A 71,322-nucleotide genomic window follows, 5' to 3' on the forward strand; every position below is an offset into this window, starting at 1 on the left:
GTCGGCCTGCGGTTTTAGTATCAAGTTCATCCTGCAATTTGCCATCCAGAAGAGGGGCAGTTGAGTTTTGTTTGCCAGAGAAACGGGCCGAGGTTTCTGTTTGGGGACATATGGCTGAGAGTGGCCGGCTGGCCCCTGAATATCCACGATACAGAGCATGGTTCCCAGATCCAAGGTGGCACCAGTGCCAAGTCGGGCTGGTTTGATAGTACCAAGTGTCTCCTGCAATCTGCCATCCAGAAGCAGGGCAGCTTACTTTTGTTTGCCAGAGAAATAGGCCTAGGTTTTTGTTTGGGGGCCTGTGGCTAGGAGTGGCCGGCTGGCTCCTTAGAATCCACGATACGCAGGATGGTTCCCAGACCCAAGGTGGCACCAGTGCCAAGTCGGGCTGGTTTGATTACACCAAGTGCCTCCTGCAATCTCCCATCCAGAAGCGGGGCAGCTGAGTTTTGTTTGCCTGTGAAACGGGCCGTTGTTTTTAATTGGGGTCTGTGGCCGAGAGTGTTCGGCTGGCTCCTGACAACCCACAATACGCAGGATGGTTCCCAGACCCAAGGTGGCACCAGTGCCAAGTCGGGCTGGTTTGATAGTACCAAGTGGCTCCTGCAATCTGCCATCCAGAAGCGGTGCAGTTGAGTTTTGTTTGCCAGAGAAAAGGGCCGTGGGTTGTGTTTGGGGGCATATGGCTGGGAGTGGCCGGCTGTCTCAGTAAAAAGATCGATACGCAGGATGGTTCCCAGACCCAAGGGGGCACCAGTGCCAAGTCGGGCTGTTTTTATAGTACCAAGTGCGTCCTGCAATTTGCCATCCAGAAGAGGGGCAGTTGAGTTTTGTTTGCCAGAGAATAGCGCCGTTGTTTGTGTTTGGGGGCTTGTGGCTCGTAGTGGCCGACTGGCGCCTTAGAATCTGTGTTACGCAGCATGGTTCCCAGACCCAAGGTGGCACCAGTGCCAAGTTGGGCTGGTTTGATAGTACCAAGTGGCTCCTGCAATCTGCCATCCAGAAGCGGGGTAGCTTACTTTTGTTTGCCAGGGAAACGGGCCGAGGTTTGTGACTGGGGACCTATGGCTGGGAGTGACCGGCTGGCTCCTGGAAAGCTACAATAGGCAGGATGGTGACCAGACCCATGGTGGCACCAGTGCCAAGTTGGGCTGGTTTGATAGTACCAAGTGGCTCCTGCAATCTGCCATCAAAAAGTTGGCAGGCGAGATTTGTTTTCCAGGGAAAAGCGACATTGTTTGTATTTGGGGGCCTGTGGCTGGGAGTGACCGGCTGGCTCCTTTGAACCCACGATACGCAGGATGGTTCCCAGACCCAAGGTGGCACCAGTGCCAAGTTTTGCTGGTTTGATACTACCAAGTGCGTCCTGCAATCTGCCATCCAGAAGCGGGGCAGCTTAATTTTGTTTGCCAGGGAAACGGGCCGTGGGTTTTGTTTGGGGGCATATAGCTGAGAGTGGCCGGCTGGCTCCTGAAAATCCACGCTAGGCAGCATGGTTCCCAGATGCAATGTGGCACCAGTGCCAAGTCGGGCTGGTTTGATGGTGCAAAGTGGCTCCTGCAATCTGCCATCCAGAAGCGAGGCAGCTGATTTTTGTTTGCCAGAGGAAAATTCCGTGGATTGTTTTTGGGGGCATATTGCTGGGAGTGGCCGGCTGGCTCCTTAAAATGCTCGATACGCATGATGGTTCCCAGGCCCAAGGTGTCACCACTACCAAGTCGGCCTGCGGTTTTAGTATCAAGTTCATCCTGCAATTTGCCATCCAGAAGAGGGGCAGTTGAGTTTTGTTTGCCAGAGAAACGGGCTGAGGTTTCTGTTTGGGGACATATGGCTGAGAGTGGCCGGCTGGCCCCTGAATATCCACGATACAGAGCATGGTTCCCAGATCCAAGGTGGCACCAGTGCCAAGTCGGGCTGGTTTGATAGTACCAAGTGTCTCCTGCAATCTGCCATCCAGAAGCAGGGCAGCTTACTTTTGTTTGCCAGAGAAATAGGCCTAGGTTTTTGTTTGGGGGCCTGTGGCTAGGAGTGGCCGGCTGGCTCCTTAGAATCCACGATACGCAGGATGGTTCCCAGACCCAAGGTGGCACCAGTGCCAAGTCGGGCTGATTTGATTACACCAAGTGCCTCCTGCAATCTCCCATCCAGAAGCGGGGCAGCTGAGTTTTGTTTGCCTGTGAAACGGGCCGTTGTTTTTAATTGGGGTCTGTGGCCGAGAGTGTTCGGCTGGCTCCTGACAACCCACAATACGCAGGATGGTTCCCAGACCCAAGGTGGCACCAGTGCCAAGTCGGGCTGGTTTGATAGTACCAAGTGGCTCCTGCAATCTGCCATCCAGAAGCGGTGCAGTTGAGTTTTGTTTGCCAGAGAAAAGGGCCGTGGGTTGTGTTTGGGGGCATATGGCTGGGAGTGGCCGGCTGTCTCATTAAAAAGATCGATACGCAGGATGGTTCCCAGACCCAAGGGGGCACCAGTGCCAAGTCGGGCTGTTTTTATAGTACCAAGTGCGTCCTGCAATTTGCCATCCAGAAGAGGGGCAGTTGAGTTTTGTTTGCCAGAGAATAGCGCCGTTGTTTGTGTTTGGGGGCTTGTGGCTCGTAGTGGCCGACTGGCGCCTTAGAATCTGTGTTACGCAGCATGGTTCCCAGACCCAAGGTGGCACCAGTGCCAAGTTGGGCTGGTTTGATAGTACCAAGTGGCTCCTGCAATCTGCCATCCAGAAGCGGGGTAGCTTACTTTTGTTTGCCAGGGAAACGGGCCGAGGTTTGTGACTGGGGACCTATGGCTGGGAGTGACCGGCTGGCTCCTGGAAAGCTACAATAGGCAGGATGGTGACCAGACCCATGGTGGCACCAGTGCCAAGTTGGGCTGGTTTGATAGTACCAAGTGGCTCCTGCAATCTGCCATCAAAAAGTTGGCAGGCGAGATTTGTTTTCCAGGGAAAAGCGACATTGTTTGTATTTGGGGGCCTGTGGCTGGGAGTGACCGGCTGGCTCCTTTGAACCCACGATACGCAGGATGGTTCCCAGACCCAAGGTGGCACCAGTGCCAAGTTTTGCTGGTTTGATACTACCAAGTGCGTCCTGCAATCTGCCATCCAGAAGCGGGGCAGCTTAATTTTGTTTGCCAGGGAAACGGGCCGTGGGTTTTGTTTGGGGGCATATAGCTGAGAGTGGCCAGCTGGCTCCTGAAAATCCACGCTAGGCAGCATGGTTCCCAGATGCAATGTGGCACCAGTGCCAAGTCGGGCTGGTTTGATGGTGCAAAGTGGCTCCTGCAATCTGCCATCCAGAAGCGAGGCAGCTGATTTTTGTTTGCCAGAGGAAAATTCCGTGGATTGTTTTTGGGGGCATATTGCTGGGAGTGGCCGGCTGGCTCCTTAAAATGCTCGATACGCATGATGGTTCCCAGGCCCAAGGTGTCACCACTACCAAGTCGGCCTGCGGTTTTAGTATCAAGTTCATCCTGCAATTTGCCATCCAGAAGAGGGGCAGTTGAGTTTTGTTTGCCAGAGAAACGGGCCGAGGTTTCTGTTTGGGGACATATGGCTGAGAGTGGCCGGCTGGCCCCTGAATATCCACGATACAGAGCATGGTTCCCAGATCCAAGGTGGCACCAGTGCCAAGTCGGGCTGGTTTGATAGTACCAAGTGTCTCCTGCAATCTGCCATCCAGAAGCAGGGCAGCTTACTTTTGTTTGCCAGAGAAATAGGCCTAGGTTTTTGTTTGGGGGCCTGTGGCTAGGAGTGGCCGGCTGGCTCCTTAGAATCCACGATACGCAGGATGGTTCCCAGACCCAAGGTGGCACCAGTGCCAAGTCGGGCTGGTTTGATTACACCAAGTGCCTCCTGCAATCTCCCATCCAGAAGCGGGGCAGCTGAGTTTTGTTTGCCTGTGAAACGGGCCGTTGTTTTTAATTGGGGTCTGTGGCCGAGAGTGTTCGGCTGGCTCCTGACAACCCACAATACGCAGGATGGTTCCCAGACCCAAGGTGGCACCAGTGCCAAGTCGGGCTGGTTTGATAGTACCAAGTGGCTCCTGCAATCTGCCATCCAGAAGCGGTGCAGTTGAGTTTTGTTTGCCAGAGAAAAGGGCCGTGGGTTGTGTTTGGGGGCATATGGCTGGGAGTGGCCGGCTGTCTCATTAAAAAGATCGATACGCAGGATGGTTCCCAGACCCAAGGGGGCACCAGTGCCAAGTCGGGCTGTTTTTATAGTACCAAGTGCGTCCTGCAATTTGCCATCCAGAAGAGGGGCAGTTGAGTTTTGTTTGCAAGAGAATAGCGCCGTTGTTTGTGTTTGGGGGCTTGTGGCTCGTAGTGGCCGACTGGCGCCTTAGAATCTGTGTTACGCAGCATGGTTCCCAGACCCAAGGTGGCACCAGTGCCAAGTTGGGCTGGTTTGATAGTACCAAGTGGCTCCTGCAATCTGCCATCCAGAAGCGGGGTAGCTTACTTTTGTTTGCCAGGGAAACGGGCCGAGGTTTGTGACTGGGGACCTATGGCTGGGAGTGACCGGCTGGCTCCTGGAAAGCTACAATAGGCAGGATGGTTACCAGACCCATGGTGGCACCAGTGCCAAGTTGGGCTGGTTTGATAGTACCAAGTGGCTCCTGCAATCTGCCATCAAAAAGTTGGCAGGCGAGTTTTGTTTTCCAGGGAAAAGCGACATTGTTTGTATTTGGGGGCCTGTGGCTGGGAGTGACCGGCTGGCTCCTTTGAACCCACGATACGCAGGATGGTTCCCAGACCCAAGGTGGCACCAGTGCCAAGTTTTGCTGGTTTGATACTACCAAGTGCGTCCTGCAATCTGCCATCCAGAAGCGGGGCAGCTTAATTTTGTTTACCAGGGAAACGGGCCGTGGGTTTTGTTTGGGGGTATATAGCTGAGAGTGGCCGGCTGGCTCCTGAAAATCCACGCTAGGCAGCATGGTTCCCAGATGCAATGTGGCACCAGTGCCAAGTCGGGCTGGTTTGATGGTGCAAAGTGGCTCCTGCAATCTGCCATCCAGAAGCGAGGCAGCTGATTTTTGTTTGCCAGAGGAAAATTTCGTGGATTGTTTTTGGGGGCATATTGCTGGGAGTGGCCGGCTGGCTCCTTAAAATGCTCGATACGCATGATGGTTCCCAGGCCCAAGGTGTCACCACTACCAAGTCGGCCTGCGGTTTTAGTATCAAGTTCATCCTGCAATTTGCCATCCAGAAGAGGGGCAGTTGAGTTTTGTTTGCCAGAGAAACGGGCCGAGGTTTCTGTTTGGGGACATATGGCTGAGAGTGGCCGGCTGGCCCCTGAATATCCACGATACAGAGCATGGTTCCCAGATCCAAGGTGGCACCAGTGCCAAGTCGGGCTGGTTTGATAGTACCAAGTGTCTCCTGCAATCTGCCATCCAGAAGCAGGGCAGCTTACTTTTGTTTGCCAGAGAAATAGGCCTAGGTTTTGGTTTGGGGGCCTATGGCTGAGAGTGGCCGGCTGGCCCCTGAAAATCAACGATAGGCAGGATGGTTCCCAGATCCAAGGTGGCACCAGTGCCAAGTAAGGCTGGTTGTATGGTTCAAAGTAACTCCTGCAATCTGCCATCCAGAAGCGGGACAGCTGAGTTTTTTTTGCCAGAGAAAAGGTCCATGGTTTCTTTTTGGGGCATACGGCTGGGAATTGCCGGTTGGCTCCTTAAAATGCTCGATACGCAGGATGGTTCCCAGAGCCAAGGTGGCACCACTGCCAAGTCGGGCTCTTTTTGTAGTACCAAGTGCGTCCTGCAATTTGCCATCCAGAAGAGGGGCAGTTGAGTTTTGTTTGCCAGAGAAAAGGGCCGTTGTTTGTGTTTGGGGGCCTGTGGCTGGGAGTGTTCGGCTGGTTCCTGAATATGTACAATACGCAGGATTGTTCCCAGATCCAAGGTGGCAGCAGTGCCATGTTGTGCTGGTATGATAGTCCCAAGTGGCTCCTGCAATCTGCCATCCAGAAGTGGGGCAGCTGATTTTTGTTCGCCAGAGAAAAGGTCCGTGGTTTGTTTTTGGGGGCATGTGGCTGAGAGTGGCCGGCTGGCCCCTGAAAATCCACGATACACAGGATGGTTCCCAGATCCAAGGTGGCACCTGTGCCAAGTCGGGCTGATTTGATAGTACTAAGTAGCTCCTGCAATCTGCCATGCAGAAGCGGGGCAGCTTACTTTTGTTTGCCAGGGAAACGGGCCGAGGTTTGTGTTTGGGGGCCTATGGCTGAGAGTGACCGGCTGGCTCCTGAAAAGCTACAATAGGCAGGATGGTGACCAGACCCATGGTGGCACCAGTGCCAAGTTCGGCTGGTTTGATAGTACCAAGTGGTTCCTGCAATCTGCCATCCAGAAGCAGGGCAGCTGAGTTTTGTTTGCCAGAGAAAAGGGCCTTGGTTTGTGTTTGGGGGCATATGGCTGGGTGTGGCCAGCTGGCTCCTTAAAATGCACGATATGCAACATGGCTCCCAGACCCAAGGTGGCACAAGTGCCAAGTTGGGCTGGTTTGATAGTACCAAGTGGCTCCTGCAATCTTCCATGATCACGTGGAGAAATACTTTCTGGTTTCAGCCTCATGCTCTTTCTTCTCTCCCTCAACTTCTCTATCACCTCTCATCTGGTTCACATGCGCTGTCTTCAAGGTCCACAGGCTACTTTTCACAGAATCTTCTGGCCTGATGAAGTAAGGATGATGAATAGAACAGAGCTGGGATCTATTTTCCAGTTTGGATAAAATGCATTCTGCACACAAATCCAAGGAGAACGGGCTGCCCCGATGCCCAGAAAATCTTTCACTCCTGCTAGTGTTCTACGTCAACCGCAACTTAGTCTGAAAGAAAAGCTTTTTCTCTGAGAGCATCTGAGAGGTTTGCATGAAGCACTGATATCTGACATATGCAATTTTGAATAGGAGAGGAAAAAGAAAATGGCAAGGAGTTTTTAATTTTAGTGGTTTCAATTTTAATTTCCGTGCACTTTTTCAAAACTTGTCAGCTCAAATGCCCATCAACATCTTTTAGTCATCTGTAAGTCAGTATTCATATAAAATGTGCTTCAAATCCAAAGAATTTCAAATTTGCACTCCAAGCTTCTATGCCTAGATTTATGATTTCCTACACATATTAGATGAAAGGAAGGCCTTTTTTACTGTGGGAGTGCTGGAACACTGGAACAGGTTGCCCAGAGAAGTTGTGGGTGTCCCATCCCTGAAAGTATTCAAGGTCACCTTGGACGGGGCTTGGAGCAGCAACAAAGGAGAAGCTTGATGGTAGAGAAACAAAGTTGGACTATAGAAGAAACTCGGATTGAAGTATAGGATCAAGTTTTCTCTCAGCTCTTGGGGTAAATTCAAAGTTGTACAAAATGACATTTATCTGTGCTATTCACTACTATAACAGAAAGTTTCATGAAAACTGTACAGAAGATAGTAAATTTTAAAAGAGATAAGAATTACAGCATAAAATCCATGGGATAGGTTACAACATGAGACACTCTCTAAGAGAAAATCTCTGTGTTTCAGCACTTCATCGGGGTAAGATTTCATGAAGTGCCAAAGAAGGCGGCAAAATATCATTCGGGACATTATTTACTGGAATTCAGCCTGGCCATTAGTAGGAACTGCCTTTGAACATATCATGTAGATATACCACACACACTTTCCCTTCACTGAAAAATTACTGTTTACAACAAATAAGCAATTGACGATCAAAATTGATTGAAAGCATCTTAAACATGTCAAGTATTTCATTGTAGATGATCTGTGATCCAAATGCTTCTTCCACCTTCGAGAGGGACAGAAGAATTCTTCCATATCATGATGGTTTAAAATTGTATCAACCAATGTTTTCTGCTGAAAAGATATCATCTATTTTTTTCTATTTTTGGAAGAAAATATTCCTAGACATACAACAGGTGAGAACTAAGTAATTTTAAAGAAACAAATGAAATGAAAATATTCTGTAAATAGAATGAAATGAAAAGCTGTGTTTTAAATAGGAGCTAAATATTAAACAGAATTTTTGTACCAGGCATTTGAATTACTGCACCAGCTCTTTTGCCCATCAAGAGAGGCATTTAGCATTTCAGTCTTTTCCAAGGTGTTCATGATCTGCTATGCTGATCTCTGTGTGTGCCTAGGTGTGTGTGGAGGGGGGGGCATATGAAGGGGAGTGTGTATGTTTGCTTTACAATTGTTGTGGCAGATTCATGCCTCAGCTCCACATTTTGTTTTAAAAAGGTCACACCGAGTGGATATGAAGTTTACTATCAACAAGAGATCGATTCCCAAATCATCCATTTGACTCTCCCTTATAAATCATGTGCTTTGTTGCATATTTTATCAAATATACTTTCAAGCCAGATGGAGGAAGGAGGATGTGGGAATCCCTCCACCATCTTGCAACTTTTATGTAAGTAGGTTTTCAAGAAAATCATCATTTCTCTTTTAAATATGTCTGGAACAGGCATGATGGTAGTGTCAACCTGTTGGAGTTTTTGTTGCTGGAAGAAGTTGTACAAAAGGATTGGTTTTTACATTGACCAGTTACTGAATCAAGCGCAGGAATACATTGGAAATTTAGCTGGGGGTTCCTTTTCCCAGCAGACTACTTCTAGAACGAGCTTGTACACTGAAGCTGACTCTTTTGCTCTCTTTTTGTTTCTTTCCTATTTTCTTGGCTTCTTTGCCACTATCTAGACAATTTTGGAACTTTGTTCCCAACTAAAATGGTTTCAATAGTCTGATTGTGATCATACATTTTTACAAGGAATTTTTAAAATCTTTCCTCGAGTCCAGAAAGTCAAGGACTTAGATCTTTTTCTTCCCTTATCAATATTGCCATGAAATTGATAAATAAAGACCAACTCTTTATTTTTGTTTTTAACCCACGTAGATAATTCCCATCCATTAATCCATTTTGTGGACCAATAGCTGCCATTCTGATGGAAGCTGTCACTTCTTAACAATAGGCATTCTGTGACTATGTTGACAGCACTTTGGGTGAAGATCCTAACTGGTCTTAGATATACATAGGGAGAAATTTGCTCAGCCAGTGTCAGTCTTAAGCATGCGTATCAGAAGATCTTTCTAGAGCTGGGAATTTTCCCATGAAAGGGATTCAGTTAGGGAAGAGACACTTGTGCCAGAGTTTTACATTCTTCTTGAACACTGCTTAAGGAACTTAGATGCCATGTCCATTTGGATCTCTGTCTGCACAGAACTTTGTCATGCCAGTGCTTTGAAATGCATCTTGAAGAGAATTCACTAGCACAGAATGAAAGAGAGTGGAAGGGGTTGGTGGGGCTAACCAGGCCCAACCCCCCTGCCTAAACCAGGATACCTAGAGCCTCTTGCCCAGGATTCTATCTGGGTGTACTTTTAATGTCTTCAAAGATCCAGGCTCCACAATCTTTCTGGGCAGTCTGTGCCGTGGTTCAGTCACCCTGACAGTAAAGAAACATTTACTGATGTTCAAAGGCAATCTCCTGTATTTCAGTGTGTGCCCACTGCCTCTTGTCTTTTCCCTCAGCATCACTGAAAAGACACTGATTCCCTCCCCTTTGCACTATTGCTTCCATATATATGTGTGATGCCATGTAGAGGTATGTCAAAAACCTCCCTGAAGCCCAGGCAGATAATATTCCCTTCATCTACCAGTCAAGTTGATTCATCAGAGGAGTTTAAAGTGATGTTCAGCATGAAATTCCCCTGAAAAATCATGCTAACTACATTATTTGGTCATCTGTCATGTGCCTGGCAAGGATTTCCAGGAAGAGCTGCTTCATCAACTTCCTGGGGATAAAAAAGAGGCTGGCTGGTTTGTACTATGGCGAGTCCTCTTAATTGCCTTTTTTGAAGATGGGTGTCATTTGCTAACATCCACTCTTTAGCCTCTCTTGTCGTCTACATCTTAGCAAAACGCTTTTCCACTATGTCTGGCTAGGAAAAACTGTGCCAGCACAGAAAACATCTCCCATCGTGTTCTAGAAGTTGCACGGATGTCTGCCAAGTGTTTGGCAGGAAGAAAAGAAAAGTTGTCCAAAACAGCTTCCAATCGAATGTTCCTGTGATTGGAAAAGTCAGGAGAGTGCAAAGGTACTGTTTTCTATCAGTTGGCAAGGTGCGCACACAATCCCAGTGTTGTACAGCTTGCTTCTTCACCTTCCCGAAGCTGCCGCTCTCGCCGGCTGCCGGAGCCCAAGAAGCGGCTTCTTCGCGCAAAGACGATTGTGCCGCTCACAGGGCTCTCCTTAGCGCGGCTTCTGCCGAAAGACGCCCGGCAGCGGCTCTTACCTCCGGAGAGCATCCTACCTTCGTCTTTAGCTCCTCTTCTCATCTACACCTCGGCAAAAAGCTTCTCCACTATGTCTGGCTAGGAAAAACTGTGCCAGCACAGAAAACATCTCCCATCGTGTTCTAGAAGTTGCACGGATGTCTGCCAAGTGTTTGGCAGGAAGAAAAGAAAAGTTGTCCAAAACAGCTTCCAATCGAATGTTCCTGTGATTGGAAAAGTCAGGAGAGTGCAAAGGTACTGTTTTCTATCAGTTGGCAAGGTGCGCACACAATCCCAGTGTTGTACAGCTTGCTTCTTCACCTTCCCGAAGCTGCCGCTCTCGCCGGCTGCCGGAGCCCAAGAAGCGGCTTCTTCGCGCAAAGACGATTGTGCCGCTCACAGGGCTCTCCTTAGCGCGGCTTCTGCCGAAAGACGCCCGGCAGCGGCTCTTACCTCCGGAGAGCATCCTACCTTCGTCTTTCGCGTCTTTTGTAGTCTACATCTTAGCAAAACGCTTTTCCACTATGTCTGGCTAGGAAAAACTGTGCCAGCACAGAAAACATCTCCCATCGTGTTCTAGAAGTTGCACGGATGTCTGCCAAGTGTTTGGCAGGAAGAAAAGAAAAGTTGTCCAAAACAGCTTCCAATCGAATGTTCCTGTGATTGGAAAAGTCAGGAGAGTGCAAAGGTACTGTTTTCTATCAGTTGGCAAGGTGCGCACACAATCCCAGTGTTGTACAGCTTGCTTCTTCACCTTCCCGAAGCTGCCGCTCTCGCCGGCTGCCGGAGCCCAAGAAGCGGCTTCTTCGCGCAAAGACGATTGTGCCGCTCACAGTGCTCTCCTTAGCGCGGCTTCTGCCGAAAGACGCCCGGCAGCGGCTCTTACCTCCGGAGAGCATCCTACCTTCGTCTTTCGCGTCTTTTGTAGTCTACATCTTAGCAAAACGCTTTTCCACTATGTCTGGCTAGGAAAAACTGTGCCAGCACAGAAAACATCTCCCATCGTGTTCTAGAAGTTGCACGGATGTCTGCCAAGTGTTTGGCAGGAAGAAAAGAAAAGTTGTCCAAAACAGCTTCCAATCGAATGTTCCTGTGATTGGAAAAGTCAGGAGAGTGCAAAGGTACTGTTTTCTATCAGTTGGCAAGGTGCGCACACAATCCCAGTGTTGTACAGCTTGCTTCTTCACCTTCCCGAAGCTGCCGCTCTCGCCGGCTGCCGGAGCCCAAGAAGCGGCTTCTTCGCGCAAAGACGATTGTGCCGCTCACAGTGCTCTCCTTAGCGCGGCTTCTGCCGAAAGACGCCCGGCAGCGGCTCTTACCTCCGGAGAGCATCCTACCTTCGTCTTTCGCGTCTTTTGTAGTCTACATCTTAGCAAAACGCTTTTCCACTATGTCTGGCTAGGAAAAACTGTGCCAGCACAGAAAACATCTCCCATCGTGTTCTAGAAGTTGCACGGATGTCTGCCAAGTGTTTGGCAGGAAGAAAAGAAAAGTTGTCCAAAACAGCTTCCAATCGAATGTTCCTGTGATTGGAAAAGTCAGGAGAGTGCAAAGGTACTGTTTTCTATCAGTTGGCAAGGTGCGCACACAATCCCAGTGTTGTACAGCTTGCTTCTTCACCTTCCCGAAGCTGCCGCTCTCGCCGACTGCCGGAGCCGATGAATCGGCTTCTTCGCGCAAAGACGATTGTGCCGCTCACAGGGCTCTCCTTAGCGCGGCTTCTGCCGAAAGACGCCCGGCAGCGGCTCTTACCTCCGGAGAGCATCCTACCTTCGTCTTTCGCGTCTTTTGTAGTCTACATCTTAGCAAAACGCTTTTCCACTATGTCTGGCTAGGAAAAACTGTGCCAGCACAGAAAACATCTCCCATCGTGTTCTAGAAGTTGCACGGATGTCTGCCAAGTGTTTGGCAGGAAGAAAAGAAAAGTTGTCCAAAACAGCTTCCAATCGAATGTTCCTGTGATTGGAAAAGTCAGGAGAGTGCAAAGGTACTGTTTTCTATCAGTTGGCAAGGTGCGCACACAATCCCAGTGTTGTACAGCTTGCTTCTTCACCTTCCCGAAGCTGCCGCTCTCGCCGGCTGCCGGAGCCCAAGAAGCGGCTTCTTCGCGCAAAGACGATTGTGCCGCTCACAGTGCTCTCCTTAGCGCGGCTTCTGCCGAAAGACGCCCGGCAGCGGCTCTTACCTCCGGAGAGCATCCTACCTTCGTCTTTCGCGTCTTTTGTAGTCTACATCTTAGCAAAACGCTTTTCCACTATGTCTGGCTAGGAAAAACTGTGCCAGCACAGAAAACATCTCCCATCGTGTTCTAGAAGTTGCACGGATGTCTGCCAAGTGTTTGGCAGGAAGAAAAGAAAAGTTGTCCAAAACAGCTTCCAATCGAATGTTCCTGTGATTGGAAAAGTCAGGAGAGTGCAAAGGTACTGTTTTCTATCAGTTGGCAAGGTGCGCACACAATCCCAGTGTTGTACAGCTTGCTTCTTCACCTTCCCGAAGCTGCCGCTCTCGCCGGCTGCCGGAGCCCAAGAAGCGGCTTCTTCGCGCAAAGACGATTGTGCCGCTCACAGTGCTCTCCTTAGCGCGGCTTCTGCCGAAAGACGCCCGGCAGCGGCTCTTACCTCCGGAGAGCATCCTACCTTCGTCTTTCGCGTCTTTTGTAGTCTACATCTTAGCAAAACGCTTTTCCACTATGTCTGGCTAGGAAAAACTGTGCCAGCACAGAAAACATCTCCCATCGTGTTCTAGAAGTTGCACGGATGTCTGCCAAGTGTTTGGCAGGAAGAAAAGAAAAGTTGTCCAAAACAGCTTCCAATCGAATGTTCCTGTGATTGGAAAAGTCAGGAGAGTGCAAAGGTACTGTTTTCTATCAGTTGGCAAGGTGCGCACACAATCCCAGTGTTGTACAGCTTGCTTCTTCACCTTCCCGAAGCTGCCGCTCTCGCCGGCTGCCGGAGCCCAAGAAGCGGCTTCTTCGCGCAAAGACGATTGTGCCGCTCACAGGGCTCTCCTTAGCGCGGCTTCTGCCGAAAGACGCCCGGCAGCGGCTCTTACCTCCGGAGAGCATCCTACCTTCGTCTTTCGCGTCTTTTGTAGTCTACATCTTAGCAAAACGCTTTTCCACTATGTCTGGCTAGGAAAAACTGTGCCAGCACAGAAAACATCTCCCATCGTGTTCTAGAAGTTGCACGGATGTCTGCCAAGTGTTTGGCAGGAAGAAAAGAAAAGTTGTCCAAAACAGCTTCCAATCGAATGTTCCTGTGATTGGAAAAGTCAGGAGAGTGCAAAGGTACTGTTTTCTATCAGTTGGCAAGGTGCGCACACAATCCCAGTGTTGTACAGCTTGCTTCTTCACCTTCCCGAAGCTGCCGCTCTCGCCGGCTGCCGGAGCCCAAGAAGCGGCTTCTTCGCGCAAAGACGATTGTGCCGCTCACAGGGCTCTCCTTAGCGCGGCTTCTGCCGAAAGACGCCCGGCAGCGGCTCTTACCTCCGGAGAGCATCCTACCTTCGTCTTTCGCGTCTTTTGTAGTCTACATCTTAGCAAAACGCTTTTCCACTATGTCTGGCTAGGAAAAACTGTGCCAGCACAGAAAACATCTCCCATCGTGTTCTAGAAGTTGCACGGATGTCTGCCAAGTGTTTGGCAGGAAGAAAAGAAAAGTTGTCCAAAACAGCTTCCAATCGAATGTTCCTGTGATTGGAAAAGTCAGGAGAGTGCAAAGGTACTGTTTTCTATCAGTTAGCAAGGTGCGCACACAATCCCAGTGTTGTACAGCTTGCTTCTTCACCTTCCCGAAGCAGCCGCTTTCGCCGGCTGCCGGAGCCCAAGAAGCGGCTTCTTCGCGCAAAGACGATTGTGCCGCTCACAGTGCTCTCCTTAGCGCAGCTTCTGCCGAAAGACGCCCGGCAGCGGCTCTTACCTCCTGAGAGTGGCAGCTTCGGGAAGATGAAGAAGCAAGCTGTACAACACTGGGATTGTGTGCGCACCTTGCCAACTGATAGAAAACAGTACCTTTGCACTCTCCTGACTTTTCCAATCACATGAACATTCGATTGGAAGCTGTTTTGGACAACTTTTCTTTTCTTCCTCCCAAACACTTGGCAGACATCCGTGCAACTTCTAGAACACGATGGGAGATGTTTTCTGTGCTGGCACGGGTTTTCCTAGCCAGACATAGTGGAAAAGCGTTTTGCTAAGATGTAGACTACAAAAGACGCGAAAGACGAAGGTAGGATGCTCTCCGGAGGTAAGAGCCGCTGCCGGGCGTCTTTCGGCAGAAGCCGCGCTAAGGAGAGCACTGTGAGCGGCACAATCGTCTTTGCGCGAAGAAGCCGCTTCTTCGGCTCCGGCAGCCGGCGAGAGCGGCAGCTTCGGGAAGGTGAAGAAGCAAGCTGTACAACACTGGGATTGTGTGCGCACCTTGCCAACTGATAGAAAACAGTATCTTTGCACTCTCCTGACTTTTCCAATCACAGGAACATTCGATTGGAAGCTGTTTTGGACAACTTTTCTTCCTGCCAAACACTTGGCAGACATCCGTGCAACTTCTAGAACACGATGGGAGATGTTTTCTGTGCTGGCACAGTTTTTCCTAGCCAGACATAGTGGAAAAGCTTTTTGCCGAGGTGTAGATGAGAAGAGGAGCTAAAGACGAAGGTAGGATGCTCTCCGGAGGTAAGAGCCGCTGCCGGGCGTCTTTCGGCAGAAGCCGCGCTAAGGAGAGCACTGTGAGCGGCACAATCGTCTTTGCGCGAAGAAGCCGCTTCTTGGGCTCCGGCAGCCGGCGAGAGCGGCAGCTTCGGGAAGGTGAAGAAGCAAGCTGTACAACACTGGGATTGTGTGCGCACCTTGCCAACTGATAGAAAACAGTACCTTTGCACTCTCCTGACTTTTCCAATCACAGGAACATTCGATTGGAAGCTGTTTTGGACAACTTTTCTTTTCTTCCTGCCAAACACTTGGCAGACATCCGTGCAACTTCTAGAACACGATGGGAGATGTTTTCTGTGCTGGCACAGTTTTTCCTAGCCAGACATAGTGGAAAAGCGTTTTGCTAAGATGTAGACTACAAAAGACGCGAAAGACGAAGGTAGGATGCTCTCCGGAGGTAAGAGCCGCTGCCGGGCGTCTTTCGGCAGAAGCCGCGCTAAGGAGAGCACTGTGAGCGGCACAATCGTCTTTGCGCGAAGAAGCCGCTTCTTGGGCTCCGGCAGCCGGCGAGAGCGGCAGCTTCGGGAAGGTGAAGAAGCAAGCTGTACAACACTGGGATTGTGTGCGCACCTTGCCAACTGATAGAAAACAGTACCTTTGCACTCTCCTGACTTTTCCAATCACAGGAACATTCGATTGGAAGCTGTTTTGGACAACTTTTCTTTTCTTCCTGCCAAACACTTGGCAGACATCCGTGCAACTTCTAGAACACGATGGGAGATGTTTTCTGTGCTGGCACAGTTTTTCCTAGCCAGACATAGTGGAGAAGCTTTTTGCCGAGGTGTAGATGAGAAGAGGAGCTAAAGAGGAAGGTAGGATGCTCTCCGGAGGTAAGAGCCGCTGCCGGGCGTCTTTCGGCAGAAGCCGCGCTAAGGAGAGCACTGTGAGCGGCACAATCGTCTTTGCGCGAAGAAGCCGCTTCTTGGGCTCCGGCAGCCGGCGAGAGCGGCAGCTTCGGGAAGGTGAAGAAGCAAGCTGTACAACACTGGGATTGTGTGCGCACCTTGCCAACTGATAGAAAACAGTACCTTTGCACTCTCCTGACTTTTCCAATCACAGGAACATTCGATTGGAAGCTGTTTTGGACAACTTTTCTTTTCTTCCTGCCAAACACTTGGCAGACATCCGTGCAACTTCTAGAACACGATGGGAGATGTTTTCTGTGCTGGCACAGTTTTTCCTAGCCAGACATAGTGGAAAAGCGTTTTGCTAAGATGTAGACGACAAGAGAGGCTAAAGAGTGGATGTTAGCATATGACACCCATCTTCAAAAAAGGCAATTAAGAGGACTCGCCATAGTACAAACCAGCCAGCCTCTTTTTTATCCCCAGGAAGTTGATGAAGCAGCTCTTCCTGGAAATCCTTGCCAGGCACATGACAGATGACCAAATAATGTAGTTAGCATGATTTTTCAGGGGAATTTCATGCTGAACATCACTTTAAACTCCTCTGATGAATCAACTTGACTGGTAGATGAAGGGAATATTATCTGCCTGGGCTTCAGGGAGGTTTTTGACATACCTCTACATGGCATCACACATACATATGGAAGCAATAGTGCAAAGGGGAGGGAATCAGTGTCTTTTCAGTGATGCTGAGGGTAAAGACAAGAGGCAGTGGGCACACACTGAAATACAGGAGATTGCCTTTGAACATCAGTAAATGTTTCTTTACTGTCAGGGTGACTGAACCACGGCACAGACTGCCCAGAAAGATTGTGGAGCCTGGATCTTTGAAGACATTAAAAGTACACCCAGATAGAATCCTGGGCAAGAGGCTCTAGGTATCCTGGTTTAGGCAGGGGGGTTGGGCCTGGTTAGCCCCACCAACCCCTTCCACTCTCTTTCATTCTGTGCTAGTGAATTCTCTTCAAGATGCATTTCAAAGCACTGGCATGACAAAGTTCTGTGCAGACAGAGATCCAAATGGACATGGCATCTAAGTTCCTTAAGCAGTGTTCAAGAAGAATGTAAAACTCTGGCACAAGTGTCTCTTCCCTAACTGAATCCCTTTCATGGGAAAATTCCCAGCTCTAGAAAGATCTTCTGATACGCATGCTTAAGACTGACACTGGCTGAGCAAATTTCTCCCTATGTATATCTAAGACCAGTTAGGATCTTCACCCAAAGTGCTGTCAACATAGTCACAGAATGCCTATTGTTAAGAAGTGACAGCTTCCATCAGAATGGCAGCTATTGGTCCACAAAATGGATTAATGGATGGGAATTATCTACGTGGGTTAAAAACAAAAATAAAGAGTTGGTCTTTATTTATCAATTTCATGGCAATATTGATAAGGGAAGAAAAAGATCTAAGTCCTTGACTTTCTGGACTCGAGGAAAGATTTTAAAAATTCCTTGTAAAAATGTATGATCACAATCAGACTATTGAAACCATTTTAGTTGGGAACAAAGTTCCAAAATTGTCTAGATAGTGGCAAAGAAGCCAAGAAAATAGGAAAGAAACAAAAAGAGAGCAAAAGAGTCAGCTTCAGTGTACAAGCTCGTTCTAGAAGTAGTCTGCTGGGAAAAGGAACCCCCAGCTGAATTTCCAATGTATTCCTGCGCTTGATTCAGTAACTGGTCAATGTAAAAACCAATCCTTTTGTACAACTTCTTCCAGCAACAAAAACTCCAACAGGTTGACACTACCATCATGCCTGTTCCAGACATATTTAAAAGAGAAATGATGATTTTCTTGAAAACCTACTTACATAAAAGTTGCAAGATGGTGGAGGGATTCCCACATCCTCCTTCCTCCATCTGGCTTGAAAGTATATTTGATAAAATATGCAACAAAGCACATGATTTATAAGGGAGAGTCAAATGGATGATTTGGGAATCGATCTCTTGTTGATAGTAAACTTCATATCCACTCGGTGTGACCTTTTTAAAACAAAATGTGGAGCTGAGGCATGAATCTGCCACAACAATTGTAAAGCAAACATACACACTCCCCTTCATATGCCCCCCCCTCCACACACACCTAGGCACACACAGAGATCAGCATAGCAGATCATGAACACCTTGGAAAAGACTGAAATGCTAAATGCCTCTCTTGATGGGCAAAAGAGCTGGTGCAGTAATTCAAATGCCTGGTACAAAAATTCTGTTTAATATTTAGCTCCTATTTAAAACACAGCTTTTCATTTCATTCTATTTACAGAATATTTTCATTTCATTTGTTTCTTTAAAATTACTTAGTTCTCACCTGTTGTATGTCTAGGAATATTTTCTTCCAAAAATAGAAAAAAATAGATGATATCTTTTCAGCAGAAAACATTGGTTGATACAATTTTAAACCATCATGATATGGAAGAATTCTTCTGTCCCACTCGAAGGTGGAAGAAGCATTTGGATCACAGATCATCTACAATGAAATACTTGACATGTTTAAGATGCTTTCAATCAATTTTGATCGTCAATTGCTTATTTGTTGTAAACAGTAATTTTTCAGTGAAGGGAAAGTGTGTGTGGTATATCTACATGATATGTTCAAAGGCAGTTCCTACTAATGGCCAGGCTGAATTCCAGTAAATAATGTCCCGAATGATATTTTGCCGCCTTCTTTGGCACTTCATGAAATCTTACCCCGATGAAGTGCTGAAACACAGAGATTTTCTCTTAGAGAGTGTCTCATGTTGTAACCTATCCCATGGATTTTATGCTGTAATTCTTATCTCTTTTAAAATTTACTATCTTCTGTACAGTTTTCATGAAACTTTCTGTTACAGTAGTGAATAGCACAGATAAATGTCATTTTGTACAACTTTGAATTTACCCCAAGAGCTGAGAGAAAACTTGATCCTATACTTCAATCCGAGTTTCTTCTATAGTCCAACTTTGTTTCTCTACCATCAAGCTTCTCCTTTGTTGCTGCTCCAAGCCCCGTCCAAGGTGACCTTGAATACTTTCAGGGATGGGACACCCACAACTTCTCTGGGCAACCTGTTCCAGTGTTCCAGCACTCCCACAGTAAAAAAGGCCTTCCTTTCATCTAATATGTGTAGGAAATCATAAATCTAGGCATAGAAGCTTGGAGTGCAAATTTGAAATTCTTTGGATTTGAAGCACATTTTATATGAATACTGACTTACAGATGACTAAAAGATGTTGATGGGCATTTGAGCTGACAAGTTTTGAAAAAGTGCACGGAAATTAAAATTGAAACCACTAAAATTAAAAACTCCTTGCCATTTTCTTTTTCCTCTCCTATTCAAAATTGCATATGTCAGATATCAGTGCTTCATGCAAACCTCTCAGATGCTCTCAGAGAAAAAGCTTTTCTTTCAGACTAAGTTGCGGTTGACGTAGAACACTAGCAGGAGTGAAAGATTTTCTGGGCATCGGGGCAGCCCGTTCTCCTTGGATTTGTGTGCAGAATGCATTTTATCCAAACTGGAAAATAGATCCCAGCTCTGTTCTATTCATCATTCTTACTTCATCAGGCCAGAAGATTCTGTGAAAAGTAGCCTGTGGACCTTGAAGACAGCGCATGTGAACCAGATGAGAGGTGATAGAGAAGTTGAGGGAGAGAAGAAAGAGCATGAGGCTGAAACCAGAAAGTATTTCTCCACGTGATCATGGAAGATTGCAGGAGCCACTTGGTACTATCAAACCAGCCCAACTTGGCACTGGTGCCACCTTGGGTCTGGGAGCCATGTTGCATATCGTGCATTTTAAGGAGCCAGCTGGCCACACCCAGCCATATGCCCCCAAACACAAACCAAGGCCCTTTTCTCTGGCAAACAAAACTCAGCTGCCCTGCTTCTGGATGGCAGATTGCAGGAACCACTTGGTACTATCAAACCAGCCGAACTTGGCACTGGTGCCACCATGGGTCTGGTCACCATCCTGCCTATTGTAGCTTTTCAGGAGCCAGCCGGTCACTCTCAGCCATAGGCCCCCAAACACAAACCTCGGCCCGTTTCCCTGGCAAACAAAAGTAAGCTGCCCCGCTTCTGCATGGCAGATTGCAGGAGCTACTTAGTACTATCAAATCAGCCCGACTTGGCACAGGTGCCACCTTGGATCTGGGAACCATCCTGTGTATCGTGGATTTTCAGGGGCCAGCCGGCCACTCTCAGCCATATGCCCCCAAAAACAAACCACGGACCTTTTCTCTGGCAAACAAAAATCAGCTGCCCCACTTCTGGATGGCAGATTGCAGGAGCCACTTGGGACTCTCACACCAGCACAACATGGCACTGCTGCCACCTTGGATCTGGGAACAATCCTGCGTATCGTACATATTCAGGAACCAGCCGAACACTCCCAGCCACAGGCCCCCAAACACAAACAACGGCCCATTTCCCTGGCAAACAAAACTCAGCTGCCCCGCTTCTGGATGGCAGTTTGCAGGAGCCACTTGGGACTATCAAACCAGCCCGACTTGGTAATGGTACCACCTTGGATCTGGGAACCATCCTTCCTATCGTGGATTTTCAGGGGCCAGCCGGTCATTCCCAGCCATATGCCCCCAAACACAAACCTCGGCCCTTTCCTCTGGCAAACAAAACTCAACTGCCCCTCTTCTGGATGGCAAATTGCAGGACGCACTTGGTACTACAAAAAGAGCCCGACTTGGCAGTGGTGCCACCTTGGCTCTGGGAACCATCCTGCGTATCGAGCATTTTAAGGAGCCAGCCGGCAATTCCCAGCCGTATGCCCCAAAAAGAAACCATGGACATTTTCTCTGGCAAAAAAAACTCAGCTGTCCCGCTTCTGGATGGCAGATTGCAGGAGTCACTTTGAACCATACAACCAGCCTTACTTGGCACTGGTGCCACCTTGGATCTGGGAACCATCCTGCCTATCGTTGATTTTCAGGGGCCAGCCGGCCACTCTCAGCCATAGGCCCCCAAACACAAACCACAGCCCTTTTCTCTAGCAAACAAAATTCAACTGCCCCGCTTCTGGATGGCAAATTGCAGGAGCCACTGGGTACTACAAAAACAGCCTGACTTGGCACTGGTGCCACCTTGCGTCTGGTTACCATGCGGCGTATCGTGCATTTTAAGGAGCCAGGTGGCCACTCCCAGCCATATGCCCCCAAACACAACCCACGGCCCTTTTCTCTGGCAAACAAAACTCAGCTGCCCCGCTTCTGGATGGCAGATTGCAGGAGACACTTGGTACTATCAAACCAGCCCGACTTGGCACTGGTGCCACCTTGGGTCTGGGAACCATCCTGCGTATTGTGGATTGTCCGGAGACAGCCGACCACTCTCGGCCACAGAGCCCAATCAAAAACAAAGGTCCGTTTCCCTGGCAAAAAAAACTCAGCTGCCCCGCTTCTGGATGGGAGATTGCAGGAGGCACTTGACACTGTCAAACGAGCCCCACTTGGCACTGGTGCCACCTTGGGTCTGGGAACCATGCTGCGTATCGTGGATTTTCAGGAGCCAGCCGGCCACTGACAGCCACAGGCCCCCAAACACAAACCACAGCCTTTTCCTCTGGCAAACAAAACTCAGCTGCCCCGCTTCTGGATGGCAGATTGCAGGAGCCACTTGGTACTATCAAACCAGCCCGACTTGGCACTGGTGCCACCTTGGGTCTGGGAACCATCCTGCCTATCGTGGATTTTAAGGAGCCAGCCGGCTACTCCCAGCCACAGGCCCCCAACAAAAACCACGGCCCTTTTTTCTCGCAAACAAAACTTAGCTGCCTCACTTCTGGATGGCAGATTGCAGGAGCCACTTGGTGTAATCAAACCAGCCCGACTTGGCACTGGTGCCACCTTGGGTCTGGGAACCATCCTGCGTATCATGGATTCTAAGGAGCCAGCCGGCCACTCCCAGCCACAGGCCCCCAAACAAAATCAACGGCGCTGTTCCCTGGAAAACAAAACACGCCTGCCAACTTTTTGATGGAGTTTGCAGGAGCCACTTGGTACTATCAAACCAGCCCGACTTGGCACTGGTGCCACCTTGGGTCTGGGAAACATCCTGCGTATCGTGGATTCTTAGGAGCCAGCCGGCCACTCCTAGCCACAGACCCCCAAACAAAAACCTAGGCCTATTTCTCTGGCAAACAAAAGTAAGCTGCCCTGCTTCTGGATGGCAGATTGCAGGAGCCACTTGGTGTAATCAAACCAGCCCGACTTGGCACTGGTGCCACCTTGGATCTGGGAACCATGCTGTGTATCGTGGATATTCAGGGGCCAGCTGGCCACTCTCAGCCATATGTCCCCAAACAGAAACCTCGGCCCGTTTCTCTGGCAAACAAAACTCAACTGCCCCTCTTCTGGATGGCAAATTGCAGGATGAACTTGATACTAAAACCGCAGGCCGACTTGGTAGTGGTGACACCTTGGGCCTGGGAACCATCATGCGTATCGAGCATTTTAAGGAGCCAGCCGGCCACTCCCAGCAATATGCCCCCAAAAACAATCCACGGAATTTTTCTCTGGCAAACAAAAATCAGCTGCCCCGCTTCTGGATGGCAGATTGCAGGAGCCACTTTGCACCATCAAACCAGCCCGACTTGGCACTGGTGCCACCTTGCATCTGGGAACCATGCTGCCTAGCGTGGATTTTCAGGAGCCAGCCGGCCACTCTCAGCTATATGCCCCCAAACAAAACCCACGGCCCGTTTCCCTGGCAAACAAAATTAAGCTGCCCCGCTTCTGGATGGCAGATTGCAGGACGCACTTGGTAGTATCAAACCAGCCCGACTTGGCACTGGTGCCACCTTGGGTCTGGGAACCATCCTGCGTATCGTGGGTTCAAAGGAGCCAGCCGGCCACTCCCAGCCACAGGCCCCCAAATACAAACAATGGCGCTTTTCCCTGGAAAACAAAACTCGCCTGCCAACTTTTTGATGGCAGATTGCAGGAGCCACTTGGTACTATCAAATCAGCCCAACTTGGCACTGCTGCCACCATGGGTCTGGTAACCATCCTGCCTATTGTAGCTTTTCAGGAGCCAGCCGGTCACTCCCAGCCATAGGTCCCCAGTCACAAACCTCGGCCCGTTTCCCTGGCAAACAAAAGTAAGCTGCCCCGCTTCTGGATGGCAGATTGCAGGAGCCACTTGGTACTATCAAACCAGCCCAACTTGGCACTGGTGCCACCTTGGGTCTGGGAACCATGCTGCGTAACACAGATTCTAAGGAGCCAGTCGGTCACTCCCAGCCACAAGCCCCCAAACACAAACAACGGCGCTATTCTCTGGCAAACAAAACTCAACTGCCCCTCTTCTGGATGGCAAATTGCAGGACGCACTTGGTACTATAAAAACAGCCCGACTTGGCACTGGTGCCACCTTGGGTCTGGGAACCATCCTGCGTATTGTGGGTTGTCAGGAGCCAGCCGAACACTCTCGGCCACAGACCCCAATTAAAAACAACGGCCCGTTTCACAGGCAAACAAAACTCAGCTGCCCCGCTTCTGGATGGGAGATTGCAGGAGGCACTTGACACTGTGAAACCAGCCCCACTTGGCACTGGTGCCACCTTGGGTCTGGGAACCATGCTGCGTATCATGGATTTTCAGGAGCCAGCCGGTCACTCTCAGCCATAGGCCCCCAAACACAAACCTCGGCCCGTTTCCCTGGCAAACAAAAGTAAGCTGCCCCGCTTCTGCATGGCAGATTGCAGGAGCTACTTAGTACTATCAAATCAGCCCGACTTGGCACAGGTGCCACCTTGGATCTGGGAACCATCCTGTGTATCGTGGATTTTCAGGGGCCAGCCGGCCACTCTCAGCCATATGCCCCCAAAAACAAACCACGGACCTTTTCTCTGGCAAACAAAAATCAGCTGCCCCACTTCTGGATGGCAGATTGCAGGAGCCACTTGGGACTATCACACCAGCACAACATGGCACTGCTGCCACCTTGGATCTGGGAACAATCCTGCGTATCGTACATATTCAGGAACCAGCCGAACACTCCCAGCCACAGGCCCCCAAACACAAACAACGGCCCATTTCCCTGGCAAACAAAAGTAAGCTGCCCCGCTTCTGGATGGCAGTTTGCAGGAGCCACTTGGGACTATCAAACCAGCCCGACTTGGTAATGGTACCACCTTGGATCTGGGAACCATCCGGCGTATCGTGGATTTTCAGGGGCCAGCCGGTCATTCCCAGCCATTTGCCCCCAAACACAAACCTCGGCCCGTTTCTCTGGCAAACAAAACTCAACTGCCCCTCTTCTGGATGGCAAATTGCAGGACGCACTTGGTACTACAAAAAGAGCCCGACTTGGCAGTGGTGCCACCTTGGCTCTGGGAACCATCCTGCGTATCGAGCATTTTAAGGAGCCAGCCGGCAATTCCATGCCGTATGCCCCAAAAAGAAACCATGGACCTTTTCTCTGGCAAAAAAAACTCAGCTGTCCCGCTTCTGGATGGCAGATTGCAGGAGTCACTTTGAACCATACAACCAGCCTTACTTGGCACTGGTGCCACCTTGGATCTGGGAACCATCCTGCCTATCGTTGATTTTCAGGGGCCAGCCGGCCACTCTCAGCCATAGGCCCCCAAACACAAACCACAGCCCTTTTCTCTAGCAAACAAAATTCAACTGCCCCGCTTGTGGATGGCAAATTGCAGGAGCCACTGGGTACTACAAAAACAGCCTGACTTGGCACTGGTGCCACCTTGCGTCTGGTTACCATGCGGCGTATCGTGCATTTTAAGGAGCCAGGTGGCCACTCCCAGCCGTATGCCCCCAAACACAACCCACGGCCCTTTTCTCTGGCAAACAAAACTCAGCTGCCCCGCTTCTGGATGGCAGATTGCAGGAGACACTTGGTACTATCAAACCAGCCCGACTTGGCACTGGTGCCACCTTGGGTCTGGGAACCATCCTGCGTATTGTGGATTATCAGGAGACAGCCGACCACTCTCGGCCACAGAGCCCAATCAAAAACAAAGGTCCGTTTCCCTGGCAAAAAAAACTCAGCCGCCCCGCTTCTGGATGGGAGATTGCAGGAGGCACTTGACACTGTCAAACGAGCCCCACTTGGCAGTGGTGCCACCTTGGGTCTGGGAACCATGCTGCGTATCGTGGATTTTCAGGAGCCAGCCGGCCACTGCCAGCCACAGGCCCCCAAACACAAACCACAGCCTTTTTCTCTGGCAAACAAAACTCAGCTGCCCCGCTTCTGGATGGCACATTGCAGGAGCCACTTGGTACTATCAAACCAGCCCGACTTGGCACTGGTGCCACCTTGGGTCTGGGAACCATCCTGCCTATCGTGGATTTTAAGGAGCCAGCCGGCTACTCCCAGCCACAGGCCCCCAACAAAAACCACGGCCCTTTTTTCTCGCAAACAAAACTTAGCTGCCTCACTTCTGGATGGCAGATTGCAGGAGCCACTTGGTGTAATCAAACCAGCCCGACTTGGCACTGGTGCCACCTTGGGTCTGGGAACCATCCTGCGTATCGTGGATTCTAAGGAGCCAGCCGGCCACTCCCAGCCACAGGCCCCCAAACAAAATCAACGGCGCTGTTCCCTGGAAAACAAAACACGCCTGCCAACTTTTTGATGGAGTTTGCAGGAGCCACTTGGTACTATCAAACCAGCCCGACTTGGCACTGGTGCCACCTTGGGTCTGGGAAACATCCTGCGTATCGTGGATTCTTAGGAGCCAGCCGGCCACTCCTAGCCACAGGCCCCCAAACAAAAACCTAGGCCTATTTCTCTGGCAAACAAAAGTAAGCTGCCCTGCTTCTGGATGGCAGATTGCAGGAGACACTTGGTACTATCAAACCAGCCCGACTTGGCACTGGTGCCACCTTGGATCTGGGAACCATGCTGTGTATCGTGGATATTCAGGGGCCAGCCGGCCACTCTCAGCCATATGTCCCCAAACAGAAACCTCGGCCCGTTTCTCTGGCAAACAAAACTCAACTGCCCCTCTTCTGGATGGCAAATTGCAGGATGAACTTGATACTAAAACCGCAGGCCGACTTGGTAGTGGTGACACCTTGGGCCTGGGAACCATCATGCGTATCGAGCATTTTAAGGAGCCAGCCGGCCACTCCCAGCAATATGCCCCCAAAAACAATCCACGGAATTTTTCTCTGGCAAACAAAAATCAGCTGCCCCGCTTCTGGATGGCAGATTGCAGGAGACACTTTGCACCATCAAACCAGCCCGACTTGGCACTGGTGCCACCTTGCATCTGGGAACCATGCTGCCTAGCGTGGATTTTCAGGAGCCAGCCGGCCACTCTCAGCTATATGCCCCCAATCAAAACCCACGGCCCGTTTCCCTGGCAAACAAAAGTAAGCTGCCCCGCTTCTGGATGGCAGATTGCAGGACGCACTTGGTAGTATCAAACCAGCCCGACTTGGCACTGGTGCCACCTTGGGTCTGGGAACCATCCTGCGTATCGTGGGTTCAAAGGAGCCAGCCGGCCACTCCCAGCCACAGGCCCCCAAATACAAACAATGGCGCTTTTCCCTGGAAAACAAAACTCGCCTGCCAACTTTTTGATGGCAGATTGCCGGAGCCACTTGTTACTATCAAACCAGCCCAACTTGGCACTGGTGCCACCATGGGTCTGGTAACCATCCTGCCTATTGTAGATTTTCAGGAGCCAGCCGGTCACTCCCAGCCATAGGTCCCCAGTCACAAACCTCGGCCCGTTTCCCTGGCAAACAAAAGTAAGCTGCCCCGCTTCTGGATGGCAGATTGCAGGAGCCACTTGGTACTATCAAACCAGCCCAACTTGGCACTGGTGCCACCTTGGGTCTGGGAACCATGCTGCGTAACACAGATTCTAAGGAGCCAGTCGGCCAGTACCAGCCACAAGCCCCCAAACACAAACAACGGCGCTATTCTCTGGCAAACAAAACTCAACTGCCCCTCTTCTGGATGGCAAATTGCAGGACGCACTTGGTACTATAAAAACAGCCCGACTTGGCACTGGTGCCACCTTGGGTCTGGGAACCATCCTGCGTATTGTGGGTTGTCAGGAGCCAGCCGAACACTCCCAGCCACAGGCCCCCAAATACAAACCAAAGCCTTTTTCTCTGGCAAACAAAACTCAGCTGCCCCGCTTCTGGATGGCAGATTGCAGGAGCCACTTGGGACTATCACACCAGAACAACATGGCACTGCTGCCACCTTGGATCTGGGAACCATCCTTCCTATCGTGGATTTTCAGGGGCCAGCCGGTCACTCTCAGCCATAGGCCCCAAACACAAACCACGGCCCTTTTCTCTGGAAAACAAAACTCAACTGCCCCTCTTCTGGATGGCAGATTGCAGGAGCCACTGGGTACTATGAAACCAGCCCTACTTGGCACTGATGCCACCTTGGGTCTGGGAACCATCCTGCGTATCATGGATTTTCAGGAGCCAGCCGGCCACTGCCAGCCACAGGCCCCGAAACACAAACAACAGCCTTTTTCTCTGGCAAACAAAATTCAGCTGCCCCGCTTCTGGATGGCAGATTGCAGGAACCACTTGGTACTAACAAACCAGCCCGACTTGGCACTGGTGCCACCTTGGGTCTGGGAACCATCCTGCATATCGTGGATTCTAAGGAGCCAGCTGGCCACTCCCAGCCACAGGCCCCAAAACACGCACAACGGTGCTTTTCCCTGGAAAACAAAACTCGCCTGCCAAACTTTTGATGGCAGATTGCAGGAGCCACTTGGTACTATCAAACCAGCCCAACTTGGCACTGGTGCCACCATGGGTCTGGTCACCATCCTGCCTATCGTAGCTTTTCAGGAGCCAGCCAGCCACCCCAATCCAGAGGCCCCCAGACAAATATTTCGGCCCGTTTCCCTGGCAAACAAAAGTAAGCTGCCCCGCTTCTGCATGGCAGATTGCAGGAGCCACTTTGCACCATCAAACCAGCCCAACTTGGCACTGGTGCCACCTCAGGTCTGGGAACCATCCTGCGTATCGTGGGTTCTAAGGAGCCAGCCGGCCACTCCCAGGCACAGGCCCCCAAACACAAACAACGGCGCTTTTCCCTGGAAAACAAAACTCGCCTGCCAACTTTTTGATGGCAGATTGCAGGAGCCACTTGGTACTATCAAACCAGCCCAACTTGGCACTGGTGCCACCATGGGTCTGGTCACCATCCTGCCTATCGTAGCTTTTCAGGAGCCAGCCAGCCACCCCCAGCCAGAGGCCCCTAGACACAAACCTCGGCCCGTTTCCCTGGCAAACAAAAGTAAGCTGCCCCGCTTCTGCATGGCAGATTGCAGGAGCTGCTTAGTACTATCAAACCAGCCCGACTTGGCACTGGTGCCACCTCAGGTCTGGGAACCATCCTGCCTATCGTGGATTTTCAGGGGCCAGCCGGCCACTCTCAGCCATATGCCCCCAAAAACAAACCACGGCCCTTTTCTCTGGCAAACAAAACTCAACTGCCCCTCTTCTGGATGGCAAATTTTAGGACGCCCTTAGTACTACGAACACCGCCCGACGTGGCCCTGGTGCCACCTTGTGTCAGGGAACCATCCTGCATATCGAGCTTTTTAAGGAGCCAGACGGCCACGCCCAGCCATAAACCCCCAAAAACAAACCACGGACTATTTCTCTTGGAAACAAAAATCCGCTGCCCCGCGTCTGGATGGCAGATTGCAGGAGCCACTTTGCACCATCAAACCAGCCCGACTTGGCACTGGTGCCACCTTGGGTCTGGGAACAATCCTGCATATCGTGGATTCTAAGGAGCCAGCCGGCCACTCCCAGCCACAGGCCCCCAAACACAAACAACGGCGCTTTTCCCTGGAAAACAAAATTCGCCTGCCAACTTTTTGATGGCAGATTGCAGGAGCCACTTGGTACTATCAAACCAGCCGAACTTGGCCCTGGTGCCACCTCTGGTCTGGGAACCATCCTGCCTATCGTAGCTTTTCAGGAGCCAGCCGGTCACTCCCAGCCATAGACCCCCAGACACAAACCTCGGCCCGTTTCCCTGGAAAACAAAAGTAAGCTACCCCAATTCTGGATGGCAGATTGCAGGAGCCACTTGGTACTATCAAATCAGCCCAACTTGGCACTGGTGCCACCATGGGTCTGGTAAACATCCTGCCTATCGTAGCTTTTCAGGAGCCAGCCGGTCACTCCCTGCCATAGGCCCCTGGACACAAACCTCGGCCCGTTTCCCTGGCAAACAAAAGTAAGCTGCCCCGCTTTTGGATGGCAGATTGCAGGATGCACTTGGTACTTACAAACCAGCCCGACTTGGCCCTGGTGCCACCTTGGCTCTGGGAACCATGCTGCGTAACGTAGATTCTACGAGGACAGGCGGCCACTCCCAGCCACAGGCCTCTAAACAAAAACAACGGCGCTTTTCCCTGGAAAACAAAACTCGCCTGCCAACTTCTTGATGGCAGATTGCAGGAGCCACTTGGTACTATCAAACCAGCCCAACTTGGCACTGGTGCCACCATGGGTCTGGTCACCATCCTGCCTATCGTAGCTTTTTAGGAGCCAGCAGCTCACTCCCAGCCATAGGCCTCCAGACAAATACCTCGGCACGTTTCCCTGGCAAACAAAAGTAGGCTGCCCCGCTTCTGGATGGCAAATTGCAGGACGCACTTGGTACTACGAAAACAGCCCGACTTGGCACTGATGCCACCTTGGGTCAGGGAACAATCCTGCGTATAGAGTTTTTAAGGAGCCAGCCGGCCACGTCCAGTCATATACCCCCAAAAAAAACCACGGAACATTTCTCCAGCAAACAAAAATCCGCTGCCCCGCGTCTGGATGGCAGATTGCAGGAGCTATTTAGTATTATCAAACCAGCCCGACTTGGCACTGGTGGCACCATGAGTCTGGTAACCATCCTGCCTATCGTAGCTTTTCAGTAGCCAGCCGGTCACTCCCAGCCATAGGCCCCCAGACAAATACCTCGGCCCATTTCCCTGGGAAACAAAAGTAAGCTGTCCCGCTTCTGGATGGAAGATTGCAGGAGCCACTTGGTACTCTCAAACCAGCCCAACTTGTTCCCAGACCCAAGGTGGCACCAGTGCCAAGTCGGGCTGGTTTGATGGTGCAACGTGGCTCCTGCAATCTGCCATCCAAAAGCGGGGCAGCTTACTTTTGTTTGCCAGGAAAACGGGCCGAGGTTTGTGTCTGGGGGCCTATGGCAGGGAGTGACCGGCTGGCTCCTCAAAAGCAACGATAGGCAGGATGTTTACCAGACCCATGGTGGCACCAGTGCCAAGTTGGGCTGATTTGATAGTACCAAGTGGCTCCTGCAATCTGCGATCCAGAATCGGGGTAGCTTACTTTTGTTTTCCAGGGAAACGGGCCGAGGTTTGTGTCTGGGGGTCTATGGCTGGGAGTGACCGGCTGGCTCCCGAAAAGCTACGATAGGCAGGCTGGTTCCCAGACCAGAGGTGGCACCAGTGCCAAGTTGGGCTGGTTTGATAGTACCAAGTGGCTCCTGCAATCTGCCATCAAAAAGTTGGCAGGCGAATTTTGTTTTCCAGGGAAAAGCGCCGTTGTTTTTGTTTGGGGGCCTGTGGCTGGGAGTGGCCGGCTGGCTCCTTAGAATCCACGATATGCAGGATTGTTCCCAGACCCAAGGTGGCACCAGTGCCAAGTCGGGCTGGTTTGATGGTGCAAAGTGGCTCCTGCAATCTGCCATCCAGACGCGGGGCAGCGGATTTTTGTTTCCAAGAGAAATGGTCCGTGGTTTGTTTTTGGGGGTTTATGGCTGGGCGTGGCCGGCTGGCTCCTTAAAAAGCTCGATATGCAGGATGGTTCCCTGACACAAGGTGGCACCAGTGCCACGTCGGGCGGTTTTCGTAGTACAAAGTGCGTCCTAAAATTTGCCATCCAGAAGAGGGGCAGTTGAGTTTTGTTTGCCAGAGAAAAGGGCCGTGGTTTGTTTTTGGGGGCATATGGCTGAGAGTGGCCGGCTGGCTCCTGAAAAGCTACGATAGGCAGGATGTTTACCAGACTCATGGTGGCACCAGTGCCAAGTTGGGCTGATTTGATAGTACCAAGTGGCTCCTGCAATCTGCCATCCAGAATCGGGGTAGCTTACTTTTGTTTTCCAGGGAAACGGGCCGAGCTTTGTGTCTGGGGGTCTATGGTTGGGAGTGGCCGGCTGGCTCCTTAGAAACCACGATACGCAGCATGGTTCCCAGACAAGAGGTGCCACCAGTGCCAAGTTGGGCTGGTTTGATACTACCAAGTGGTTCCTGCAATCTGCCATCCAGAAGCGGGGCAGCTTACTTTTGTTTGCCAGGGAAACGGACCGTTGTTTGTGTTTGGGGGCCTATGGCTGGGACAACCGGCTGGCTCCTGAAAATCTACGATACGCAGGATGGTTCCCAGACCAGAGGTGGCACCAGTGCCAAGTTGGGCTGGTTTGATAGTACCAAGTGGCTTCTGCAATCTGCCATCCAGAAGCGGGGCAGCTTACTTTTGTTTGCCAGGGAAACGGGCCGAGCTTTGTGTCTCGGGGCCTATGGCTGTGAGTGACCGGCTGGCTCCTGAAAAGCTTCGATAGGCAGGATGGTGACCAGACCCATGGTGGCACCAGTGCCAAGTTGGGCTGGTTTGATAGTACCAAGTGGCTCCTGCAATCTGCCATCAAAATGTTGTCAGGCGAGTTTTGTTTTCCAGGGAAAAGCGTCGTTGTTTGTGTTTGGGGGCCTGTGGCTGGGAGTGGCCGGCTGGCTCCTTAGAAACCACGATACGCAGCATGGTTCCCAGACAAGAGGTGCCACCAGTGCCAAGTTGGGCTGGTTTGATAGTACCAAGTGGTTCCTGCAATCTGCCATCCAGAAGCGGGGCAGCATACTTTTGTTTGCCACGGAAACGGGCCGTTGTTTGTGTTTGGGGGCCTGTGGCTGGGAGTGGCCGACTGGCTCCTTAGAAGCCACGATACGCAGGATGGTTCCCAGACCAGAGGTGGCACCAGTGCCAAGTTGGGCTGGTTTGATAATACCAAGTGGCTCCTGCAATCTGCCATCCAGAAGCGGGGCAGTTTAATTTTGTTTGCCAGGGAAACGGGCCAAGGTTTGTGTCTGGGGGCCTATGGCTGTGAGTGACCGGCTAGGTCCTGAAAAGCTACGAGAGGCATGATGGTGACCAGACCCATGGTGGCACCAGTGCCAAGTTGGGCTGGTTTGATAGTACCAAGTGGCTCCTGCTATCTGCCATCAAAAATCGGCAAGCGAGTGTTGATTTCCAGGGAAAAGCGTCGTTGTTTGTGTATGGGGGCCTGTGGCTGGGAGTGGCCGGCTGGCTCCTTAGAATCCACGATACGCAGCATGGTTCCCAGACCCAAGGTGGCACCAGTGCCAAGTCGGGCTGGCTTGATAATACCAAGTGGTTCCTGCAATCGGCCATCAAAATGTTCGCAGGCGAGTTTTGTTTTCCAGGGAAAAGCGCCTTTGTTTGTGCCTGGGGCCCTATGGCCTGGAGTGGACGGATGGCTAATTAGAATCCACGATACACAGGATGGTTCCCAGACCCATGGTGGCACCAGTGCCAAGTTGGGCTGGTTTGATAGTACCAAGTGGTTCCTGCAATCTGCCATCCAGAAGCGGGGCAGCTTACTTTTGTTTGCCAGGGAAACGGTCCGAGGTTTGTGTCTGGGGGCCTATGGCTGGGAGTGACCGGCTGGCTCCTGAAAAGCTACGATAGGCAGGATGGTGACCAGACCCATGGTGGCACCAGTGCCAAGTTGGGCTGGCTTGATAATACCAAGTGGTTCCTGCAATCGGCCATCAAAAAGTTGGCAGGCGAGTTTTGTTTTCCAGGGAAAAGCGCCGTTGTTTGTGCCTGGGGCCCTATGGCCTGGAGTGGACGGATGCCTAATTAGAACCCACGATACGCAGGATGGTTCCCAGACCTGAGGTGGCACCAGTGCCAAGTTGGGCTGGTTTGACGGTGCAAAGTGGCTCCTGCAATCTGCCATGCAGAAGCGGGGCAGCTTACTTTTGTTTGCCAGGGAAACGGGCCGAAATATTTGTCTGGGGGCCTCTGGCTGGGGGTGGCTGGCTGGCTCCTGAAAAGCTACGATAGGCAGGATGGTGACCAGACCCATGGTGGCACCAGTGCCAAGTTGGGCTGGCTAGATAATACCAAGTGGTTCCTGCAATCGGCCATCAAAAAGTTGGCAGGCGAGTTTTGTTTTCCAGGGAAAAGCGCCGTTGTTTGTGCCTGGGGCCCTAAGGCCTGGAGTGGACGGATGGCTAATTAGAATCCACGATACACAGGATGGTTCCCAGACCCATGGTGGCACCAGTGCCAAGTTGGGCTGGTTTGATAGTACCAAGTGGTTCCTGCAATCTGCCATCCAGAAGCGGGGCAGCTTACTTTTGTTTTCCAGGGAAACGGGCCGAGGTTTTTGTCTGGGGGCCTATGGCTGGGAGTGACCGGCTGGCTCCTGAAAAGCTACGATAGGCAGGATGGTGACCAGACCCATGACGGCACCAGTGCCAAGTTGGGCTGGTTTGATAGTACCAAGTGGCTCCTGCAATCTGCCATCAAAAAGTTGGCAGGCGAGTTTTGTTTTCCAGGGAAAAGCGCCGTTGTTTGTGTTTGGGGGCCTGTGGCTGGGAGTGGCCGGCTGGCTCCTTAGAATCCACGATACTCAGCATGGTTCCCAGATCAGAGGTGGCACCAGTGCCAAGTTGGGCTGGTTTGATAGTACCAAGTGCGTCCGGGAATCTGCCATCCAGAAGCGGGGCAGCTTACTTTTGTTTGCCAGGGAAACGGGCCGAGGTATTTGTCTGGGGGCCTATGGCTGGGAGTGACCCGCTGGCTCCTGAAAAGTTACGATAGGCAGGATGGTGACCAGACCCATGGTGGCACCAGTGCCAAGTTGGGCTGGTTTGATAGTACCAAGTGGCTCCTGCAATCTGCCATCAAAAAGTTGGCAGGCGAGTTTTGTTTTCCAGGGAAAAGCGCCGTTGTTTGTGTTTGGGGGCCTGTGGCTGGGAGTGGCCGGCTGGCTCCTTAGAATCCACGATACGCAGGATGGTTCCCAGACCAGAGGTGGCACCAGTGCCAAGTCGGGCTGGTTTGATAGTACCAAGTGCGTCCTGCAATCTGCCATCCAGAAGCGGGGCAGCTTACTTTTGTTTTCCAGGGAAACGGGCCGAGGTATTTGTCTGGGGGCCTATGGCTGGGAGTGACCGGCTGGCTCCTGAAAAGCTACGATAGGCAGGATGGTGACCAGACCCATGGTGGCACCAGTGCCAAGTTGGGCTGGTTTGATAGTACCAAGTGGCTCCTGCAATCTGCCATCAAAAAGTTGTCAGGCGAGTTTTGTTTTCCAGGGAAAAGCGCCGTTGTTTGTGTTTGGGTGCCTGTGGCTGGGAGTGGCCGGCTGGCTCCTTAGAATCCACGATACGCAGGATGGTTCCCAGACCAGTGGTGGCACCAGTGCCAAGTCGGGCTGGTTTGATAGTAACAAGTGCGTCCTACTATCTGCCATCCAGAAGCGGGGCAGCTTACTTTTGTTTGCCAGGGAAACGGGCCGAGCTTTGTGTCTGGGGGCCTATGGCTGGGAGTGACCGGCTGGCTCCTGAAAAGCTACGATAGGCAGGATGGTGACCAGACCCATGGTGGCACCAGTGCCAAGTTGGCCTGGTTTGATAGTACCAAGTGGTTCCTGCAATCTGCCATCAAAAAGTTGTCAGGCGAGTTTTGTTTTCCAGGGAAAAGCGCCGTTGTTTGTGTTTGGGGGCCTGTGGCTGGGAGTGGCCGGCTGGCTCCTTAGAATCCACGATACGCAGGATGGTTCCCAGACCAGAGGTGGCAACAGTGACAAGTCGGGCCAGTTTGATGGTGCAAAGTGGCTCCTGCAATCTGCCATCCAGAAGCAGGGCTGCTTACTTTTGTTTGCCAGGGAAAGGAGCCGAGGTTTGTGTCTGGGGGCCTATGGCTGGGAGTGACCAGCTGGCTCCTGAAAAGGTACGATAGGCAGGATGGTTACCAGACCCATGGTGGCACCAGTGCCAAGTTGGGCTGATTTGATAGTACCAAGTGGCTCCTGCAATCTGCCATCAAAATGTTGGTAGGCGAGTTTTGTTTTCCAGAGAAAAGCGCCGTTGTTTGTGTTTGGGGGCCTGTGGGTGGGAGTGGCCGGATGGCTAATTAGAATCCACGATACGCAGGATGGTTCCCAGACCTAAAGTGGCACCAGTGACAAGTCGGGCCAGTTTGATGGTGCAAAGTTGCTACTGAAATCTGCCATCCAGAAACGGGGCAGCTTACTTTTGTTTGCCAGGGAAACGGGCCAAGGTTTGTGTCTGGGGGCCTATGGCTGTGCGTGACCGGCTAGGTCCTGAAAAGCTACGAGAGGCATGATGGTGACCAGACCCATGGTGGCACCAGTGCCAAGTTGGGCTGGTTTGATAGTACCAAGTGGCTCCTGCAATCTGCCATCAAAAAGTCGGGAAGCGAGTGTTGATTTCCAGGGAAAAGCGCCGTTGTTTTTGTTTGGGGGCCTATGGGTGGGAGTGGCCGGCTGGCTCCTTAGAATCCACCATACGCAGGATGGTTCCCAGACCAGTGGTGGCACCAGTGCCAAGTCGGGCTGGTTTGATAGTACCAAGTGGCTCCTGCAATCTGCCATCCAGAAGCGGGGCAGCTTACTTTTGTTTGCCAGGGAAACGGGCCGAGGTTTGTGTCTGGGGGCCTATGGCTGGGAGTGACCGGCTGGCTCCTGAAAAGCTACGATAGGCAGGATGGTGACCAGACCCATGGTGGCACCAGTGCCAAGTTGGGCTGGTTTGATAGTACCAAGTGGCTCCTGCAATCTGCCATCAAAAATTTGGCAGGCGAGTTTGTTATCCAGGGAAAAGCGCCGTTGTTTGTGCCTGGGGCCCTATGGCCTGGAGTGGACGGATGGCTAATTAGAATCCACGATACACAGGATGGTTCCCAGACCCATGGTGGCACCAGTGCCAACTTGGGCTGGTTTGATAGTACCAAGTGGTTCCTGCAATCTGCCATCCAGAAGCGGGGCAGCTTACTTTTGTTTGCCAGGGAAACGGTCCGAGGATTGTGTCTGGGGGCCTAAGCCTGGAAGTGACCGGCTGGCTCGTGAAAAGCTACGATAGGCAGGATGGTGACCAGACCCATGACGGCACCAGTGCCAAGTTGGGCTGGTTTGATAGTACCAAGTGGCTCCTGCAATCTGCCATCAAAAACTTGGCAGGCGAGTTTTGTTTTCCAGGGAAAAGCGCCGTTGTTTGTGTTTGGGGGCCTGTGGCTGGGAGTGGCCGGCTGGCTCCTTAGAATCCACGATACTCAGCATGGTTCCCAGACCAGAGGTGGCACCAGTGCCAAGTTGGGCTGGTTTGATTGTAACAAGTGCGTCCGGGAATCTGCCATCCAGAAGCGGGGCAGCTTACTTTTGTTTGCCAGGGAAACGGGCCGAGGTTTGTGTCTGGGGGCCTATGGCTGGGAGTGGCCGGCTGGCTCATGAAAAGCTACGATAGGCAGGATGGTGACCAGACCCATGGTGGCACCAGTGCCAAGTTGGGCTGGTTTGATAGTACCAAGTGGCTCCTGCAATCTGCCATCAAAAAGTCGGCAAGCGAGTGTTGATTTCCAGGGAAAAGCGTCGTTGTTTGTGTTTGGGGGCCTGTGGCTGGGAGTGGCCGGCTGGCTCCTTAGAATCCACGATACGCAGCATGGTTCCCAGACCCAAGGTGGCACCAGTGCCAAGTCGGGCTGGCTTGATAATACCAAGTGGTTCCTGCAATCGGCCATCAAAATGTTCGCAGGCGAGTTTTGTTTTCCAGGGAAAAGCGCCGTTGTTTGTGCCTGGGGCCCTATGGCCTGGAGTGGACGGATGGCTAATTAGAATCCACGATACACAGGATGGTTCCCAGACCCATGGTGGCACCAGTGCCAAGTTGGGCTGGTTTGATAGTACCAAGTGGTTCCTGCAATCTGCCATCCAGAAGCGGGGCAGCTTACTTTTGTTTGCCAGGGAAACGGTCCGAGGTTTGTGTCTGGGGGCCTATGGCTGGGAGTGACCGGCTGGCTCCTGAAAAGCTACGATAGGCAGGATGGTGACCAGACCCATGGTGGCACCAGTGCCAAGTTGGGCTGGCTTGATAATAACAAGTAGTTCCTGCAATCGGCCATCAAAATGTTGGCAGGCGAGTTTTGTTTTCCAGGGAAAAGCGCCGTTGTTTGTGCCTGGGGCCCTATGGCCTGGAGTGGACGGATGGCTAATTAGAACCCACGAGACGCAGGATGGTTCCCAGACCTGAGGTGGCACCAGTGCCAAGTTGGGCTGGTTTGACGGTGCAAAGTGGCTCCTGCAATCTGCCATGCAGAAGCGGGGCAGCTTACTTTTGTTTGCCAGGGAAACGGGCCGAAATATTTGTCTGGGGGCCTCTGGCTGGGGGTGGCTGGCTGGCTCCTGAAAAGCTACGATAGGCAGGATGGTGACCAGACCCATGGTGGCACCAGTGCCAAGTTGGGCTGGTTTGATAGTACCAAGTGGCTCCTGCAATCTGCCATCAAAAACTTGGCAGGCGAGTTTTGTTTTCCAGGGAAAAGCGCCGTTGTTTGTGTTTGGGGGCCTGTGGCAGGGAGTGGCCGGCTGGCTCCTTAGAATCCACGATACGCAGCATGGTTCCCAGACCCAAGGTGGCACCAGTGCCAAGTCGGGCTGGCTTGATAATACCAAGTGGTTCCTGCAATCGGCCATCAAAAAGTTGGCAGGCGAGTTTTGTTTTCCAGGGAAAAGCGCCGTTGTTTGTGCCTGGGGCCCTATGGCCTGGAGTGGACGGATGGCTAATTATAATCCACGATACACAGGATGGTTCCCAGACCCATGGTGGCACCAGTGCCAAGTTGGGCTGGTTTGATAGTAACAAGTGGTTCCTGCAATCTGCCATCCAGAAGCGGGGCAGCTTACTTTTGTTTGCCAGGGAAACGGTCCGAGGTTTGTGTCTGGGGGCCTATGGCTGGGAGTGACCGGCTGGCTCCTGAAAAGCTACGATAGGCAGGATGGTGACCAGACCCATGGTGGCACCAGTGCCAAGTTGGGCTGGCTAGATAATACCAAGTGGTTCCTGCAATCGGCCATCAAAAAGTTGGCAGGCGAGTTTTGTTTTCCAGGGAAAAGCGCTGTTGTTTGTGCCTGGGGCCCTATGGCCTGGAGTGGACGGATGGCTAATTAGAATCCACGATACAAAGGATGGTTCCCAGACCCATGGCGGCACCAGTGCCAAGTTGGGCTGGTTTGATAGTACCAAGTGGTTCCTGCAATCTGCCATCCAGAAGCGGGGCAGCTTACTTTTGTTTTCCAGGGAAACAGGCCGAGGTTTTTGTCTGGGGGCCTATGGCTGGGAGTGACCGGCTGGCTCGTGAAAAGCTACGATAGGCAGGATGGTGACCAGACCCATGACGGCACCAGTGCCAAATTGGGCTGGTTTGATAGTACTAAGTGGCTCCTGCAATCTGCCATCACAAACTTGGCGGGCGAGTTTTGTTTTCCAGGGAAAAGCGCCGTTGTTTGTGTTTGGGGGCCTGTGGCTGGGAGTGGCCGGCTCGCTCCTTAGAATCCACGATACTCAGCATGGTTCCCAGATCAGAGGTGGCACCAGTGCCAAGTTGGGCTGGTTTGATAGTACCAAGTGCGTCCGGGAATCTGCCATCCAGAAGCGGGGCAGCTTACTTTTGTTTGCCAGGGAAACGGGCCGTGGGTTTTGTTTGGGGGCCTATGGCTGAGAGTGACCGGCTGGCTCCTGAAAAGTTACGATAGGCAGGATGGTGACCAGACCCATGGTGGCACCAGTGCCAAGTTGGGCTGGTTTGATAGTACCAAGTTGCTCCTGCAATCTGCCATGAAAAAGTTGGCAGGCGAGTTTTGTTTTCCAGGGAAAAGCGCCGTTGTTTGTGTTTGGGGGCCTGTGGCTGGGAGTGGCCGGCTGGCTCCTTAGAATCCACGATACGCAGGATGGTTCCCAGACTTGACGTGGCACCAGTGCCAAGTCGGGCTGGTTTGATAGTACCAAGTGGCTCCTGCAATCAGCCATCCAGAAGCGGGGCAGCTTACTTTTGTTTGCCAGGGAAACGGGCCGAGCTTTGTGTCTGGGGGCCTATGGCTGGGAGTGACCGGCTGGCTCCTGAAAAGCTACGATAGGCAGGATGGTGACCAGACCCATGGTGGCACCAGTGCCAAGTTGGGCTGGTTTGATAGTACCAAGTGGCTCCTGCAATCTGCCATCAAAACGTTGTCAGGCGAGTTTTGTTTTCCAGGGAAAAGCGCCTTTGTTTGTGTTTGGGGGCCTGTGGCTGGGAGTGGCCGGCTGGCTAATTAGAACCCACGATACGCAGGATGGTTTCCAGACCAGAGGTGGCAACAGTGACAAGTCGGGCCAGTTTGATGGTGCAAAGTGGCTCCTGCAATCTGCCATCCAGAAGCAGGGCTGCTTACTTTTGTTTGCCAGGGAAAGGAGCCGAGGTTTTTGTCTGGGGGCCTATGGCTGGGAGTGACCAGCTGGCTCCTGAAAAGGTACGATAGGCAGGATGGTTACCAGACCCATGGTGGCACCAGTGCCAAGTTGGGCTGATTTGATAGTACCAAGTGGCTCCTGCAATCTGCCATCAAAATGTTGGCAGGCGAGTTTTGTTTTCCAGGGAAAAGCGCGGTTGTTTGTGTTTGGGGGCCTGTGGGTGGGAGTGGCCGGATGGCTAATTAGAATCCACGATACGCAGGATGGTTCCCAGACCTAAAGTGGCACCAGTGACAAGTCGGGCCAGTTTGATGGTGCAAAGTTGCTACTGAAATCTGCCATCCAGAAACGGGGCAGCTTACTTTTGTTTGCCAGGGAAACGGGCCAAGGTTTGTGTCTGGGGGCCTATGGCTGTGAGTGACCCGCTAGGTCCTTAAAAGCTACGAGAGGCATGATGGTGACCAGACCCATGGTGGCACCAGTGCCAAGTTGGGCTGGTTTGATAGTACCAAGTGGCTCCTGCAATCTGCCATCAAAAAGTCGGCAAGCGAGTGTTGATTTCCAGGGAAAAGCGCCGTTGTTTGTGTTTGGGGGCCTGTGGCAGGGAGTGGCCGGCTGGCTCCTTAGAATCCACGATACGCAGCATGGTTCCCAGACCCAAGGTGGCACCAGTGCCAAGTCGGGCTGGCTTGATAATACCAAGTGGTTCCTGCAATCGGCCATCAAAAAGTTGGCAGGCGAGTTTTGTTTTCCAGGGAAAAGCGCCGTTGTTTTTGTTTGGGGGCCTATGGGTGGGAGTGGCCGGCTGGCTCCTTAGAATCCACGAGACGCAGGATGGTTCCCAGACCTGAGGTGGCACCAGTGCCAAGTTGGGCTGGTTTGATAGTACCAAGTGCGTCCTGCAATCTGCCATCCAGAAGCGGGGTAGCTTACTTTTGTTTGCCAGGGAAACGGGCCGAGGTTTGTGACTGGGGGCCTATGGCTGGGAGTGACCGGCTGGCGCCTGAAAAGCTACGATAGGCAGGATGGTGACCAGACCCATGGTGGCACCAGTGCCAAGTTGGGCTGGTTTGATAGTACCAAGTGGCTCCTGCAATCTGCCATCAAAAACTTGGCAGGCCAGTTTTGTTTTCCAGGGAAAAGCGCCGTTGTTTCTGTTTGGGGGCCTGTGGCTGGGAGTGGCCGGCTGCCTCCTTTGAACCCAGGATACGCAGGATGGTTCCCAGAGCCAAGGTTACGCCAGTGCCAAGTTCGGCTGGTTTGATAGTACCAAGTGGATCCTGCAAACTGCCATCCAGAAGCGGGACAGCTTAATTTTGTTTCCCAGGGAAACGGGCCGAGGTATTTGTCTGGGGGCCTATGGCTGGGCGTGACTGGCTGGCTACTGAAAAGCTACGATAGGCAGGATGGTTACCAGGCTCATGGTGGCCCCACTGCCAAGTCGGGCTGGTTTGATAATACTAAATAACTCCTGAAATCTGCCATCCAGACGCGGGGCAGCGGATTTCTGTTTCCTGGAGAAAAGTTCCGTGGTATTTTTTTGGGGGTATATGGCTGGACGTGGCCGGCTGGCTCCTTAAAAATCTCGATACGCAGGATTGTTCCCTGACCCAAGGTGGCATGAGTGCCAAGTCGGGCTGTTTTCGTAGTACCAAGTGCGTCCTGCAATTTGCCATCCAGAAGAGGGGCAGTTGAGTTTTGTTTGCCAGAGAAAAGGACCGTGGTATATGTTTGGGGGCATATGGCTGAGAGTGGCCGGCTGGCCCCTGAAAATCCACGATAGGCAGGATGGTTCCCAGAACCAAGGTGGCACCAGTGCCATGTTGGCCTGGTTTGATAGTACCATGTGGCTCCTGCAATCTGCCATCCAGAAGCGGGGCAGCTTACTTTTGCTTGCCAGGGAAACGGGCCGAGATATTTGTCTGGGGGCCTATGGCTGGGAGTGACCGGCTGGCTCCTGAAAAGCTACGATAGGCAGGATGGTGACCAGACCCATGGTGGCACCAGTGCCAAGTTGGGCTGGTTTGATAGTACCAAGTGGCTCCTGCAATCTGCCATCCAAAAGTTGTCAGGCGAGTTTTGTTTTCCAGGGAAAAGCGCCGTTGTTCTTGTTTAGAGGCCTGTGGCTGGGAGTGGCCGGCTGCCTCCTTTGAACCCAGGATACGCAGGATGGTTCCCAGAGCCAAGGTGGCACCAGTGCCAAGTTGGGCTGGTTTGATAGTACCAAGTGGCTCCTGCAATCTGCCATCCAGAAGCGGGACAGCTTACTTTTGTTTCCCAGGGAAACGGGCCGAGGTATTTGTCTGGGGGCCTATGGCTGGGAGTGACCGGCTGGCTACTGAAAAGCTACGATAGGCAGGATGGTTACCAGACTCATGGTGGCACCAGTGCCAAGTCGGGCTGGTTTGATAATACTAAATAGCTCCTGAAATCTGCCATTCAGACGCGGGGCAGCGGATTTTTGTTTGCTGGAGAAAAGTTCCGTGGTTTTTTTTTGGGGGTATATGGCTGGACGTGGCCGGCTGGCTCCATAAAAAGATCGATACGCAGGATTGTTCCCTGACCCAAGGTAGCATCAGTGCCAAGTCGGGCTGTTTTCGTAGTACCAAGTGCGTCCTGCAATTTGCCATCCAGAAGAGGGGCAGTTGAGTTTTGTTTGTCAGAGAAAAGGGCCGTGGTATGTGTTTGGATCCATATGGCTGAGATTGGCCGGCTGGCCCCTGAAAATCCACGATAGGCAGGATGGTTCCCAGAGCCAAGGTGGCACCAGTGCCATGTTTGCCTGGTCTGATAGTACCATGTGCCTCCTGCAATCTGCCATCAAAATGTTGGCAGGCGAGTTTTGTTTTCCAGGGAAAAGCGCCATATTTTGTGTTTGGGCGCCTGTGGCTCAGAGTGGCCGGGTGGCTGCTTAGAATCCACGATACGCAGGATGGTTCCCAGACCCAAGGTGGCACCAGTGCCAAGTCGGGCTGGTTTGACACTACCAAGTGGCTCCTGCAATCTGCCATCCAGAATCGGGGCAGCTTAATTTTGTTTGCCAGGGAAACGGGCCGAGCTTTGTGTCTGGGGGCCTATGGCTGGGAGTGACCGGCTGGCTCCTGAAATGCTACAATAGGCAGGATGGTTCCCAGACCCATAGTGGCACCAGTACCAAGTTGGGATGATTTGATAGTACCAAGTGGCTCCTGCAATCTGCCATCAAAAAGCTGGCAGGCGAGTTTTGTTTTCCAGGGAAAAGCGCCGTTGTTTGTGTTTGGGGGCCTGTGGCTGGGAGTGGCCGGCTGGCTCCTTAGAATCCACGATATGCAGGATTGTTCCCAGACCCAAGGTGGCACCAGTGCCAAGTCGGGCTGGTTTGATGGTGCAAAGTGGCTCCTGCAATCTGCCATCCAGACGCGGGGCAGCGGATTTTTGTTTCCATGAGAAATGGTCCGTGGTTTGTTTTTGGGGGTATATGGCTCGGCGTGGCCGGCTGGCTCCTTAAAAAGCTCGATATGCAGGATGGTTCCCTGACACAAGGTGGGACCAGTGCCACGTCGGGCGGTTTTCGTAGTACAAAGTGCGTCCTAAAATTTGCCATCCAGAAGAGGGGCAGTTGAGTTTTGTTTGCCTGTGAAACGGGCCGTTGTTTTTGATTGGGGTCTGTGGCCGAGAGTGTTCGGCTGGCTCCTGACAACCCACAATACGCAGGATGGTTCCCAGACCCAAGGTGGCACCAGTGCCAAGTCGGGCTGGTTTGATAGTACCAAGTGGCTCCTGCAATCTGCCATCCAGAACCGGTGCAGTTGAGTTTTGTTTGCCAGAGAAAAGGGCCGTGGGTTGTGTTTGGGGGCATATGGCTGGGAGTGTCCGGCTGTCTCATTAAAAAGATCGATACGCAGGATGGTTCCGAGACCCAAGGTGGCACCAGTGCCAAGTCGGGCTGTTTTTATAGTACCAAGTGCGTCCTGCAATTTGCCATCCAGAAGAGGGGCAGTGGAGTTTTGTTTGCCAGAGAATAGCGCCGTTGTTTGTGTTTGGGGGCTTGTGGCTGGGAGTGGCCGACTGGCGCCTTAGAATCTGTGTTACGCAGCATGGTTCCCAGACCAGAGGTGGCACCAGTTCCAAGTCGGGCTGGTTTGATAGTACCAAGGGGCTCCTGCAATCTGCCATCCAGAAGCGGGGCAGCTTACTTTTGTTTGCCAGGGAAACGGGCCGAGGTTTTTGACTGGGGACCTATGGCTGGGAGTGACCGGCTGGCTCCTGAAAAGCTACGATAGGCAGGATGGTGACCAGACCCATGGTGGCACCAGTGCCAAGTTGGGCTGGTTTGATAGTACCAAGTGGCTCCTGCAATCTGCCATCAAAATGTTGGCAGGCGAGTTTTGTTTTCCAGGGAAAAGCGCCGTTGTTTGTGTTTGAGGGCCTGTGGCTGGGAGTGGCCGGCTGGCTCCTTAGAATCCACGATACGCAGGATGGTTCCCAGACCAGAGGTGGCACCTTTGCCAAGTTGGGCTGGTTTGATAGTACCAAGTGCGTCCTGCAATCTGCCATCCAGAAGCGGGGCAGCTTACTTTTGTTTGCCAGGGAAACGGGCCGAGGTTTGTGTCTGGGGGCCTATGGCTGGGAGTGACCTGCTAGGTCCTGAAAAGCTGCGATAGGCAGGATGGTGACCAGACCCATGGTGGCACCAGTGCCAAGTTGGGCTGGTTTGATAGTACCAAGTGGCTCCTGCAATCTGCCATCCAGAAGCGGGGTAGCTTACTTTTGTTTGCCAGGGAAACGGGCAGAGCTTTGTGTCTGGGGGCATATGGCTGAGAGTGGCCGTCTGGCCCCTGAAAATCCACGATAGGCAGGATGGTTCCCAGACCAGAGGTGGCACCAGTGCCAAGTCGGGCTGGTTTGATAGTACTAAATAGCACCTGCAATCTGCCATCAAAAAGTTGGCAGGCCAGTTTTGTTTTCCAAGGAAAAGCACCGTTGTTTGTGTTTGGGGGACTGTGGCTGGGAGTGGCCGGCTGGCTCCTTAGAACACACGATACGCAGGATGGTTCCCAGACCCAAGGTGGCACCAGTGCCACGTCGGGCTGGTTTGATGGTGAAAAGTGGCTCCTGCAATCTGCCATCCTGAAGCGGGGTAGCTTACTTTTGTGTGCCAGGGAAACGGGCCGAGGTTTATGACTGGGGGCCTAGGGCTATGAGTGACAGGCTGGCTCCTGAAAAGCTACAATAGGCAGGATGGTTCCCAGACCCAAGGTGGCACCAGTGCAAAGTTGGGCTGGTTTGATGGTACCAAGTGGCTCCTGCAATCAGCCATCAAAAAGTTGGCAGGCCAGTTTTGTTTTCCAGGGAAAAGCGCCGTTGTTTGTGTTTGGGGGACTGTGGCTGGGAGTGGCCAGGTGGCTCCTTAGAACACAAGATACGCAGGATGGTTCCCAGACCAGAGGTGGCACCAGTGCCAAGTTGGGCTGGTTTGATAGTCCCAAGTGTCTCCTGCAATCTGCCATCCAGAAGCGGGGCAGCTTACTTTTGTTTGCCAGAGAAATAGGCCTAGGTTTTTGTTTGGGGGCCTGTGGCTAGGAGTGGCCGGCTGGCTCCTAAGAATCCACGATACGCAGGATGTTTACCAGACCCATGGTGGCACCAGTGCCAAGTTGGGCTGGTTTGATAGTACCATTGGCTCCTGCGAACTCCATCAAAAAGTTGGCAGGCGTGTTTTGTTTTCCAGGGAACAGCGCCGTTGATTTTGTTTGGGGGCCTGTGGCTGGGAGTGGCCGGCTGGCTCCTTAGAGACCACGATACGCAGGATGGTTCCCAGACCCAAGGTGGCACCAGTGCCAAGTCGGGCTGGTTTGATAGTACCAAGTGGCTCCTGCAATCTGCCATCCAGAAGTGAGGAAGCTAAGTTTTGTTTGCCAGAATAAAGGGCCGTGGTTTTTGTTGGGGGCCTGTGGCTGGGAGTAGCCGGCTGGCTCCTTAGAATCCACGATACGCAGGATGGTTCCCAGACCCAAGGTGGCACCAGTGCCAAGTTGGGCTGGTTTGATAGTACCAAGTGCGTCCTGCAATCTGCCATCCACAAGCGGCGCCGCTTAGTTTTGTTTGCCACGGAAACGGGCCGAGGTTTGTGTCTGGGGGCCTGTGGCTGGGAGTGACCGGCTAGGTCCTGAAAATCTACGATAGGCAGGATGGTGACCAGACCCATGGTGGCACCAGTGCCAAGTTGGGCTGGTTTGATAGTACCAAGTGGCTCCGGCAATCTGCCATCAAAATTTGGCAGGCGAGTTTTGTTTTCCAGGGAAAAGCGCCGTTGTTTGTGTTTGAGGGCCTGTGGCTGGGAGTGGCCGGCTGGCTCCTTAGAATCCACGATACGCAGGATGGTTCCCAGACCTGAGGTGGCACCAGTGCCAAGTCGGGCTAGTTTGATGGTGCAAAGTGGCTCCTGCAATCTGCCATCCAGAAGCGGGGCAGCTTACTTTTGTTTTCCAGGGAAACGGGCCGAGCTTTTTGTCTGGGGTCTATGGCTGGGAGTGACCGGCTGGCTCCTGAAAAGCTACGATAGGCAGGATGGTGACCAGACCCATGGTGGCACCAGAGCCATGTTCGGCTGATTTCAAAGTACAAAGTTGCTCCTGCAATCTTCCATCAAAAAGTCAGCAGGCGAGTTTTGTTTTCCAGGGAAAAGCGCCGTTGTTTGTGTCTGCGGGCCTGTGGCTGGAGTGGCCGGCTGGCTCCTTTCAACACACGATACGCCGGATGGTTCCCAGACCTGAGGTGGCACCAGTGCCAAGTTGGGCTGGTTTGATAGTACCAAGTGGTTCCTGCAATCTGCCATCAAAATGTTGGCAGGCGAGTTTTGTTTTCCAGGGAAAAGCGCCGTTGTTTTTTTTTGGGGGCCTGTGGCTGGGAGTGGCCGGCTGGCTCCTTAGAATCCACGATACGCAGGATGGTTCCCAGACCAGAGGTGGCACCAGTACCAAGTCGGGCTGGTTTGATAATAACAAGTGGCTCCTGCAATCTGCCATCCAGAAGCGGGGCAGCTTACTTTTGTTTGCCAGGGAAACGGGCCGAGCTTTGTGTCTGGGGGCCTATGGCTGGGAGTGACCGGCTGGCTCCTGAAAAGCTACGATAGGCAGGATGGTGACCAGACCCATGGTGGCACCAGTGCCAAGTTGGGCTGGTTTGATAGTACCAAGTGGCTCCTGCAATCTGCCATCAAAAAGTTGGCAGGCGAGTTTTGTTTTCCAGGGAAAAGCGTCGTTGTTTGTGTTTGGGGGCCTGTGGCTGGGAGTGGCCGTCTTGCTAATTGGAATCCACGATACACATGATGGTTCCCAGACCTGAGGTGGCACCAGTGACAAGTCGGGCCAGTTTGATGGTGCAAAGTGGCTCCTGCAATCTGCCATCCAGAAGCGGGGCAGCTTACTTTTGTTTGCCAGGGAAACGGGCCGAGGTTTGTGTCTGGGGGCCTATGGCTGGGAGTGACCGGCTGGCTCCTGAAAAGCTACGATAATCAGGATGGTGACCAGACCCATGGTGGCACCAGTGCCAAGTTGGGCTGATTTGATAGTACCAAGTGGCTCCTGCGATCTGCCATCAAAAAGTTGGCAGACGAGTTTTGTTTTCCAGGGAAAAGCGCTGTTGTTTGTATTTGGGGGCCTGTGGCTGGGAGTGACCGGCTGGCTCCTTAGAATCCACGATACGCAGGATGGTTCCCAGACCCAAGGTGGCACCAGTGCCAAGTTGGGCTGGTTTGATTATACCAAGTGGTTCCTGCAATCTGCCATCCAGAAGCGGGGCAGCTTACTTTTGTTTGCCAGGGAAACGGGCCGAGCTTTGTGTCTGGGGGCCTATGGCTGGGAGTGACCTGCTAGGTCCTGAAAAGCTACGATAGGCAGGATGGTGACCAGACCCATGGTGGCACCAGTGCCAAGTTGGGCTGGTTTGATAGTACCAAGTGGCTCCTGCAATCTGCCATCAAAAAGTTGGCAGGCGAGTTTTGTTTTCCAGGAAAAAGCGCCGTTGTTTGTGTTTGGGGGCCTGTGGCTGGGAGTGGCCGGCTGGCTCCTTAGAATCCACGATACGCAGCATTGTTCCCAGACCAGAGGTGGCACCAGTGCCAAGTCGGGCTAGTTTGATGGTGCAAAGTGGCTCCTGCAATCTGCCATCCAGTAGCGGGGTAGCTTACTTTTTTTTGCCAGGGAAACGGGCCGAGGTTTTTGTCTGGAGGCCTATGGCTGGGAGTGACCGGCTAGGTCCTGAAAAGCTACGATAGGCAGGATGGTGACCAGACCCATGGTGGCACCAGTGCCAAGTTGGGCTGGTTTGATAGTACCAAGTGGCTCCTGCAATCTGCCATCAAAACGTTGTCAGGCGAGTTTTGTTTTCCAGGGAAAAGCGCCGTTGTTTGTGTTTGCGGGCCTGTGGCTGGGAGTGGCCGGCTGACTCCTTAGAATCCACGATACGCAGGATGGTTCCCAGACCCAAGATGGCACCAGTGCCAAGTCGGGCTGGTTTGATAGTACCAAGTGGTTCCTGCAATCTGCCATCCAGAAGCGGGGTAGCTTACTTTTGTTTGCCAGGGAAACGGGCCGAGCTTTGTTTTTGGGGGCCTGTGGCTGGCAGTGGCCAGCTGGCTCCTGAAAATCCATGATACGCAGCATGGTTCCCAGACCCAAGATGGCACCAGTGCCAAGTGGGGCTGGTTTGACAGTGTCAAGTGCCTCATGCAATCTCCCATCCAGAAACGGGGCAGCTGAGTTCTTTTGCCTGTGAACCGGCCGTTGTTTTTGATTGGGGTCTGTGGCCGAGAATGGTCGACTGGCTACTGACAATCCACAATACGCAGGATGGTTCCCAGACTCAAGGTGGCACCAGGGCCAAGTCGGGCTCGTTTGATAGTACCAAGTGGCTCCTGCAATCTGCCATCCTGACGCGGGGCAGCGGATCTTTGTTTGCCAGAGTAAAGTTCCGTGGTTTGTTTTTGGGGGCATATGGCTGGGAGTGGCCGGCTGGCTCCTTAAGAAGCTCGATACGCAGGATGGTTCCCAGATCCATGGTGGCACCATTGCCTAATTTGGCTGTTTTTGTAGTACCAAGTGCGTCCTGCAATTTTCCATCCAGAAGAAGGGCAGTTGAGTTTTGTTTTCCAGGGAAAAGCGCCGTTGTTTTTGTTTGGAGGCCTGTGGCTGGGAGTGGCCGGCTGGCTCCTTTCAACACACGATACGCCGGATGGTTCCCAACCCAAGGTGGCACCAGTGCCAAGTTGGGCTGGTTTGATAGTACCAAGTGGCTCCTGCAATCTGCCATCCAGAAGCGGGGCAGCTTACTTTTGTTTGCCAGGGAAACGGGCCGAGGTTTGTGACTGGGGGCCTATGGCTGGGAGTGACCGGCTGGCTCCTGAAAAGCTACGATAATCAGGATGGTGACCAGACCCATGGTGGCACCAGTGCCAAGTTGGGCTGATTTGATAGTACCAAGTGGCTCCTGCGATCTGCCATCAAAAAGTTGGCAGGCGAGTTTTGTTTTCCAGGGAAAAGCGCTGTTGTTTGTATTTGGGGGCCTGTGGCTGGGAGTGACCGGCTGGCTCCTTAGAATCCACGATACGCAGGATGGTTCCCAGACCCAAGGTGGCACCAGTGCCAAGTTGGGCTGGTTTGATTATACCAAGTGGTTCCTGCAATCTGCCATCCAGAAGCGGGGCAGCTTACTTTTGTTTGCCAGGGAAACGGGCCGAGCTTTGTGTCTGGGGGCCTATGGCTGGGAGTGACCTGCTAGGTCCTGAAAAGCTACGATAGGCAGGATGGTGACCAGACCCATGGTGGCACCAGTGCCAAGCTGGGCTGGTTTGATAGTACCAAGTGGCTCCTGCAATCTGCCATCAAAAAGTTGGCAGGCGAGTTTTGTTTTCCAGGGAAAAGCGCTGTTGTTTGTATTTGGGGGCCTGTGGCTGGGAGTGGCCGGCTGGCTCCTTAGAATCCACGATACGCAGCATTGTTCCCAGACCAGAGGTGGCACCAGTGCCAAGTCGGGCTAGTTTGATGGTGCAAAGTGGCTCCTGCAATCTGCCATCCAGTAGCGGGGTAGCTTACTTTTTTTTGCCAGGGAAACGGGCCGAGGTTTTTGTCTGGAGGCCTATGGCTGGGAGTGACCGGCTAGGTCCTGAAAAGCTACGATAGGCAGGATGGTGACCAGACCCATGGTGGCACCAGTGCCAAGTTGGGCTGGTTTGATAGTACCAAGTGGCTCCTGCAATCTGCCATCAAAACGTTGTCAGGCGAGTTTTGTTTTCCAGGGAAAAGCGCCGTTGTTTGTGTTTGCGGGCCTGTGGCTGGGAGTGGCCGGCTGACTCCTTAGAATCCACGATACGCAGGATGGTTCCCAGACCCAAGATGGCACCAGTGCCAAGTCGGGCTGGTTTGATAGTACCAAGTGGTTCCTGCAATCTGCCATCCAGAAGCGGGGTAGCTTACTTTTGTTTGCCAGGGAAACGGGCCGAGCTTTGTTTTTGGGGGCCTGTGGCTGGCAGTGGCCAGCTGGCTCCTGAAAATCCATGATACGCAGCATGGTTCCCAGACCCAAGATGGCACCAGTGCCAAGTGGGGCTGGTTTGACTGTGTCAAGTGCCTCATGCAATCTCCCATCCAGAAACGGGGCAGCTGAGTTCTTTTGCCTGTGAACCGGCCGTTGTTTTTGATTGGGGTCTGTGGCCGAGAATGGTCGACTGGCTACTGACAATCCACAATAGGCAGGATGGTTCCCAGACTCAAGGTGGCACCAGGGCCAAGTCGGGCTCGTTTGATAGTACCAAGTGGCTCCTGCAATCTGCCATCCTGACGCGGGGCAGCGGATCTTTGTTTGCCAGAGTAAAGTTCCGTGGTTTGTTTTTGGGGGCATATGGCTGGGAGTGGCCGGCTGGCTCCTTAAGAAGCTCGATACGCAGGATGGTTCCCAGATCCATGGTGGCACCATTGCCTAGTTTGGCTGTTTTTGTAGTACCAAGTGCGTCCTGCAATTTTCCATCCAGAAGAAGGGCAGTTGAGTTTTGTTTTCCAGGGAAAAGCGCCGTTGTTTTTGTTTGGAGGCCTGTGGCTGGGAGTGGCCGGCTGGCTCCTTTCAACACACGATACGCCGGATGGTTCCCAACCCAAGGTGGCACCAGTGCCAAGTTGGGCTGGTTTGATAGTACCAAGTGGCTCCTGCAATCTGCCATCCAGAAGCGGGGCAGCTTACTTTTGTTTGCCAGGGAAACGGGCCGAGGTTTGTGACTGGGGGCCTATGGCTGGGAGTGACCGGCTGGCTCCTGAAAAGCTACGATAGGCAGGATGGTGACCAGACCCATGGTAGCACCAGTGCCAAGTTGGGCTGGTTTGATAGTACCAAGTGGCTCCTGCAATCTGCCATCAAAAACTTGGCAGGCGAGTTTTGTTTTCCAGGGAAAAGCGCCGTTGTTTGTGTTTGGGGGCCTGTGGGTGGGAGTGGCCGGCTGGCTCCTTAGAATCCACGATATGCAGGATGGTTCCCAGACCTGAGGTGGCACCAGTGCCAAGTCGGGCTGGTTTGATGGTGCAAGGTGGCTCCTGCAATCTGCCATCCAGACGCAGGGCAGCAGATTTTTGTTTCCAAGAGAAATGGTCCGTGGTTTGTTTTTGGGGGTATATGGCTGGGCGTGGCCTGCTGGCTCCTTAAAAAGCTACGATAGGCAGGATGGTTCCCTGACCCAAGGTGGCACCAGTGCCAAGTTGGGCGGTTTTCGTAGTACAAAGTGCGTCCTAAAATTTGCCATCCAGAAGAGGGGCAGTTGAGTTTTGTTTATCAGAGAAAAGGGCCGTGGTTTTTTTTTGGGGGCATATGGCTGAGAGTGGCCGTCTGGCCCCTGAAAATCCACGATAGGCAGGATGGTTCCCAGACCAGAGGTGGCACCAGTGCCAAGTCGGGCTGGTTTGATAGTACTAAATAGCACCTGCAATCTGCCATCAAAAAGTTGGCAGGCCAGTTTTCTTTTCCAGGGAAAAGCACCGTTGTTTGTGTTTGGGGGACTGTGGCTGGGAGTGGCCGGCTGGCTCCTTAGAACACACGATACGCAGGATGGTTCCCAGACCCAAGGTGGCACCAGTGCCACGTCGGGCTAGTTTGATGGTGCAAAGTGGCTCCTGCAATCTGCCATCCTGAAGCGGGGTAGCTTACTTTTGTGTGCCAGGGAAACGGGCCGAGGTTTATGACTGGGGGCCTAGGGCTAGGAGTGACAGGCTGGCTCCTGAAAAGCTACAATATGCAGGATGGTTCCCAGACCCAAGGTGGCACCAGTGCAAAGTTGGGCTGGTTTGATGGTACCAAGTGGCTCCTGCAATCTGCCATCAAAAAGTTGGCAGGCCAGTTTTGTTTTCCAGGGAAAAGCGCCGTTGTTTGTGTTTGGGGGACTGTGGCTGGGAGTGGCCGGCTGGCTCCTTAGAACACAAGATACGCAGGATGGTTCCCAGACCAGAGGTGGCACCAGTGCCAAGTTGGGCTGGTTTGATAGTCCCAAGTGTCTCCTGCAATCTGCCATCCAGAAGCGGGGCAGCTTACTTTTGTTTGCCAGAGAAATAGGCCTAGGTTTTTGTTTGGGGGCCTGTGGCTAGGAGTGGCCGGCTGGCTCCTAAGAATCCACGATACGCAGGATGTTTACATGACCCATGGTGGCACCAGTGCCAAGTTGGGCTGGTTTGATAGTACCAAGTGGCTCCTGCAAACTCCATCAAAAAGTTGGCAGGCGTGTTTTGTTTTCCAGGGAACAGCGCCGTTGATTTTGTTTGGGGGCCTGTGGCTGGGAGTGGCCGGCTGGCTCCTTAGAATCCACGATACGCAGGATGGTTCCCAGACCCAAGGTGGCACCAGTGGCAAGTCGGGCTGGTTTGATAGTACCAAGTGGCTCCGGCAATCTGCCATCCAGAAGTGAGGCAGCTAAGTTTTGTTTGCGAGAAAAAAGGGCCGTGGTTTTTGTTGGGGGCCTGTGGCTGGGAGTAGCCGGCTGGCTCCTTAAAATCCACGATAGGCAGGATGGTTCCCAGACCCAAGGTGGCACCAGTGCCAAGTCGGGCTGGTTTGATAGTACCAAGTGGCTCCTGCAATCTGCCATCCAGAAGCGGGGCAGCTGAGTTTTGTTTGCCAGAGAAAAAGGCTGTGGTTTGTGTTTGGGGGCCTGTGGCTGGCAGTGGCCGGCTGGCTCCTGAAAATCCACGATACGCAGCATGGTTCCCAGACCCAAGGTGGCACCAGTGCCAAGTGGGTCTCGTTTGACAGTGTAAAGTGCCTCCTGCAATCTCCCATCCAGAAGCGGGGCAGCTGAGTTTTTTTTGCCAGGGAAACGGACCTTTGTTTTTGATTGGGGTCTGTGGCCGAGAGTGGTCGGCTGTCTCCTGACAATCCACAATACGCAGGATGGTTCCCAGACCAAAGGTGGCACCAATGCCAAGTCGGGCTGGTTTGATAGTACCAAGTGTCTCCTGCAATCTGCCATCCAGAAGCGGGGCAGCTGAGTTTTGTTTGCCAGAGAAAAGGGCCGTGGGTTGTGTTTGGGGGCATATGGCTGGGAGTGGCCACCTGGCTCCTTAAAATGCACGATACGCCGCATGGTAACCAGACGCAAGGTGGCACCAGTGCCAAGTCGGGCTGTTTTTGTAGTACCCAGTGGCTTCTGCAATTTGCCATCCAGAAGCGGGGCAGCTAAATTTTGTTTGCTAGAGAAAAGGGCTGTGGTTTGTGTTTGGGGGCCTATGGCTGAGAGTGGCCGGCTGGCCCCTGAAAATCAACGATAGGCAGGATGGTTCCCAGATCCAAGGTGGCACCAGTGCCAAGTAAGGCTGGTTGTATGGTTCAAAGTGACTCCTGCAATCTGCCATCCAGAAGCGGGACAGCTGAGTTTTTTTTGCCAGAGAAAAGGTCCATGGTTTCTTTTTGGGGCATACGGCTGGGAATTGCCGGCTGGCTCCTTAAAATGCTCGATACGCAGGATGGTTCCCAGAGCCAAGGTGGCACCACTGCCAAGTCGGGCTCTTTTTGTAGTACCAAGTGCGTCCTGCAATTTGCCATCCAGAAGAGGGGCAGTTGAGTTTTGTTTGCCAGAGAAAAGGGCCGAGGTTTGTGTTTGGGGGCATATGGCTGGGAGTGTTCGGCTGGTTCCTGAATATGTACGATACGCAGGATTGTTCCCAGATCCAAGGTGGCAGCAGTGCCATGTTGTGCTGGTGTGATAGTCCCAAGTGGCTCCTGCAATCTGCCATCCAGAAGTGGGGCAGCTGATTTTTGTTTGCCAGAGAAAAGGTCCGTGGTTTGTGTTTGGGGGCATATGGCTGAGAGTGGCCGGCTGGCCCCTGAAAATCCACGATACACAGGATGGTTCCCAGATCCAAGGTGGCACCTGTGCCAAGTCGGGCTGATTTGATAGTACTAAGTAGCTCCTGCAATCTGCCATCCAGAAGCAGGGCAGCTGAGTTTTGTTTGCCAGAGAAAAGGGCCTTGGTTTGTGTTTGGGGGCATATGGCTGGGTGTGGCCAGCTGGCTCCTTAAAATGCACGATATGCAACATGGCTCCCAGACCCAAGGTGGCACAAGTGCCAAGTTGGGCTGGTTTGATAGTACCAAGTGGCTCCTGCAATCTTCCATGATCACGTGGAGAAATACTTTCTGGTTTCAGCCTCATGCTCTTTCTTCTCTCCCTCAACTTCTCTATCACCTCTCATCTGGTTCACATGCGCTGTCTTCAAGGTCCACAGGCTACTTTTCACAGAATCTTCTGGCCTGATGAAGTAAGGATGATGAATAGAACAGAGCTGGGATCTATTTTCCAGTTTGGATAAAATGCATTCTGCACACAAATCCAAGGAGAACGGGCTGCCCCGATGCCCAGAAAATCTTTCACTCCTGCTAGTGTTCTACGTCAACCGCAACTTAGTCTGAAAGAAAAGCTTTTTCTCTGAGAGCATCTGAGAGGTTTGCATGAAGCACTGATATCTGACATATGCAATTTTGAATAGGAGAGGAAAAAGAAAATGGCAAGGAGTTTTTAATTTTAGTGGTTTCAATTTTAATTTCCGTGCACTTTTTCAAAACTTGTCAGCTCAAATGCCCATCAACATCTTTTAGTCATCTGTAAGTCAGTATTCATATAAAATGTGCTTCAAATCCAAAGAATTTCAAATTTGCACTCCAAGCTTCTATGCCTAGATTTATGATTTCCTACACATATTAGATGAAAGGAAGGCCTTTTTTACTGTGGGAGTGCTGGAACACTGGAACAGGTTGCCCAGAGAAGTTGTGGGTGTCCCATCCCTGAAAGTATTCAAGGTCACCTTGGACGGGGCTTGGAGCAGCAACAAAGGAGAAGCTTGATGGTAGAGAAACAAAGTTGGACTATAGAAGAAACTCGGATTGAAGTATAGGATCAAGTTTTCTCTCAGCTCTTGGGGTAAATTCAAAGTTGTACAAAATGACATTTATCTGTGCTATTCACTACTGTAACAGAAAGTTTCATGAAAACTGTACAGAAGATAGTAAATTTTAAAAGAGATAAGAATTACAGCATAAAATCCATGGGATAGGTTACAACATGAGACACTCTCTAAGAGAAAATCTCTGTGTTTCAGCACTTCATCGGGGTAAGATTTCATGAAGTGCCAAAGAAGGCGGCAAAATATCATTCGGGACATTATTTACTGGAATTCAGCCTGGCCATTAGTAGGAACTGCCTTTGAACATATCATGTAGATATACCACACACGCTTTCCCTTCACTGAAAAATTACTGTTTACAACAAATAAGCAATTGACGATCAAAATTGATTGAAAGCATCTTAAACATGTCAAGTATTTCATTGTAGATGATCTGTGATCCAAATGCTTCTTCCACCTTCGAGAGGGACAGAAGAATTCTTCCATATCATGATGGTTTAAAATTGTATCAACCAATGTTTTCTGCTGAAAAGATATCATCTATTTTTTTCTATTTTTGGAAGAAAATATTCCTAGACATACAACAGGTGAGAACTAAGTAATTTTAAAGAAACAAATGAAATGAAAATATTCTGTAAATAGAATGAAATGAAAAGCTGTGTTTTAAATAGGAGCTAAATATTAAACAGAATTTTTGTACCAGGCATTTGAATTACTGCACCAGCTCTTTTGCCCATCAAGAGAGGCATTTAGCATTTCAGTCTTTTCCAAGGTGTTCATGATCTGCTATGCTGATCTCTGTGTGTGCCTAGGTGTGTGTGGAGGGGGGGGCATATGAAGGGGAGTGTGTATGTTTGCTTTACAATTGTTGTGGCAGATTCATGCCTCAGCTCCACATTTTGTTTTAAAAAGGTCACACCGAGTGGATATGAAGTTTACTATCAACAAGAGATCGATTCCCAAATCATCCATTTGACTCTCCCTTATAAATCATGTGCTTTGTTGCATATTTTATCAAATATACTTTCAAGCCAGATGGAGGAAGGAGGATGTGGGAATCCCTCCACCATCTTGCAACTTTTATGTAAGTAGGTTTTCAAGAAAATCATCATTTCTCTTTTAAATATGTCTGGAACAGGCATGATGGTAGTGTCAACCTGTTGGAGTTTTTGTTGCTGGAAGAAGTTGTACAAAAGGATTGGTTTTTACATTGACCAGTTACTGAATCAAGCGCAGGAATACATTGGAAATTTAGCTGGGGGTTCCTTTTCCCAGCAGACTACTTCTAGAACGAGCTTGTACACTGAAGCTGACTCTTTTGCTCTCTTTTTGTTTCTTTCCTATTTTCTTGGCTTCTTTGCCACTATCTAGACAATTTTGGAACTTTGTTCCCAACTAAAATGGTTTCAATAGTCTGATTGTGATCATACATTTTTACAAGGAATTTTTAAAATCTTTCCTCGAGTCCAGAAAGTCAAGGACTTAGATCTTTTTCTTCCCTTATCAATATTGCCATGAAATTGATAAATAAAGACCAACTCTTTATTTTTGTTTTTAACCCACGTAGATAATTCCCATCCATTAATCCATTTTGTGGACCAATAGCTGCCATTCTGATGGAAGCTGTCACTTCTTAACAATAGGCATTCTGTGACTATGTTGACAGCACTTTGGGTGAAGATCCTAACTGGTCTTAGATATACATAGGGAGAAATTTGCTCAGCCAGTGTCAGTCTTAAGCATGCGTATCAGAAGATCTTTCTAGAGCTGGGAATTTTCCCATGAAAGGGATTCAGTTAGGGAAGAGACACTTGTGCCAGAGTTTTACATTCTTCTTGAACACTGCTTAAGGAACTTAGATGCCATGTCCATTTGGATCTCTGTCTGCACAGAACTTTGTCATGCCAGTGCTTTGAAATGCATCTTGAAGAGAATTCACTAGCACAGAATGAAAGAGAGTGGAAGGGGTTGGTGGGGCTAACCAGGCCCAACCCCCCTGCCTAAACCAGGATACCTAGAGCCTCTTGCCCAGGATTCTATCTGGGTGTACTTTTAATGTCTTCAAAGATCCAGGCTCCACAATCTTTCTGGGCAGTCTGTGCCGTGGTTCAGTCACCCTGACAGTAAAGAAACATTTACTGATGTTCAAAGGCAATCTCCTGTATTTCAGTGTGTGCCCACTGCCTCTTGTCTTTTCCCTCAGCATCACTGAAAAGACACTGATTCCCTCCCCTTTGCACTATTGCTTCCATATGTATGTGTGATGCCATGTAGAGGTATGTCAAAAACCTCCCTGAAGCCCAGGCAGATAATATTCCCTTCATCTACCAGTCAAGTTGATTCATCAGAGGAGTTTAAAGTGATGTTCAGCATGAAATTCCCCTGAAAAATCATGCTAACTACATTATTTGGTCATCTGTCATGTGCCTGGCAAGGATTTCCAGGAAGAGCTGCTTCATCAACTTCCTGGGGATAAAAAAGAGGCTGGCTGGTTTGTACTATGGCGAGTCCTCTTAATTGCCTTTTTTGAAGATGGGTGTCATTTGCTAACATCCACTCTTTAGCCTCTCTTGTCGTCTACATCTTAGCAAAACGCTTTTCCACTATGTCTGGCTAGGAAAAACTGTGCCAGCACAGAAAACATCTCCCATCGTGTTCTAGAAGTTGCACGGATGTCTGCCAAGTGTTTGGCAGGAAGAAAAGAAAAGTTGTCCAAAACAGCTTCCAATCGAATGTTCCTGTGATTGGAAAAGTCAGGAGAGTGCAAAGGTACTGTTTTCTATCAGTTGGCAAGGTGCGCACACAATCCCAGTGTTGTACAGCTTGCTTCTTCACCTTCCCGAAGCTGCCGCTCTCGCCGGCTGCCGGAGCCCAAGAAGCGGCTTCTTCGCGCAAAGACGATTGTGCCGCTCACAGGGCTCTCCTTAGCGCGGCTTCTGCCGAAAGACGCCCGGCAGCGGCTCTTACCTCCGGAGAGCATCCTACCTTCGTCTTTAGCTCCTCTTCTCATCTACACCTAGGCAAAAAGCTTCTCCACTATGTCTGGCTAGGAAAAACTGTGCCAGCACAGAAAACATCTCCCATCGTGTTCTAGAAGTTGCACGGATGTCTGCCAAGTGTTTGGCAGGAAGAAAAGAAAAGTTGTCCAAAACAGCTTCCAATCGAATGTTCCTGTGATTGGAAAAGTCAGGAGAGTGCAAAGGTACTGTTTTCTATCAGTTGGCAAGGTGCGCACACAATCCCAGTGTTGTACAGCTTGCTTCTTCACCTTCCCGAAGCTGCCGCTCTCGCCGGCTGCCGGAGCCCAAGAAGCGGCTTCTTCGCGCAAAGACGATTGTGCCGCTCACAGTGCTCTCCTTAGCGCGGCTTCTGCCGAAAGACGCCCGGCAGCGGCTCTTACCTCCGGAGAGCATCCTACCTTCGTCTTTCGCGTCTTTTGTAGTCTACATCTTAGCAAAACGCTTTTCCACTATGTCTGGCTAGGAAAAACTGTGCCAGCACAGAAAACATCTCCCATCGTGTTCTAGAAGTTGCACGGATGTCTGCCAAGTGTTTGGCAGGAAGAAAAGAAAAGTTGTCCAAAACAGCTTCCAATCGAATGTTCCTGTGATTGGAAAAGTCAGGAGAGTGCAAAGGTACTGTTTTCTATCAGTTGGCAAGGTGCGCACACAATCCCAGTGTTGTACAGCTTGCTTCTTCACCTTCCCGAAGCAGCCGCTTTCGCCGGCTGCCGGAGCCCAAGAAGCGGCTTCTTCGCGCAAAGACGATTGTGCCGCTCACAGTGCTCTCCTTAGCGCAGCTTCTGCCGAAAGACGCCCGGCAGCGGCTCTTACCTCCTGAGAGTGGCAGCTTCGGGAAGATGAAGAAGCAAGCTGTACAACACTGGGATTGTGTGCGCACCTTGCCAACTGATAGAAAACAGTACCTTTGCACTCTCCTGACTTTTCCAATCACATGAACATTCGATTGGAAGCTGTTTTGGACAACTTTTCTTTTCTTCCTGCCAAACACTTGGCAGACATCCGTGCAACTTCTAGAACACGATGGGAGATGTTTTCTGTGCTGGCACGGGTTTTCCTAGCCAGACATAGTGGAAAAGCGTTTTGCTAAGATGTAGACTACAAAAGACGCGAAAGACGAAGGTAGGATGCTCTCCGGAGGTAAGAGCCGCTGCCGGGCGTCTTTCGGCAGAAGCCGCGCTAAGGAGAGCCCTGTGAGCGGCACAATCGTCTTTGCGCGAAGAAGCCGCTTCTTGGGCTCCGGCAGCCGGCGAGAGCGGCAGCTTCGGGAAGGTGAAGAAGCAAGCTGTACAACACTGGGATTGTGTGCGCACCTTGCCAACTGATAGAAAACAGTACCTTTGCACTCTCCTGACTTTTCCAATCACAGGAACATTCGATTGGAAGCTGTTTTGGACAACTTTTCTTTTCTTCCTGCCAAACACTTGGCAGACATCCGTGCAACTTCTAGAACACGATGGGAGATGTTTTCTGTGCTGGCACAGTTTTTCCTAGCCAGACATAGTGGAAAAGCGTTTTGCTAAGATGTAGACTACAAAAGACGCGAAAGACGAAGGTAGGATGCTCTCCGGAGGTAAGAGCCGCTGCCGGGCGTCTTTCGGCAGAAGCCGCGCTAAGGAGAGCACTGTGAGCGGCACAATCGTCTTTGCGCGAAGAAGCCGCTTCTTGGGCTCCGGCAGCCGGCGAGAGCGGCAGCTTCGGGAAGGTGAAGAAGCAAGCTGTACAACACTGGGATTGTGTGCGCACCTTGCCAACTGATAGAAAACAGTACCTTTGCACTCTCCTGACTTTTCCAATCACAGGAACATTCGATTGGAAGCTGTTTTGGACAACTTTTCTTTTCTTCCTGCCAAACACTTGGCAGACATCCGTGCAACTTCTAGAACACGATGGGAGATGTTTTCTGTGCTGGCACAGTTTTTCCTAGCCAGACATAGTGGAAAAGCTTTTTGCCGAGGTGTAGATGAGAAGAGGAGCTAAAGACGAAGGTAGGATGCTCTCCGGAGGTAAGAGCCGCTGCCGGGCGTCTTTCGGCAGAAGCCGCGCTAAGGAGAGCACTGTGAGCGGCACAATCGTCTTTGCGCGAAGAAGCCGCTTCTTGGGCTCCGGCAGCCGGCGAGAGCGGCAGCTTCGGGAAGGTGAAGAAGCAAGCTGTACAACACTGGGATTGTGTGCGCACCTTGCCAACTGATAGAAAACAGTACCTTTGCACTCTCCTGACTTTTCCAATCACAGGAACATTCGATTGGAAGCTGTTTTGGACAACTTTTCTTTTCTTCCTGCCAAACACTTGGCAGACATCCGTGCAACTTCTAGAACACGATGGGAGATGTTTTCTGTGCTGGCACAGTTTTTCCTAGCCAGACATAGTGGAGAAGCGTTTTGCTAAGATGTAGACTACAAAAGACGCGAAAGACGAAGGTAGGATGCTCTCCGGAGGTAAGAGCCGCTGCCGGGCGTCTTTCGGCAGAAGCCGCGCTAAGGAGAGCCCTGTGAGCGGCACAATCGTCTTTGCGCGAAGAAGCCGCTTCTTGGGCTCCGGCAGCCGGCGAGAGCGGCAGCTTCGGGAAGGTGAAGAAGCAAGCTGTACAACACTGGGATTGTGTGCGCACCTTGCCAACTGATAGAAAACAGTACCTTTGCACTCTCCTGACTTTTCCAATCACAGGAACATTCGATTGGAAGCTGTTTTGGACAACTTTTCTTTTCTTCCTGCCAAACACTTGGCAGACATCCGTGCAACTTCTAGAAAACGATGGGAGATGTTTTCTGTGCTGGCACGGGTTTTCCTAGCCAGACATAGTGGAAAAGCGTTTTGCTAAGATGTAGACTACAAAAGACGCGAAAGACGAAGGTAGGATGCTCTCCGGAGGTAAGAGCCGCTGCCGGGCGTCTTTCGGCAGAAGCCGCGCTAAGGAGAGCCCTGTAAGCGGCACAATCGTCTTTGCGCGAAGAAGCCGCTTCTTGGGCTCCGGCAGCCGGCGAGAGCGGCAGCTTCGGGAAGGTGAAGAAGCAAGCTGTACAACACTGGGATTGTGTGCGCACCTTGCCAACTGATAGAAAACAGTACCTTTGCACTCTCCTGACTTTTCCAATCACAGGAACATTCGATTGGAAGCTGTTTTGGACAACTTTTCTTTTCTTCCTGCCAAACACTTGGCAGACATCCGTGCAACTTCTAGAACACGATGGGAGATGTTTTCTGTGCTGGCACAGTTTTTCCTAGCCAGACATAGTGGAAAAGCGTTTTGCTAAGATGTAGACTACAAAAGACGCGAAAGACGAAGGTAGGATGCTCTCCGGAGGTAAGAGCCGCTGCCGGGCGTCTTTCGGCAGAAGCCGCGCTAAGGAGAGCCCTGTAAGCGGCACAATCGTCTTTGCGCGAAGAAGCCGCTTCTTCGGCTCCGGCAGCCGGCGAGAGCGGCAGCTTCGGGAAGGTGAAGAAGCAAGCTGTACAACACTGGGATTGTGTGCGCACCTTGCCAACTGATAGAAAACAGTACCTTTGCACTCTCCTGACTTTTCCAATCACAGGAACATTCGATTGGAAGCTGTTTTGGACAACTTTTCTTTTCTTCCTGCCAAACACTTGGCAGACATCCGTGCAACTTCTAGAACACGATGGGAGATGTTTTCTGTGCTGGCACAGTTTTTCCTAGCCAGACATAGTGGAGAAGCGTTTTGCTAAGATGTAGACTACAAAAGACGCGAAAGACGAAGGTAGGATGCTCTCCGGAGGTAAGAGCCGCTGCCGGGCGTCTTTCGGCAGAAGCCGCGCTAAGGAGAGCCCTGTGAGCGGCACAATCGTCTTTGCGCGAAGAAGCCGCTTCTTGGGCTCCGGCAGCCGGCGAGAGCGGCAGCTTCGGGAAGGTGAAGAAGCAAGCTGTACAACACTGGGATTGTGTGCGCACCTTGCCAACTGATAGAAAACAGTACCTTTGCACTCTCCTGACTTTTCCAATCACAGGAACATTCGATTGGAAGCTGTTTTGGACAACTTTTCTTTTCTTCCTGCCAAACACTTGGCAGACATCCGTGCAACTTCTAGAACACGATGGGAGATGTTTTCTGTGCTGGCACGGGTTTTCCTAGCCAGACATAGTGGAAAAGCGTTTTGCTAAGATGTAGACTACAAAAGACGCGAAAGACGAAGGTAGGATGCTCTCCGGAGGTAAGAGCCGCTGCCGGGCGTCTTTCGGCAGAAGCCGCGCTAAGGAGAGCCCTGTAAGCGGCACAATCGTCTTTGCGCGAAGAAGCCGCTTCTTGGGCTCCGGCAGCCGGCGAGAGCGGCAGCTTCGGGAAGGTGAAGAAGCAAGCTGTACAACACTGGGATTGTGTGCGCACCTTGCCAACTGATAGAAAACAGTACCTTTGCACTCTCCTGACTTTTCCAATCACAGGAACATTCGATTGGAAGCTGTTTTGGACAACTTTTCTTTTCTTCCTGCCAAACACTTGGCAGACATCCGTGCAACTTCTAGAACACGATGGGAGATGTTTTCTGTGCTGGCACAGTTTTTCCTAGCCAGACATAGTGGAGAAGCTTTTTGCCTAGGTGTAGATGAGAAGAGGAGCTAAAGACGAAGGTAGGATGCTCTCCGGAGGTAAGAGCCGCTGCCGGGCGTCTTTCGGCAGAAGCCGCGCTAAGGAGAGCCCTGTGAGCGGCACAATCGTCTTTGCGCGAAGAAGCCGCTTCTTGGGCTCCGGCAGCCGGCGAGAGCGGCAGCTTCGGGAAGGTGAAGAAGCAAGCTGTACAACACTGGGATTGTGTGCGCACCTTGCCAACTGATAGAAAACAGTACCTTTGCACTCTCCTGACTTTTCCAATCACAGGAACATTCGATTGGAAGCTGTTTTGGACAACTTTTCTTTTCTTCCTGCCAAACACTTGGCAGACATCCGTGCAACTTCTAGAACACGATGGGAGATGTTTTCTGTGCTGGCACAGTTTTTCCTAGCCAGACATAGTGGAAAAGCGTTTTGCTAAGATGTAGACGACAAGAGAGGCTAAAGAGTGGATGTTAGCAAATGACACCCATCTTCAAAAAAGGCAATTAAGAGGACTCGCCATAGTACAAACCAGCCAGCCTCTTTTTTATCCCCAGGAAGTTGATGAAGCAGCTCTTCCTGGAAATCCTTGCCAGGCACATGACAGATGACCAAATAATGTAGTTAGCATGATTTTTCAGGGGAATTTCATGCTGAACATCACTTTAAACTCCTCTGATGAATCAACTTGACTGGTAGATGAAGGGAATATTATCTGCCTGGGCTTCAGGGAGGTTTTTGACATACCTCTACATGGCATCACACATACATATGGAAGCAATAGTGCAAAGGGGAGGGAATCAGTGTCTTTTCAGTGATGCTGAGGGAAAAGACAAGAGGCAGTGGGCACACACTGAAATACAGGAGATTGCCTTTGAACATCAGTAAATGTTTCTTTACTGTCAGGGTGACTGAACCACGGCACAGACTGCCCAGAAAGATTGTGGAGCCTGGATCTTTGAAGACATTAAAAGTACACCCAGATAGAATCCTGGGCAAGAGGCTCTAGGTATCCTGGTTTAGGCAGGGGGGTTGGGCCTGGTTAGCCCCACCAACCCCTTCCACTCTCTTTCATTCTGTGCTAGTGAATTCTCTTCAAGATGCATTTCAAAGCACTGGCATGACAAAGTTCTGTGCAGACAGAGATCCAAATGGACATGGCATCTAAGTTCCTTAAGCAGTGTTCAAGAAGAATGTAAAACTCTGGCACAAGTGTCTCTTCCCTAACTGAATCCCTTTCATGGGAAAATTCCCAGCTCTAGAAAGATCTTCTGATACGCATGCTTAAGACTGACACTGGCTGAGCAAATTTCTCCCTATGTATATCTAAGACCAGTTAGGATCTTCACCCAAAGTGCTGTCAACATAGTCACAGAATGCCTATTGTTAAGAAGTGACAGCTTCCATCAGAATGGCAGCTATTGGTCCACAAAATGGATTAATGGATGGGAATTATCTACGTGGGTTAAAAACAAAAATAAAGAGTTGGTCTTTATTTATCAATTTCATGGCAATATTGATAAGGGAAGAAAAAGATCTAAGTCCTTGACTTTCTGGACTCGAGGAAAGATTTTAAAAATTCCTTGTAAAAATGTATGATCACAATCAGACTATTGAAACCATTTTAGTTGGGAACAAAGTTCCAAAATTGTCTAGATAGTGGCAAAGAAGCCAAGAAAATAGGAAAGAAACAAAAAGAGAGCAAAAGAGTCAGCTTCAGTGTACAAGCTCGTTCTAGAAGTAGTCTGCTGGGAAAAGGAACCCCCAGCTAAATTTCCAATGTATTCCTGCGCTTGATTCAGTAACTGGTCAATGTAAAAACCAATCCTTTTGTACAACTTCTTCCAGCAACAAAAACTCCAACAGGTTGACACTACCATCATGCCTGTTCCAGACATATTTAAAAGAGAAATGATGATTTTCTTGAAAACCTACTTACATAAAAGTTGCAAGATGGTGGAGGGATTCCCACATCCTCCTTCCTCCATCTGGCTTGAAAGTATATTTGATAAAATATGCAACAAAGCACATGATTTATAAGGGAGAGTCAAATGGATGATTTGGGAATCGATCTCTTGTTGATAGTAAACTTCATATCCACTCGGTGTGACCTTTTTAAAACAAAATGTGGAGCTGAGGCATGAATCTGCCACAACAATTGTAAAGCAAACATACACACTCCCCTTCATATGCCCCCCCCTCCACACACACCTAGGCACACACAGAGATCAGCATAGCAGATCATGAACACCTTGGAAAAGACTGAAATGCTAAATGCCTCTCTTGATGGGCAAAAGAGCTGGTGCAGTAATTCAAATGCCTGGTACAAAAATTCTGTTTAATATTTAGCTCCTATTTAAAACACAGCTTTTCATTTCATTCTATTTACAGAATATTTTCATTTCATTTGTTTCTTTAAAATTACTTAGTTCTCACCTGTTGTATGTCTAGGAATATTTTCTTCCAAAAATAGAAAAAAATAGATGATATCTTTTCAGCAGAAAACATTGGTTGATACAATTTTAAACCATCATGATATGGAAGAATTCTTCTGTCCCTCTCGAAGGTGGAAGAAGCATTTGGATCACAGATCATCTACAATGAAATACTTGACATGTTTAAGATGCTTTCAATCAATTTTGATCGTCAATTGCTTATTTGTTGTAAACAGTAATTTTTCAGTGAAGGGAAAGCGTGTGTGGTATATCTACATGATATGTTCAAAGGCAGTTCCTACTAATGGCCAGGCTGAATTCCAGTAAATAATGTCCCGAATGATATTTTGCCGCCTTCTTTGGCACTTCATGAAATCTTACCCCGATGAAGTGCTGAAACACAGAGATTTTCTCTTAGAGAGTGTCTCATGTTGTAACCTATCCCATGGATTTTATGCTGTAATTCTTATCTCTTTTAAAATTTACTATCTTCTGTACAGTTTTCATGAAACTTTCTGTTACAGTAGTGAATAGCACAGATAAATGTCATTTTGTACAACTTTGAATTTACCCCAAGAGCTGAGAGAAAACTTGATCCTATACTTCAATCCGAGTTTCTTCTATAGTCCAACTTTGTTTCTCTACCATCAAGCTTCTCCTTTGTTGCTGCTCCAAGCCCCGTCCAAGGTGACCTTGAATACTTTCAGGGATGGGACACCCACAACTTCTCTGGGCAACCTGTTCCAGTGTTCCAGCACTCCCACAGTAAAAAAGGCCTTCCTTTCATCTAATATGTGTAGGAAATCATAAATCTAGGCATAGAAGCTTGGAGTGCAAATTTGAAATTCTTTGGATTTGAAGCACATTTTATATGAATACTGACTTACAGATGACTAAAAGATGTTGATGGGCATTTGAGCTGACAAGTTTTGAAAAAGTGCACGGAAATTAAAATTGAAACCACTAAAATTAAAAACTCCTTGCCATTTTCTTTTTCCTCTCCTATTCAAAATTGCATATGTCAGATATCAGTGCTTCATGCAAACCTCTCAGATGCTCTCAGAGAAAAAGCTTTTCTTTCAGACTAAGTTGCGGTTGACGTAGAACACTAGCAGGAGTGAAAGATTTTCTGGGCATCGGGGCAGCCCGTTCTCCTTGGATTTGTGTGCAGAATGCATTTTATCCAAACTGGAAAATAGATCCCAGCTCTGTTCTATTCATCATCCTTACTTCATCAGGCCAGAAGATTCTGTGAAAAGTAGCCTGTGGACCTTGAAGACAGCGCATGTGAACCAGATGAGAGGTGATAGAGAAGTTGAGGGAGAGAAGAAAGAGCATGAGGCTGAAACCAGAAAGTATTTCTCCACGTGATCATGGAAGATTGCAGGAGCCACTTGGTACTATCAAACCAGCCCAACTTGGCACTGGTGCCACCTTGGGTCTGGGAGCCATGTTGCATATCGTGCATTTTAAGGAGCCAGCTGGCCACACCCAGCCATATGCCCCCAAACACAAACCAAGGCCCTTTTCTCTGGCAAAAAAAACTCAGCTGCCCTGCTTCTGGATGGCAGATTGCAGGAGCCACTTGGTACTATCAAACCAGCCCAACTTGGCACTGGTGCCACCATGGGTCTGGTCACCATCCTGCCTATTGTAGCTTTTCAGGAGCCAGCCGGTCACTCTCAGCCATAGGCCCCCAAACACAAACCACGGCCCGTTTCTCTGGAAAACAAAAGTAAGCTGCCCCGCTTCTGCATGGCAGATTGCAGGAGCTACTTAGTACTATCAAATCAGCCCGACTTGGCACAGGTGCCACCTTGGATCTGGGAACCATCCTGTGTATCGTGGATTTTCAGGGGCCAGCCGGCCACTCTCAGCCATATGCCCCCAAACACAAACCACGGACCTTTTCTCTGGCAAACAAAAATCAGCTGCCCCACTTCTGGATGGCAGATTGCAGGAGCCACTTGGGACTATCACACCAGCACAACATGGCACTGCTGCCACCTTGGATCTGGGAACAATCCTGCGTATCGTACATATTCAGGAACCAGCCGAACACTCCCAGCCATATGCCCCCAAACACAAACCTCGGCCCTTTTCTCTGGCAAACAAAACTCAACTGCCCCTCTTCTGGATGGCAAATTGCAGGACGCACTTGGTACTACAAAAAGAGCCCGACTTGGCAGTGGTGCCACCTTGGCTCTGGGAACCATCCTGCGTATCGAGCATTTTAAGGAGCCAGCCGGCAATTCCCAGCCGTATGCCCCAAAAAGAAACCATGGACCTTTTCTCTGGCAAAAAAAACTCAGCTGTCCCGCTTCTGGATGGCAGATTGCAGGAGTCACTTTGAACCATACAACCAGCCTTACTTGGCACTGGTGCCACCTTGGATCTGGGAACCATCCTGCCTATCGTTGATTTTCAGGGGCCAGCCGGCCACTCTCAGCCATAGGCCCCCAAACACAAACCACAGCCCTTTTCTCTAGCAAACAAAATTTAGCTGCCCCGCTTCTGGATGGCAAATTGCAGAAGCCACTGGGTACTACAAAAACAGCCCGACTTGGCACTGGTGCCACCTTGCGTCTGGTTACCATGCGGCGTATCGTGCATTTTAAGGAGCCAGGTGGCCACTCCCAGCCATATGCCCCCAAACACAACCCACGGCCCTTTTCTCTGGCAAACAAAACTCAGCTGCCCCGCTTCTGGATGGCAGATTGCAGGAGACACTTGGTACTATCAAACCAGCCCGACTTGGCATTGGTGCCACCTTTGGTCTGGGAACCATCCTGCGTATTGTGGATTGTCAGGAGACAGCCGACCACTCTCGGCCACAGAGCCCAATCAAAAACAAAGGTCCGTTTCCCTGGCAAAAAAAACTCAGCTGCCCCGCTTCTGGATGGGAGATTGCAGGAGGCACTTTACACTGTCAAACGAGACCCACTTGGCACTGGTGCCACCTTGGGTCTGGGAACCATGCTGCGTATCGTGGATTTTCAGGAGCCAGCCGGCCACTGCCAGCCACAGGCCCCCAAACACAAACCACAGCCTTTTTCTCTGGCAAACAAAACTCAGCTGCCCCGCTTCTGGATGGCAGATTGCAGGAGCCACTTGGTACTATCAAACCAGCCCGACTTGGCACTGGTGCCACCTTGGGTCTGGGAACCATCCTGCCTATAGTGGATTTTAAGGAGCCAGCCGGCTACTCCCAGCCACAGGCCCCCAACAAAAACCACGGCCCTTTTTTCTGGCAAACAAAACTTAGCTGCCTCACTTCTGGATGGCAGATTGCCGGAGCCACTTGGTACTATCAAACCAGCCCGACTTGCCACTGGTGCCACCTTGGGTCTGGGAACCATCCTGCGTATCGTGGATTCTAAGGAGCCAGCCGGCCACTCCCAGCCACAGGCCCCCAAACAAAATCAACGGCGCTGTTCCCTGGAAAACAAAACACGCCTGCCAACTTTTTGATGGAGTTTGCAGGAGCCACTTGGTACTATCAAACCAGCCCAACTTGGCACTGGTGCCACCATGGGTCATGTAAACATCCTGCGTATCGTGGATTCTTAGGAGCCAGCCGGCCACTCCTAGCCACAGGCCCCCAAACAAAAACCTAGGCCTATTTCTCTGGCAAACAAAAGTAAGCTGCCCCGCTTCTGGATGGCAGATTGCAGGAGACACTTGGGACTATCAAACCAGCCCAACTTGGCACTGGTGCCACCTCTGGTCTGGGAACCATCCTGCGTATCTTGTGTTCTAAGGAGCCAGCCGGCCACTCCCAGCCACAGTCCCCAAAACACAAACAACGGCGCTTTTCCCTGGAAAACAAAACTGGCCTGCCAACTTTTTGATGGCAGATTGCAGGAGCCACTTGGTACCATCAAACCAGCCCAACTTGGCACTGGTGCCACCTTGGGTCTGGGAACCATCCTGCCTATAGTAGCTTTTCAGGAGCCAGCCTGTCACTCCTAGCCCTAGGCCCCCAGTCATAAACCTCGGCCCGTTTCCCTGGCACACAAAAGTAAGCTACCCCGCTTCAGGATGGCAGATTGCAGGAGCCACTTTGCACCATCAAACTAGCCCGACGTGGCACTGGTGCCACCTTGGGTCTGGGAACCATCCTGCGTATCGTGTGTTCTAAGGAGCCAGCCGGCCACTCCCAGCCACAGTCCCCCAAACACAAACAACGGTGCTTTTCCCTGGAAAAGAAAACTGGCCTGCCAACTTTTTGATGGCAGATTGCAGGTGCTATTTAGTACTATCAAACCAGCCCGACTTGGCACTGGTGCCACCTCTGGTCTGGGAACCATCCTGCCTATCGTGGATTTTCAGGGGCCAGACGGCCACTCTCAGCCATATGCCCCCAAAAAAAAACCACGGCCCTTTTCTCTGATAAACAAAACTCAACTGCCCCTCTTCTGGATGGCAAATTTTAGGACGCACTTTGTACTACGAAAACCGCCCGACTTGGCACTGGTGCCACCTTGGGTCAGGGAACCATCCTGCCTATCGTAGCTTTTTAAGGAGCCAGCAGGCCACGCCCAGCCATATACCCCCAAAAACAAACCACGGACCATTTCTCTTGGAAACAAAAATCTGCTGCCCTGCGTCTGGATGGCAGATTGCAGGAGCCACTTTGCACCATCAAACCAGCCCGACTTGGCACTGGTGCCACCTCAGGTCTGGGAACCATCCTGCATATCGTGGATTCTAAGGAGCCAGCCGGCCACTCCCACCCACAGGCCCCCAAACACAAACAACGGCGCTTTTCCCTGGAAAACAAAACTCGCCTGCCAAGTTTTTGATGGCAGATTGCAGGAGCCACTTGGTACTATCAAACCAGCCCAACTTGGCACTGGTGCTACCATGGGTCTGGTCACCATCCTGCCTATCGTAGCTTTTCAGGAGCCAGCCGGTCACTCCCAGCCATAGGCCCCCAGTCACAAACCTCGGCCCGTTTCCCTGGCAAACAAAAGTAAGCTGCCCCGCTTCTGGATGGCAGATTGCAGGAGCCACTTGGTACTATCAAACCAGCCCAACTTGGCACTGGTGCCACCTTGGGTTGGGAACCATCCGGCGTATCGTGTGTTGAAAGGAGCCAGCCGGCCACTCCCAGCCACAGGCCTCCAAACAAAAACAACGGCGCTTTTCCCTGGAAAACAAAACTCAACTGCCCTTCTTCTGGATGGAAAATTGCAGGACGCACTTGGTACTACAAAAACAGCCAAACTAGGCAATGGTGCCACCATGGATCTGGGAACCATCCTGCGTATCGAGCTTCTTAAGGAGCCAGCCGGCCACTCCCAGCCATATGCCCCCAAAAACAAACCACGGAACTTTACTCTGGCAAACAAAGATCCGCTGCCCCGCGTCAGGATGGCAGATTGCAGGAGCCACTTGGTACTATCAAACGAGCCCGACTTGGCCCTGGTGCCACCTTGAGTCTGGGAACCATCCTGCGTATTGTGGATTGTCAGTAGCCAGTCGACCATTCTCGGCCACAGACCCCAATCAAAAACAACGGCCGGTTCACAGGCAAAAGAACTCAGCTGCCCCGTTTCTGGATGGGAGATTGCATGAGGCACTTGACACTGTCAAACCAGCCCCACTTGGCACTGGTGCCATCTTGGGTCTGGGAACCATGCTGCGTATCATGGATTTTCAGGAGCCAGCTGGCCACTGCCAGCCACAGGCCCCCAAAAACAAAGCTCGGCCCGTTTCCCTGGCAAACAAAAGTAAGCTACCCCGCTTCTGGATGGCAGATTGCAGGAACCACTTGGTACTATCAAACCAGCCCGACTTGGCACTGGTGCCATCTTGGGTCTGGGAACCATCCTGCGTATCGTGGATTCTAAGGAGCCAGCCGGCCACTCCCAGCCACAGGCCCGCAAACACAAACAACGGCGCTTTTCCCTGGAAAACAAAACTCGCCTGACAACGTTTTGATGGCAGATTGCAGGAGCCACTTGGTACTATCAAACCAGCCCAACTTGGCACTGGTGCCACCATGGGTCTGGTCACCATCCTGCCTATCGTAGCTTTTCAGGACCTAGCCGGTCACTCCCAGCCATAGGCCTCCAGACAAAAACCTCGGCCCGTTTCCCTGGCAAAAAAAAGTAAGCTACCCCGCTACTGGATGGCAGATTGCAGGAGCCACTTTGCACCATCAAACTAGCCCGACTTGGCACTGGTGCCACCTCTGGTCTGGGAACAATGCTGCGTATCGTGGATTCTAAGGAGCCAGCCGGCCACTCCCAGCCACAGGCCCCCAAACACAAACAACGGCGCTTTTTCCTGGAAAACAAAACTCGCCTGCCAACTTTTTGATGGCAGATTGCAGGAGCCACTTGGTACTATCAAACCAGCCCAACTTGGCACTGGTGCCACCATGGGTCTGGTCACCATCCTGCCTATCGTAGCTTTTCAGGACCTAGCAGGTCACTCCCAGCCATAGGCCCCCAGACACAAAGCTCGGCCCGTTTCCCTGGCAAACAAAAGTAAGCTGCCCCGCTTCTGGATGGCAGATTGCAGGAACCACTTGGTATAATCAAACCAGCCCAACTTGG

The sequence above is a fragment of the Melospiza melodia genome, chromosome 3 (assembly GCF_035770615.1).
Source record: "Melospiza melodia melodia isolate bMelMel2 chromosome 3, bMelMel2.pri, whole genome shotgun sequence".
In the NCBI taxonomy this organism is placed as follows: domain Eukaryota; kingdom Metazoa; phylum Chordata; class Aves; order Passeriformes; family Passerellidae; genus Melospiza; species Melospiza melodia.